At 43.8% G+C, this 72,089-nt stretch overlaps 1 pseudogene; it reads left to right on the plus strand.

The window, feature by feature from the left end:
* Positions 1–2,857: 2,857 nt before the first annotated feature.
* On the plus strand, positions 2,858–34,436 carry LOC123405734 (annotated as a pseudogene).
* Positions 34,437–72,089: the final 37,653 nt, after the last annotated feature.

Consider the following 72,089-nt stretch of genomic DNA (forward strand, 5'->3'; position numbering starts at 1 on the left):
CTTCCATGTGCCATCTCAACAACTTCGCATGATCTTTATTTCTGAACATACGTTTCAACCGTGGTATTATAGGAGCATACCACATCACCTTGGCAGGAACCCTCTTCCTGGGTGGCTCGCCCTCAATATCACCAGGGTCATCTTTTCTGATCTTATACTGCAATGCAGTGCATACCGAGCATTTATCCATATTCTCGTACTTCTCACCGCGGTAGAGGATGCAGTCATTAGGGCATGCATGTATCTTCTGCACGTCTAATCCTAGAGGACAGACAAGCTTCTTTGCTTCGTACGTGCTGGCGGGCAATTCGTTCTTTCTTGGAAGCATCTTCTTCATCAGTACCAGCAACTTTTCGAATGACGAGTCAGTCACACCGGTCTCTGTCTTCCACTTCAACAATTCCAGTGTGCTACCCAGCTTCTTCTGGCCATCTTCACAAGTTGGGTACAACAATTTGTTGTGGTCCTGTAACATCTGCTCGAACTGCAACCTCTCCTTTTCTGTGTCGCAACCTCGCCGTGCATCAGAAATGACCTGGCCAAGATCATCAGCGGGCTCATCTGGTTCCCATTCTTCATCCTGATCTTCTTCTTCATTGTCTTCCATTGCGGTATCAGCATACTCAGGGAACATAGATCGGTAGTTGTCATCATGGTTCTCTTCTTCTTCATCGTCGGCTTCCATCATAACCCCTCTTTCTTCGTGCTTGGTCCAAACATTATAGCCCGACATAAAACCGGACCGAAGCAGGTGGCTCTGAATGACTCTTGATGAAGTGTAATCCTTCTCATTCCGACATTCAACACATGGACAAAACATAAAGCCACCACCATGCTTGTTCGCATCGGCTGCATCTCGAAGAGAATGCACGCCTTTTCTGTAAGCGGCTGTGCGTCGATCACCCTACATCCATGGATGGCTCATATGCGTTATACGACAGTATATCAAATACAATCACGATCCTAAAAATTAGTACCGCACGGTCTAAACGAGGAAATATAGTTGCTAACCTTTTAGAATAAGTAGAAATAAAGAGGAAGAGGTTTAAGCGTGGCTCAGGCATCTCATATCGTAGTTGTGTTCGGTGAACTGAAGCGACATCCCTCTAACACACATTTCAACAAACACCTCTAGTGCATAAAAAATATGGAGAGCTAGCACACACCCACAATCCTCCATCCAAGAAAAATGCAAGGAAGAGGGGAGAGGGGGGATGTGCTATATATAGGCAAAGGACTTTAGTCCCGGTTTGAGACACAAACCGGGACTAAAGGTGGCGCACATGTGGGCTGCCCACCGCGTAGCCCTTTAGTCCCGGTTTAGGACACGAACCGGGACTAAAGGCTCCTTACGGGCCGGGACTAAAGCCTCGAGGGAGGCATTGAGAATTGGGGCGACGTGGCCGGGCCTTTAGTCCCGGCCCAGAGGCAGGCCGGGACTAAAGGGTCCCGGCCAAAGGCCCGTTTTCCACTAGTGTGTCCACTGCTCTCCTCGCCGGCACCGGTGACGACTTGACCCAAAGGCATGCCGTCGCCGACGTCTTGCTGCGGCGCCGCTATCGCACCTAGGTCAGAGAGCGGGGGAGAGGAGGGGGGAGTGAGAGGGAGGGCGGCCCGACCAACTACTTTTGTTCCGACCGGACCGGTCGGGTTAACAACCGTTAACTGTTGCGCCGTCCGCGCGTTGGGCCACGTGGACTGACCGGTGGGCTCATTATGTCTGGAAAGCGGTTAAATCGCTAGTCACTGCGGTTTTGGGTTTTGGAAACAGCCGGCCACGTGTTTGGTAGCTATGTGAGAACAAATAAAAACCGATAGTTTTTAGCCTGTAACTAGTAGTTTTATGCAATTTACTCATACAGAGCTTGCGCTATCAACCACGCTGCCGGTGCTATGGTAGCACCCACTCGCCGACGGTATTCCCTCTTCAACTGTCTCTTCGGTGGCCATCGGCGCCCTGCTCTCCCGCTCCCCGTCGACAGTTCCGTCGAGCTTTCTGCCTGGTGAGTAAAACCCTTCTCGAATTGCTTTATTGGAGCAGTGACGTGCTTGTGCTTTCGTCGACTCTGGCCGAACCAACTAAAATTTTGCGGATTCTTGTTACGACGCATAACGGGGTGATGTGTGAAAAAAATGTATTAATATGTTTGGGAATTATTAATCACTAATTCGCTACATGCAAACACATCACTTTCCTTGAGCTATCCCATTGATTTGGGTCTATGGTGATGAAAAAATGAGATTGTTTTTTACTATATGATACTTGCAGGAATAGTTATAAGAAGACCATTGGCTGTGTCATCTTGGAAGAAGTTATGCAACACACGCTGTACTATTTGCGTAGTATTGAGGAAGATTTGCAGTATTGGAGGTCCAAGGCTTTATTTTCTATCAATAATACACTTCTTCTTCGGTACAACCCCAAACACAAGGACGGCTGAGATTAAACGATATCCCTTCGTAACAAAGGGCATAATTGTCTTTTCCCCGCCCCGACGGACGCCAACTGACGAAACGGCGACGTACAGGAGCCCCGTATACGCGTCGTACCCGCGTCCCACCCCGCTGCGACGTGGCGTCGCCACGTCGGTCTGACCGCGGTCAATCCGTCGGTTCCCGAGACGACGACATTAATTCCGCGTTGTGTCGTCAGTTCACGTCGGTTCCCGACGCCGCCGCCATTAATCCCGCACTGCGTCGCCAGTCCGCGTCGGTTCCCGAAGCCGCCGCCATTAAACCACCGCGTCACCAGCTCGCCGCGTCGGTTCCCGAAGCCGCCGCCATTAACCACCGCGTCAGCATCGTCAGATGCCGCCGTTAGCCCATTGGTTCGACGGCTCCCGAGGCAACGCCATTAATGGCGGCCCCGTCGTCAGAACCCAGTCGCGTCCGTTCCCGAGGCCGTTGCCGCTGGCCCGTTGGTTCAACGGCTCCCGAGGCGACACGCATTCACTCCGGGGGAGTTACGTCGTCCAGCTACCCCGTCGCCTCCCCTCCCGTCGCGACGCTATATATAGCCGTCATCCCGCGGCTCGTCGGCACACCCGTCATTCCCCTGCTCTCCTTCTCTCCCCCGCTCTTCGTCGTTCCGCCGCAGATCCCCGTCGCCCCGAAGCTCTCTCCCTTCCTCCCCCGTTCTCCGAAGACCCAGCGATGGACCATGCCGGCGGCGGCGCGCCGGAGAGCAACTGGCCCAAAGCCTCGACAAGCCGCTGACGCAGGAGCTTTTCAACTTCGGCCTCCTCGTCCGCCGGGCTGCCGCCTTGCAAAACCTTGGCGGATTTGCAAGGACGGCTACCCGACGCTGACCGACCCCGCGACGCCGGAGCAGCTCCGGGTCCACCCCGGCGGCCGCTACAACACCCACGGCCGGCACGCCCCAAGAACTACAACGACGTCATCAGGCGTTGCCGGCAGGCGGCGGCAGTGGCGAGGGCGTCCCGCGTCGACGACGACGACGGGACGGCGACGGCGCGGTGGACGGGCCCGCCATCGTCTACCTCGACTCCGATTAGATTAGGCTTTTTTGAATTTAGTAATGTTTAATTAAATTTTATTTTTAGTGTTTTAATTATGTTCGAATCTAATCGGAAACTATGAAATTTTATCTAAGTTTATTATGAATCTAAATTCATTGTTTACATTGTTACTATTATTATTATTTATTTGAAATATTCAAATTGTTTACATTAGTTAACTAAATATTTAAATTTACAAAAATGAGAAAAAAAAATAACATATAATATTTCTTAAACGATATAAACATTCATGAAATTATATTAAGACGTAAAAACAATTTAAACGATATAAACAATCATGAAATTATTTTAAATGAGTTTTCTTAAATAATATATAAATAACTTATAATCTTTCTTAAACATGAAGTACACGCATGCATTCATGAAATTCACCCAACTTTTGCCGGCACCTCAGAATGGACATGCAATGATGCCATGCAAAATTTCAACGAAATCGGAGACCAAACGCACGTTGCGTCACGTCCGGCATATGTTTGTGCCGGTTTTTAAAGGGGAAATTCATAAAAATAACACGGATTGTCCGAAAATTCTAAAATTTGACGTGTCGCCTTGTAAAGTTGATCGTGAAGCGTGGAAAAAAATGAAAAAATTTCATGAAGGTAGTTGCAAAATGGCGTTGTAGCACCCCTTCCGTCCATACCGACACCCATGGGTTGCACATGAAGTACACGCATGCATTCATGAAATTCACCCAACTTTTGCCGGCAGGTGAGAATGGACATGCAATGATGCCCCGCAAAATTTCAACGAAATTGGAGACCAAACGCATGTTGCGTCACGTCCAGCATCTGTTTGTGCCGATTTTTGAATGAAAATTCATAAAAAGAGCACGGATTGTCAGAAAATTCTAAAATTTGACGTGCCACCTTGTCAAGTTCATACGGAAGCATGAAAAAAATGAAAAAAATTCATGGCGTTGTAGCACCCCTTCCGTCCACACCAACACCCATGGGTTGCACATGAAGTACAAGCATGCATTCATAAAATTCACCCAACTTTTTCCGGCACTTGAGAATGGACATGCAATGATGCCACGCAAAATTTCAACGAAATCGGAGACCAAACGCACGTTGCGTCACGTCTGCCATCTGTTTGTGCCGGTTTTTAAATGGAAATTCATAAAAAAAGCACGGATTATCAGAAAATTCTAAAATTTGACGTGCCGCCTTGTCAAGTTCATACGGAAGCGTGTAAAAAAATGAAAAAATTTCATGAAGGGTAGTTGCAAGATGGCGTTGTAGCAACCCTTCTGTCCAAACCAACACCCATGGGTTGCACATGAAGTACATGCATGGATTCATGAAATTCACCCAACTTTTGCCCGCACCTGAGAATGGAGAGGCAATGATGCCACGCAAAATTTCAACGAAATCGGAGACCAAACACATTTTGCGTCACGTCCGACATCTGTTTGTGCTGGTTTTTGAATAGAAATTCATAAAAAAGTACGGATTGTCAGAAAATTCTAAAATTTGACGTGCCGTCTTGTCAAGTTCATACGGAAGCGTGAAAAAAAAAAAAATTTCATGAAGGGTAGTTGCAAGATGGCGTTGTAGCACCCTTCTGTCCATACCGACACCCATGGGTTGCACATGAAGTACATGCATGGATTCATGAAATTCACCCAACTTTTGCCGGCACCTGAGATTGGACATGCAATGATGCCACGCAAAATTTCAACGAAATCGGAGACCAAACACACGTTGCATCACGTCCGGCATTTGTTTGTGCGAGTTTTTGAATGGAAATTAATAAAAAAAAGTATGGATTGTCAGAAAATTCTAAAATTTGTTGTGCCGCCTTGTCAAGTTCATACGGAAGCGTGGAAAAAAAATGAAATTTTTTCATGAAGGCTAGTTGCAAAATGGCGTTGTAGCACCCCTTCCATCCATACCGACACCCATGCGTTGCACATGAAGTACATGCATGCATTCATGAAATTCACCCAACTTTTGCCCGCAGCTGAGAATGGACATGCAATGATGTCACGCAAAATTTTAATGAAATCGGAGACCAAACGCACGTTGCGTCACGTCCGGCATCTGTTTGTGTCGGTTTTCGAATGGAAATTCATAAAAAAGCACGGATTGTCAGAAAATTCTAAAATTTGACGTGCCGTCTTGTCAAGTTCATACTGAAGCATGGAAAAAATGAAAAAATTTCATGAAGGGTTGTTGCAAGATGGCGTTGTAGCACCCCTTCCGTCCATACCGACACCCATGGGTTGCACATGAAGTACCTGCATGGATTCTTGAAATTCACCCAACTTTTGCGGGCAGCTGAGAATGGACATGCAATGATGCCACGCAAAATTTCAACGAAATCGGAGACCAAACGCACGTTGCGTCACGTCCGGCATTTGTTTGTGCCGTTTTTTGAATGGAAATTAATAAAAAAGCACGGATTGTCAGAAAATTCTAAAATTTGACATGCCGCCTTGTCAAGTTCATACGGAAGCGTGAAAAAAATGAAAAAATTTCATGAAGGGTAGTTGCAAGATGGCGTTGTAACACCCCTTCCGTCCATACCGACACCCATGGGTTGCACATGAAGTACAAGCATTCATTCATGAAATTCACCCAACTTTTGCCGGCACCTGAGAATGGACATGCAATGATGCCACGCAAAATTTCAACGAAATCGGAGACCAAACACACGTTGCGTCACGTCCGGCATCTGTTTGTGTCAGTTTTTGAATGGAAATTCATAAAAAAAGCACGGATTGTCAGAAAATTCTAAAATTTGACGTGCCGCCTTGTCAAGTTCATACGGAAGCGTGGAAAAAAATGAAAAAATTTCATGAAGGGTAGTTGCAAGATGGCGTTGTAGCACCCATATTCCGTCCATATCGACACACATGGGTTGCACATGAAGTACATGCATGCATTCATGAAATTTACCCAACTTTTTCCGGCACCTGAGAATGGACATGCAATGATGCCACGCAAAATTTCAACGAAATCGGAGACCAAACGCACGTTGCGTCACGTCCGGCATCTATTTGTGCCGGTTTTTGAATGGAAATTCATAAAAAAAGCACGGATTGTCAGAAAATTCTAAAATTTGATGTGCCTCCTTGTCGAGTTCATACGGAAGCGTGAAAAAAAATGAAATTTTTTCATGAAGGGTAGTTGCAAGATGGCGTTGTAGCACCCCTTCCGTCCATACGGACACCCATGGGTTGCACATGAAGTACATGCATGCATTTATGAAATTCACCGAACTTTTGCCGGCACGTGAGAATGGACATGTAATGATGCCACGCAAAATTTCAACGAAATCGGAAACCAAACGCACGTTGCGTCACGTCCGGCATCTGTTTGTGCCGTTTTTTGAATGGAAATTTATAAAAAAAAGCACGGATTGTCAGAAAATTCTAAAATTTGACGTGCCGCCTTGTCAAGTTCATACGGAAGCGTGAAAAAAATGAAAAAAATTCATGGCGTTGTAGCACCCCTTCCGTCCACACCAACACCCATGGGTTGCACATGAAGTACAAGCATGCATTCATAAACTTCACCCAACTTTTTCCGGCACTTGAGAATGGACATGCAATGATGCCACGCAAAATTTCAACGAAATCGGAGACCAAACGCACGTTGCGTCACGTCTGCCATCTGTTTGTGCCGGTTTTTAAATGGAAATTCATAAAAAAAGCACGGATTGTTAGAAAATTCTAAAATTTGACGTGCCGCCTTGCCAAGTTCATACGGAAGCGTGGAAAAAAATGAAAAAATTTTATGAACGGTAGTTGCAAGATGGCGTTGTAGCACCCCTTTTGTCCAAACCAACACCCATGGGTTGCACATGAAGTACATGCATGGATTCATGAAATTCACCCAACTTTTGCCAGCACCTGAGAATGGAGATGCAATGATGCCACGCAAAATTTCAACGAAATCGGAGACCAAACACATTTTGCGTCACGTCCGGCATCTGTTTGTGCCAGTTTTTGAATGGAAATTCATAAAAAAAGCACGGATTGTCAGAAAATTCTAAAATTTGACGTGCCGCCTTGTCAAGTTCATACGGAAGCGTGGAAAAAAATGAGAAAAATTCTTGAAGGGTAGTTTCAAGATGGCGTTGTAGCACCCCTTCCGTCCATACCAACACCCATGGGTTGCACATGAAGTACATGCATGATTTAATGAAATTCACCCAACTTTTGCCCGCACCTGAGAATGGACATGCAATGATGCCACGCAAAATTTCAATGAAATTGGAGACCAAATGCACGTTGTGTCACGTCCGGCATCTGTTTGTGCTGGTTTTTGAATGGAAATTCATAAAAAAGCAAGGATTGTTAGAAAATTCTAAAATTTGACGTGCCGCCTTGTCAAGTCCGTCGCGAAGCGTGAAAAAAATATGAAAAAATTTCATGAAGGGTAGTTGCAAGATGGCGTTGTAGCACCCCTTCCGTCCATACCGACACCCATGGGTTGCACATGAAGTACATGCATGGATTCATGAAATTCACCCAACTTTTGCCCGCAGCTGAGAATGGAAATGCAATGATGCCACGCAAAATTTCAACGAAATCGGAGACCAAACACACGTTGCGTCACGTTCGGTATCTGTTTGTGCTGGTTTTTGAATAGAAATTCATAAAAAAGTACGAATTGTCAGAAAATTCTAAAATTTGACGTGCCGTCTTGTCAAGTTCATACGGAAGCGTGAAAAAAAATAATTTTTTTTCATGAAGGGTAGTTGCAAGATGGCGTTGTAGCACCCTTCCGTCCATACCGACACCCATGGGTTGCACATGAAGTACATGCATGGATTCATGAAATTCACCCAACTTTTGCCGGCACCTGAGAATGGACATGCAATGATGCCACGCAAAATTTTAACGAAATCGGAGACCAAACACACGTTGCGTCACGTCCGGCATTTGTTTGTGCGAGTTTTTGAATGGAAATTAATAAAAAAAAGTACGGATTGTCAGAAAATTCTAAAATTTGATGTGCCGCCTTGTCAAGTTCATACGGAAGCGTGGAAAAAAAAATGAAATTTTTTCATGAAGGCTAGTTGCAAAATGGCGTTGTAGCACCCCTTCCATCGATACCGACACCCATGGGTTGCACATGAAGTACATGCATGCATTCATGAAATTCACCCAACTTTTGTCGGCACCTGAGAATGGACATGCAATGATGTCACGCAAAATTTTAATGAAATCGGAGACCAAACGCACGTTGCGTAACGTCCGGCATCTGTTTGTGTCGGTTTTTGAATGGAAATTCATAAAAAAGCACGGATTTTCAAAAAATTCTAAAATTTGACGTGTCGTCTTGTCAAGTTCATACGAAAGCATGGAAAAAAATGAAAAAATTTCATGAAGGGTTGTTGCAAGATGGCGTTGTAGCACCCCTTCCGTCCATACCGACACCCATGGGTTGCACATGAAGTACATGCATGGATTCTTGAAATTCACCCAACTTTTGCGGGCAGCTGAGAATGGACATGCAATGATGCCACGCAATATTTCAACGAAATCGGAGACCAAACGCACGTTGCGTCACGTCCGACATCTGTTTGTGCCAGTTTTTGAATGGAAATTCATAAAAAAAGCACGGATTGTCAGAAAATTCTAAAATTTGACGTGCCGCCTTGGCAAGTTCATACGGAAGCGTGGAAAAAAATGAAATTTTTCATGAAGGGTAGTTGCAAGATGGCGTTGTAGCACCCATATTCCGTCCATATCGACACACGTGGGTTGCACATGAAGTACATGCATGCATTCATGAAATTCACCCAACTTTTGCCGGCACCTGAGAATGGACATGCAATGATGCCACGCAAAATTTCAACGAAATCGGAGACCAAACGCACGTTGCGTCACGTCCGGCATCTATTTGTGCCGGTTTTTGAATGGAAATTCATAAAAAAAGCACGGATTGTCAGAAAATTCTAAAATTTGACGTGCCTCCTTGTCAAGTTCATACGGAAGTGTGGAAAAATGAAATTTTTTCATGAAGGGTAGTTGCAAGATGGCGTTGTAGCACCACTTCCGTCCATACCGACACCCATGGGTTGCACATGAAGTACAAGCATGCATTTATGAAATTCACCCAACTTTTGCCGGCACCTCAGAATGGACATGCAATGATGCCACGCAAAATTTCAACGAAATCGGAGACCAAACGCACATTGCGTCACGTCCGGCATCTGTTTGTGCCGGTTTTTGAATGGAAATTCATAAAAAAAGCATGGATTATCAGAAAATTCTAAAATTTGATGTGCCGCCTTGTCAAGTTCATACGGAAACGTGGAAAAAATGAAATTTTTTCATGAAGGGTAGTTTCAAGATGGCGTTGTAGCACCCCTTCCGTCCATACCAACACCCATGGGTTGCACATGAAGTACATGCATGATTTAATGAAATTCACCCAACTTTTGCCGGCACCTGAGAATGGACATGCAATGATGCCACGCAAAATTTCAACGAAATCGGAGACCAAACGCACGTTGCGTCACGTCCGGCATCTGTTTGTGCCGTTTTCTAAATGGAAATTCATAAAAAAAGCACGGATTGTCGGAAAATTCTAAAATTTGGCGTGCCGCCTTGTCAAGTTCAAACGGAAGCGTGAAAAATATGAAAAAATTTCAAGAAGCGTAGTAGCAAGATGGCGTTGTAGCACCCCTTCCGTCCATACCGACACCCATGGGTTGCACATGAAGTACAGACATTCATTCATGAAATTCACCTAACTTTTGCCGGCACCTGAGAATGGACATGCAATGATGCCACGTAAAATTTCAACGAAATCGAAGACCAAACGCACGTTGCGTCACGTCCGACATCTGTTTGTGCCGGTTTTTGAATGGAAATTCATAAAAAAGCATGGATTGTCAGAAAATTCTAAAATTTGACGTGCCGCCTTGTCAAGTTCATACGGAAGCGTGAAAAAAAATGAAATTTTTTCATGAAGGGTAGTTGCAAGATGGCGTTGTAGCACCCCTTCCGTCCATACCGACAGCCATGGGTTGCACATGAAGTACATGCATGCATTCATGAAATTCACCCAACTTTTGCCGGCACCTGAGAATGGACATGCAATGATGCCACGCAAAATTTCAACGCAATCGGAGACCAAACACACGTTGCGTCACGTCCGGCGTCTGTTTGTGCCAGTTTTTGAATGGAAATTCATAAAAAAGCACGGATTGTCAGAAAATTCTAAAATTTGACGTGCCGCCTTGTCAAGTTCATACGGAAGCGTGGAAAAAAATGAAATTTTTTTATGAAGGGTAGTTGCAAGATGGCGTTGTATCATCCATTCCGTCCATACCGACACCCATCACTAGTGGAGAAAGGGGTATTAGAACCGGTTGGTAAGGGCCTTTGGACCCGGATACACATCCGGTGCTACGTATCCGGGACTAAAGGCCCCCCCTTTAGCACCGGTCTCTTACAAACCGGTGCTAAACGCCTCCACGTGGGCGCCGAAGAGTGTGCGCAGGCGGAGGACTTTTAGAACCGGATGGTAACACCAACCGGTCCTAATGCTTTTTTTTCTTTTTTTTCCTTTTCTTTTCAGGGTTTCCGATTCCGTATTTCGGTGTTTCCGTGTTCCGTATTTTCAGGGTTTTCGTTTACGTGTTTCCGGTTCCGTATTTCCGTTTACGTCTTTCCGATTCCGTGTGTCCGTGTTCCGTTTTTTACGAACACGGAATCGGAAACACGTAATCGGAAACACGTATCCGGAAACACCGATTCCGTGTTTGCGGTTAAGTGTTTCCGATTCCGTGTTTGCGGTTAAATGTTGATGCACCAAATAAAAGTACATATATACATGTAACACGAAGTACTGGACCGATTATCATTACATAATTTGAAGTTCGTTTCCTATAGCTGTATACTTGCATAGAGAAGGGAGCTGGCTATTGGTTCATAGGATGGAAAAATTCCCCGCCTTCATCTATGACTTGCGTGAGGAGAAATCCTGCCAATTCCTCTGCAACTGCCTTGCAACGTTGGATTGGTCTGAGCATCGCCCGCTTTCGTTGCAGCTTTAAAAGAAGTAGATGAAAACAATTAAGTTATGAACAAAACTAAACATAATTGATGGCAACATAAATAAAGTTGTGAAGATCCGGTTACGTACCTCTAGATTTCTGGAAGTACGGGATTTCTCATTGATAATCCTGTGAATGTACTCGCAAAAGTAGTATCCACAATAATCAGTGCCCTGTGGTTGTTGCGGGACGCCCTATATACGAGAACATAATTCAGTCAAATTAATAATAATCAAGAGAATGGTAATGATATTGAAACCAGGGTACGTACATAGTACTACTTACTTTGTTAATCTGAAAGTGGAGCTTGTATGCCCATGTACCGGGTTCTTCCTTGATGAACATTTGCCAAACCCTGGCCGACAAAGAAAAATGAATACAAGAGTTAATTATTACTTACTTGATATCAGAAAATGAACGAAAAAGAGGCCGATGAACGAAAGAGGCCGATATATATATACCTTTGAAGCATCTGACGCGCGCTCTTCCATTTGTCAGCGTCCCAGGTTAACGGGTCCCAGACTTCAACTTGTCCTTGATCGATTCTAATGATGAACAATATGAAGTGGGACCTGCGCACGTGTACACACGCAGTCATGCATACTCATCAATTACACTTAACATCAGGTAAGCAAAATGGAATGTGTACAAGACAGTAACACTCACTTGAATCCATAGGGCCAAAGTATTTCTTTTTTGGTACTTTGTCGCTTCAAAAACCTTAGCAAATCATCCGGTGTATCCTTGTTGAACTTTTCTATTGTCTCTTGATGAAACGAATACGGGTCAATGAACCCAAAGTCCCAGATTCCTGCCAGCCTGCATTCACGAATCTTCATTCTACATAGTAGCGTACAAAAAGAATGTCTCGTGAGTGATAATTATACGGGCAATGAACGCGAGCTTAACTAAATAATTAAATTACACAAATAAATCACTTACAAACAGTAGCAGCTGACGATAGCTTTGTCGAGGGCACGTTGATTGTACATCTGGAAAAAATCATCGAACCCAACCTCCACACCGTACTCTCCGAAGTAGTGTTGATCCTGAACTGCCGCCATGATGCAGTCTCTCTTTTGCCTTGCGGCCTCCAAGTACCAACCATGTAAATTCCATAGTTGGGTTGTTAGAGCACTAGGATTTTCGACCAGAGGGTGCTCGGGCTTATATTTATATACCACATCAGCAATAGCGTAACCTACGTCGCCCATGCGTGGACCGGACACTGAAGCCTGGTCAGATAACACCTTAAGCGGGGCAATTGACTGTGCTTCTTGTTGTCCGAGCTGGGGAACTTGTTTCCCGCATTTCGTCTGCTCCGCCTGCTTCATCTGCTTCGCCTGCTTCATCTGTGCGGTGTGCATCTTTTCAATGAACCGTTCATAGTCTGAAAGGGGCGGCGGTGGCGGCGGTTCAGGATAATATAAGTTGTCGATGGTGCGCTCAATTTTCCACTTTGGTACGTTCTTCAGAGTTTCCTTCCAGATGTCTGGAGGGGGCTTCAGGGGAAACCGTGCGAACCATGCTTTGTTTTTGGCTTTCACGGCCTCGTCTAGTTCCTCCGGAGTCATCAGGCCTGGTAACTTCGGGGGAGTCTTGACTTTATTGGGTTTCCTTTCTCTCTTCTTGGGAGGAGTACCGTTTCTTCTGAACTGCAGCTTCCGCTTTGCCGTACCCGTAGTGGGTGCATCCGTCGGCTCACTGGAGTGCACGGGCGATGGACTCTCGGCCTCGGGCTCCCTATCTTCGTTGTGGGGTGGACTTGGAGGTGCGTTGGGGGGTGGACTTGGAGGTGCGTTGGGGGGTGGACTTGGAGGTCGTGCATTCTCTGTACGAAAGTGAAAAAACTATTAAAATAGGCTTACATGTGGTGCAACATTCAGTAATTGTTGGAGGTGGTGCATTTGTACCTGGAGGAGTCGGTGGCCTTGGCGCCGCGTTAGGAAACACGATGTGTTTCTTCTTCCACAAGATGATACCAAGCTCCATTTCTCCCAGTGTCTTCTCGCCTTCACCTCCAGGAATATCAAGCTCAATTGACTGGCATCCCGGCGTAATTGTTGACAACCCGACACGAGCATGGGATGCTGGAATCTGACCATCATGGTAGGTTGCTCCAGGTTGATTCGGTAAAGCATAGCCTGACGCCACCATGAAGGATATGTTCCCCATTGGCATATGTATCTCACAGTTTGTCTTCTCCGTGACATCATCCACGGGGTAGTGAGGCGCCGACGGTTCGACTGCAGGACCGTCTTCTAGCTGCAGCTGCGTGGAACCCACGCTGCTTCTATGCTGAGATGGGACGGCATCTGCTACAGGATCGTCTTCTAATTGCTGCTGATCAGCGCCAGGTGCAGGATCTTCTTCCTCCTCTTCAGTGTCAGGTACAGGGTGTCCCCCTTTCTTCAAGAGAAACGCCACCTTTTCTTCTAATGTCACTATCCGTTCCAGCGCCTTCCTCTTGCTTCTACCACGGCTTCTGTAAGTGCCAAGGTCCGCCGGAAACCCTTGGTTCCACGGGGTAGTGGCTCCAAAGCCTCGTGTTCGTCCCCACTTTTCGGGGTTCCCGAGTGCCTTCGTCAACTCGTCGTTCTCTCTATCAGGAACAAAAGTTCCTTTTCGAACAGCTTCTATTGCCTTCTCTAGATCTGATACGACTTGTGTTATTTTTTCCGACCATGGTCCCTCCGCAACAATCATCCCAGTCTCAGCGTCCAACGTTGCCCCATGCGCGAACAACCAGAACTTGGACCTATTGGGCCAGTCATGTGTCTGTGGAATGATATTTCTTTTCAGAAGCGCATCTTCATAGCGTCGCCACCTAGGCAGGGCAGTCATGTAGCCACGTGACCCCAAAATATGGTGATATTTCTTCTTCTTCGCATTCTCCGTATTTGTGGCTGATCGGGATGTAAAGACACCCGATTTCTTGTACGCCTTAAAATCAGGCCAAGCGACTCTTATCTTCACTAGGTGCCCAGTGAAAACTGGATCTTCGTCCTTATATTTCTTCCACAAGTCTTTCTTCCACCTCTGGAATTGTGTGGCCATCTTCTTCAAAGCCCACTCCTCGACTTTCTTCTTCTTATCTTCCGCTACGCTGAAATTTAGTCAGACCGTGTCGCAAAGCACTCTTTTCAATCTGTCATCGACATAAGTAGCTCCAACGTTGGTGCCGGTCTTCGTCTTATTCCATTCTATTAAGTTGATCGGGACCAGGTCTCTTACAACAACTCCGCACTGATTTACAAATTTGCGATAAGTTTCTGGGGTTCCAGTGGTTTGCCATCAGCAGCAACTTTATCGGTCGAGTACCTTGCAGTATCTTTCAACCTTGCGGCCGGGCCTCGTTTCGACTTTGTCTCAGTACTTGCGCTAGGTGTTCCGGAGGGCACCTAAACGGGAAAATAATGATTCGTTAGTAAGTGCAATACGAATTAATTGTTGCGTCAACAGTGACTTGAGATATACATTGGCAGAGTTTGTTCCGGAGGGCACTTCTGCATCTACTACATCTTCTATATTCTCAGCTCCGTCACCGGAGTCGTTCAAAAATTGATTGCTAAACGCATGTCCACCGTCGTCATCATGATATATGGCCGTTGCATCTTCAAAAATCATCTGGCACATGTATCTTTCCTTCTCCGCCTCACCCATTCCCGCGAGCTGATCGGCGTGCTGATCATGTGCTTCTTGGGGATCCATAGCTCAACACCTGCTAGTAACAAGAATTTAACTAAGCAAAATTATTTACGAAAAAGTTTTACGGAACCGGAAATTTTACGGAAAAGTTTTACGGAATCGTCGGTTTAGGGTTTTACGGAATCGTCGGAATCGTCGGAGTCACCTCACGTTGCACGAATGTTGACCGACTTGGAGTAGGGGAGCGTCATAGGGGCCGAAAGTGAAAGCTCAAGGAATCGGTGTTGCAACCGTGCAAGTAAAGCAAGAAGAAACAGGTGGCCGGTGATGATGGTAGCCATCACCCATCCCTTTCACCGTCCAATCCATGCCAACTAATATCTCTCTCGATTTTTATGCTAAAATATCAGAGCTCTAGGCGATGTGAATCCTATTTTCTGATTATGTATGCCGCGACATTACAATTTGTAGCTTTGATGCCAAAGAAAGTTCAGGGGACCTTGATAGCGAGAAACACACGAAGTTCAGGGGACCTTGATAGCCAGAGCAACATGTATGGCGATTTTGACTGAAAAAGTGGGTCTACTAGAATCGTCTTCCTTGCTTTAGCGACATAAATGATGAAGGCGGCTTCAAATCGAGCCGTGAGAGCATCTCTAGCAGGTACGATTTGTACGTCGATAGAACAAATCCCATATAAACCAATTGAATTTACGACAAGATCCAACAAAATAGCAGCCTCTCCCGTAGAAATGGCCGAGAATATGCATGATCACGTAACTTTTTTTATAGGATGTCCTATTCGGGCCGGAAAAAAACTAATATCGACGGTTATTATACTGAAAAAAGCTTTCGTCCCGTTTTATATAAAAAGCAAACCACCAGTCCCGTTTTATATATAAACCAAACCACCAGACCGAAAGTACAAGCATAAGTACAAGCATACAACAATATGGATATACGAAAATATGGATGTACCGTACGTGAAGAAGATGAAGTGGGGCGGCGAGGAGGCGGCGTGGGGCGGCGCGTGAGGAGGCGGCGAGGAGGCGTCGCGAGGAGGCGGCGAGGAGGCGACGGCGCGGCAAGGAGGTGGCGAGGATCGGCGAGGAGGCGGCGCGAGGAGGCCGCGCGCGAGGAGGCGGCGAGGATCGGCGAGGAGGCGGCGGCGCGACGGCGCGGCGAGGAGGCGGCGAGGATCTCGGTCGCCGAGGCGGCGCGAGGAGGCGGCGAGGAGGCGGCGAGGAGGCGGCGAGGATCGGCGAGGAGGCGGCGAGGAGGCGACGGCGGCGAGGAGGCGGCGAGGAGGTCGAGTCGGCGAGGAGAGAGGCGGCAAGGAGAGAAGACGAGGAGAGACGCGCGGGAAGGCGAGAAGTTGGCGACCCCGGAGAGGTCTAGACCCTTTAGCACCGGTCTGTGTTAACAACCGGTGCTAAAGACCCTTTAGCACCGGTTGTTAACACAGACCGGTGCTAAAGGGTCCAAAAATTGGGCGCGAACCGAACCCACCTTTAGGACCGGTTGTTGTTACAGACCGGTCCTAAAGGTTTTTTTCCTTTTTCTTTTTTCTTTTTTCTTTTTTCCTTTTTTCTGTTTCCTGTTTTCTTTTTCTTTTTGTTTCCTTTTTCTTTTTCCTGTTTCTTCTTTTATTTTTATTTTTTCCTTTTTTCTGTTTCCTGTTTTCTTTTTCTTTTTGTTTCCTTTTTCTTTTTCCTGTTTCTTCTTTTATTTTTCTTTTTTCCTTTTTTCTGTTTCCTGTTTTCTTTTTCTTTTTGTTTCCTATTTCTTTTTCCTGTTTCTTCTTTTATTTTTGTTTTTTGTTTTCCTTTTATGTTTTCTTTTACATTTATTTACAAATTGTCAAAATGTCATTTTAACACTTAAAAAATAAAAATGATATTTATCAAAATGGTCAAATTTAGTGGAAACTGGTCAAATTTTTAATATTTATCAAAATGGTCAACACAATTACATAAAAGGTTTAATACATTATTACACATCACCAACAACACCCCCTATCTATTTTTCTTCTTGCCTTTCTTCTGATTGCGCCGTAACCATGGACTATCTTCATCATTTAACGGGATGCTTGGATCATCTTTGACTTTGAAGGAGGAATTTCATCAAATTTATTGTAATCTTCTGACATGTCTGTCTTCTCCTCGACTCCCACGATGTTTCTTTTCCCTGAAAGAACTATGTGGCGCCTTGGCTCATCGTCTGATGTATTCGCTTCCTTATCTTTTCTTTTTCTCGGTCTGCTAGACATGTCCTTCACATAGAAAACCTGAGCCACATCATTGGCTAGGACGAATTGATCATTGCCGTACCCAAGATTCTTCTGATCCACTGTTGTCATTCCGTACTTCGGGTCTACCTTCACGCCTGACAGGTTGAACCATTTGCACCAGAACAAAGGGACCTTAAAGGAAGGTCCGTAGTCAAGTTCCCATATCTGCTCTATGTAACCATAGTATGTGACCCTTTGCCCGTTGACGTCTTTTGCATCAAACCGGACGCCACTGTTTTGGTTGGTGCTCTTTTTATCTTGGTCTGCCGTGTAAAATGTGTTACCATTTATCTCGTACCCTTTAAAGGTCAATACAGTCGAAGATGGTTGCTTGGCCAACAAGTATAGCTCATCTTCAACAATGTTGTCATTAATGAGACGTCTTTGCAACCAACCGCCGAAAGTCTTCGCGTGTTCTTTAGCAATGAAATCTTCAGGTTGCTCCGGGTATTCCGAGCGTAAAATATCCTTGTGTTCCTGGATATATGGAGCCGCCAAGCTAGAATTAACTAGAACTGTGTAGTGTGCTTGAGTGAAAGATTGCTCGTCCATACATGTTGTTGATTTCTTTCCTAGCGTCCCTTTTCCACGCAGTCTCCCCTCATGGCGCGACTGAGGAACACCAATCGGGTTCAGGTCAGGAATAAAGTCAACACAAAACTCAATGACCTCCTCTGTTCCATAGCCCTTGACCATGCTTCCTTCTGGCCTAGCACGGTTTTTAACATAATTCTTCAAGACTCCCGTGAACCTCTCAAAGGGGAACATATTGTGTAAGAATACAGGACCGAGAACGGAAATCTCTTGGACTAGGTGAACTATGAGGTGCGTCATAATATTGAAGAAGGTTGGTGGGAACACCAACTCGAAGCTGACAAGACATTGGGCCACGTCCTTCTGTAAACTTGGTAGAGTTGCTGGATCGATTGCCTTCTGAGAAATTGCGTTGAGGAATGCACATAGCTTCACAATGGGTACTCCCACGTTTTCTGGCAGAAGCCCCCTCAATTCAATCGGAAGTAACTGGGTCATGATCACGTGGCAGTCATGAGACTTTAGGTTTTGGAACTTTTTCTCTTCCAGGTTTAGTATTCCTTTTATGTTCGACGAGTAGCCAGACGGGACCTTGATACTGCTCAGGACTTGGAAAAAGATCTCCTTCTCTTACTTGGTAAGAGCGTAGCTGGAAGGACCTTTGAAATTCTCTCGATTCATCAGGTCGTCTCGTTCGTGCATACGTTGGTGGTGCAGCCGTGCTTTTGGTGTATCTCTCGACTTCTTCCCATGCACGCCCAATAAGTTTAGCAGGTTCACGCAAATATTTTTCGTCACGTGCATCAAGTCGATCGCAAAGCGAACCTCTAGGAATTTCCAATAGGGTAGTTCCCAGAATATAGATTTCTTCTTCCACATGGCTACGTGGTTGTCGGCGTCATTCGGAACAGATTCTGCGCCAGGACCCTTACCAAAGATTACTTTTATATCTTTGACCATGTCATATATATCAGTACCTTTAGGGAGGGTTGGCTTCCTCCGTGTATCTGCCTCGCCTTTGAAATGATTTCCTTTCTTTCTTACGGGATGCCTGTCTGGAAGAAATCGACGATGCCCCGGGTACACATTCTTGCCTATATGTATACTTTCAGTCTCGCCTAAACAGTGTGTGCATGCGCTGTATCCCTTGTTTGACTGTCCTGAGATGTTACTAAGAGCGGGCCAATCATTGATGGTTACAAACAGCAACCCTCGTAGGTCAAATTCCTCCTGTTTGTACTCGTCCCACACACGTACACCTTCGTCAGCCCACAACTCTAAAAGTTCATCAACCAGTGGCCTCAGGTACACATCAATGTTGTTGTCGGGTTGCGACGGGCCTGGGATAAGCACTGGCATCATAATGAACTTACGCTTCATGCATAACCAAGGAGGAAGGTTATAGATACATAGAGTCACGGGCCAGGTTCTATGACTGCTACTCTGCTCCCTAAACAGATTCAGGCCATCTGTAGTTAGACCAAACCTTAAGTTTCTTGGGTCACGTGCAAAGTCCTCGTACTTATCGTCGATGTTTCTCCACTGCGACCCATCAGCGGGTTGTCTCAGCATATCGTCTTCCTTACGGTCTTCTTTGTGCCATCGCAGCAACTTGGCATGCTCTTTGTTTCGGAACAAACGTTTCAACCGTGGTATTATAGGAGCATGCCACATCACCTTGGCAGGAACCCTCTTCCTGGGCGATCGTCGCCCTCAACATCACCAGGGTCATCTCGCCTGATCTTATACCAAAATGCACCGCATACCGGGCAGGCATTTAAATTCTCGTGCTGACCGCGGTAGAGGATGCAGTGATTGATGCATGCATGTATCTTATGCACTTCCAATCCTAGAGGGCAGACAACCTTCTTTGCTTCGTACGTACTGCAGGGCAGCACGTTATCTCTTGGAAGCATCTTCTTCATTATTTTCAGCAGCTTTTCAAATCCCTTGTCAGATATTCCATTCTCTGCCTTCCATTGCAGCAATTCCAGGGTGGTGCCCAGCTTTTTCTGGCCATCTTCGCAATTTGGGTACAACAATTTTTTGTGATCTTCTAACATGCGCTCCAACTTCAACCTCTCGTTTTCACTTTCGCAGTTTATCTGTTCTTCACGAGTGACCTGACGAAGATCATCATCAGACTCATCAACAATGTCCTCAAGTTCAGGCTCGTCTTCCCCCATTTCAGTATCACCATGTTCACCGAACATAGGATAGTTATCATTATCCTCTTCTTCTTCATTGTCTTCCATTACAACCCCTCTTTCTCCGTGCTTGGTCCAACAAAAATAACTGGGCATGAAGCCTTCTTGCAACAGGTGGGTGTGTATGGTTCTTGAGTTAGGGAAATTCCTCTTATTCTGGCATTTTTTACATGGACAAAAAATAAATCCATTCTGCCTGTTTTTCTCAGCCACATTGAGAAAACTATGCATGCCATTAAGGAATTCGGGACGACGTCGATCACTGTACATCCATTGCCGGTTCATCTGCATTATATAAATTTATCAAAAACCATTATGCTAAATCATCATGACTAAATTAATTAATTAATACAAAAAGTTCATCACACGTTAAAACCAAAGTAGCGTAGTGACCATACATATATAGTTCTCATAAAAACACACACTGAAACCAACCATAAAAACTCTCTCTAATTAATGCATTTAAAAACAACAACAAATGCGATCAAAATCGCAACAAAGGTAACAATTGACCCGACGGCATAATGATACCAAGCCTCTTTACTAATTGCATATTTTCTAATCTTTCTAATCTTCAGACGCATTGCGTCCATCTCGCTCTCGTGACCATCGACGACACCGGCAAGAACCTTTTCCAAGGTCATCTTCTCTCTTTCAGTTTTTTCCAACCTTTCTTCAGTTTTTTTCAATCTTTCTTTCAGGCCAACATTTTCTTGTTCAACTAAGTGTAACTTCTCAACAATAGGGTCGATTGGCATTTCCGGTTCCACTACCTCCTAGATAAAAATATCTATGTCAAGTTGGTCGGCGTAATTAATTGTCATATAATCAAGAAATGAAAATAGGTAGTTATAAAAGATAATATACCACATCCGAATCATAGACTGGACGAGGGCCAACGGGGACGGGTATCAAAACCATGGCGCTATACATATAAAAAAAATCTTACACAATAAGAAAATTATATACAAGTAAATATGTAAATCATACAAATCAAAATTTGTTTTGGTAAATAAAAACAATAGGCTCACCAAGGTTGTGTCGGTGACGGGGCGATCGACGGCGGTGAGGAAGGGGACAAGGTGCGCGACACTAAAAAAACCACAAATCATAATTAAATTTGAGCTCAAATTGCATATGTATACATAACAAATGATGAACTCTCTCTAGCTTAGGCATTTCATCAAACACCTAGCTAGCACAACAAAAATGAAATGAGCAAGAAAACGAGCAAAACTTGCAATGCCGGAAGAGGGAATGTTGATGCTAACCGTAGGACCGATGGGTGCCAACAATCTTGATAAATGGTGGAGAAAAATGGGGATGGATTAGAGCTCCCAAGAGGAAGGAGAGAGCAAAAATGGAGTTGAGCTCGAGCTAGAAAAAATGGAGCTGAGCTCGGGGTGGAATATAGGGGTGCTTGGGGAGGAAGGAGAGGAGGGCTTTAGGACCGGTTTGTGTTAAAAACCGGTGCTAAAGGGTCTGACAGCGGGGCCCCGCAGTTGCTGCAAAAATTAGAAAACCTTTAGCACCGGTTTGTGATACAAACCGGTTCTAAAGGGTCTGTGCACTGGGCCCCCCTCCCTGCAGCAAACGGTCCAAAAACCTTTAGGACCGGTTTGTGTTACAAACCGGTCCTAAAGGCCTTGCGGCCATTTCCTGCAGGGAGGGGGCCCAGCGGACAGACCCTTTAGAACCGGTTTATATCCAATCCGGGTCCAATGTGGTTGGCTCAATGCCCTGTTTTCTACTAGTGCATGGGTTGCACATGAAATACATGCATGCATTCATAAAATTCACCCAACTTTTGCCGGCACCTGAGAATGGACATGCAATGATGCCATGCAAAATTTCAACGAAATCGGAGACCAAACGCACGTTCCGTCACGTCCGACATCTATTTGTGCCGGTTTTTGAATGGAAATTCATAAAAAAAAGCACGAATTGTCAGAAATTCTAAAATTTGACGTGCCGCCTTGTCAAGTTCATCGTGAAGCGTGGAAAAAAAATGAAATTTTTTCATGAAGGGTAGTTGCAAGATGGCGTTGTAGCACCCCTTCCGTCCATACCGACACCCATGGGTTACACATGAAGTACATGCATGGATTCATGAAATTCACCCAACTTTTGCCGGCACCTGAGAATGGACATGCAATGATGCCACGCAAAATTTCAACAAAACCGAAGACCAAACGCACGTTGCGTCACGTCCGACATCTGTTTGTGCCGGTTTTGAATGGAAATTCATTAAAAAAGCATGGATTGTCAGAAAATTCTGAAATGTGACGTGCCGCCTTGTCAAGTTCACCGTAAAGCGTGGAAAGAAATGAAATTTTTTCATGAAGGGTAGTTGCAAGATGGCGTTGTAGCACCCCTTCCGTCCATACCGACACCCATGGTTTGCACATGAAGTACATGCATGCATTCATGAAATTCACCCAACTTTTGCCGGCACGTGAGAATGGACATGCAATGATGCCACGCAAAATTTCAATGAAATCGGAGACCAAACGCACGTTGCGTCACGTCCGGCATCTGTTTGTGCCGGTTTTTAAATGGAAATTCATAAAAACCACGGATTGTCAGAAAATTCTAAAATTTCACGTGCCGCCTTGTCAAGTTCATTGTGAAGCGTGGAAAAAAATGAATTTTTTTCATGAAGGGTAGTTGCAAGATGGCGTTGTTGCACCCCTTCCGTCCAAACCGACACCCATGGGTTGCACATGAAGTACATGCATGGATTCATGAAATTCACTCAACTTTTGCAGGCACCTGACAACGGACATGCAAAGATGCCACGCAAAATTTGAACGAAATCGGAAACCAAACACACGTTGCGTCACGTCCGGCATCTGTTTGTGCTGGTTTTTTAATGAAAATTCATAAACAAGCATAGATTGTCAGAAAATTCTAAAATTTGACGTGCCGCCTTGTCAAGTTCATACGGAAGTGGAAAAAAATGAAATTTTTTCATGAAGGGTAGTTGCAAGATGGCGTTGTAGCACCCCTTCCGTCCATAGCGACACCCATGGATTGCACATGAAGTACATGCATGGATTCATGAAATTCACCCAACTTTTGCCGGCACCTGAGAATGGACATGCAATGATGCCACGCAAAATTTCAACGAAATCGGAGACCAAATGGACGTTGCGTCACGTCCGGCATCTGTTTGTGCCAGTTTTTGAATGGAAATTAATAAAAAAAAGCACGGATTGTCAGGAATTCTAAAATTTGACGTGCCGCCTTGTCAAGTTCATACGGAAGCGTGGAAAAAAATGAAATTTTTTCACGAAGGGTAGTTGCAACATGGCGTTGTAGCACCCCTTCCGTCCATACCGACAGCCATGGGTTGCACATGAAGTAAATGCATGCATTCATGAAATTCACCCAACTTTTGCATCACCTGAGAATGGACATCCAATGATGTCACGCAAAATTTCAATGAAATCGGAGACCAAACGCACCTTGCCTCACGTCCGGCATGTGTTTGTGCCGGTTTTTGAATGGAAATTCATAAAAAAGCACGGATTGTCAGAAAATTCTAAAATTTGACGCGCCGTCTTGTCAAGTTCATACGGAAGCTTGGAAAAAAAATGAAAAAATTTCATGCAGGGTTGTTGCAAGATGGCGTTGTAGCACCCCTTCCGTCCATACCGACACCCATGAGTTGCACATGAAGTACATGCATGGATTCATTAAATTCAGCCAACTTTTGCCGGCAGCTGAGAATGGATATGCAATGATGTCACGCAAAATTTCAACGAAATCGGAGACCAAACGCACTTTGCGTCACGTCCGGCATCTGTTTGTGCCGGTTTTTGAATGAAAATTCATAAAAAAGCACGGATTGTCAGAAAATTCTAAAATTTGACGTGCCGCCTTGTCAAGTTCATATGGAAGCGTGTAAAAAATGAATTTTTTTCATGAACGGTAGTTGCAAGATGGCGTTGTAGCACCACTTCCGTCCAGACCGACACCCATGGGTACCACATGAAGTACAAGCATGCATTTATGAAATTCACCCAACTTTTGCCGGCACCTCAGAATGGACATGCAATGATGCCACGCAAAATTTCAACGAAATCGGAGACCAAACGCACGTTGTGTCACGTCCGGCATCTGTTTGTGCCGGTTTTTGAATGGAAATTCATAAAAAAAGCACGGATTATCAGAAAATTCTAAAATTTGACGTGCCGCCTTGTCAAGTTCATACGGAAGCATGGAAAAAATGAAATTTTTTCATGAAGGGTAGTTTTAAGATGGCGTTGTAGCACCCCTTCCGTCCATACCGACACCCATGGGTTGCACATGAAGTACATGCATGGATTCATGAAATTCACCCAACTTTTGCCGGCAGCTGAGAATGGACATGCAATGATGTTACGCAAAATTTCAACGAAATCGGAGACCAAACGCACGTTGCGTCACGTCCGGCATCTGTTTGTGCCAGTTTTTGAATGAAAATTCATAAAAAAAAGCACGGATTGTCAGCAAATTCTAAAATTTGACGTGCCGCCTTGTCAAGTTCATATGGAAGCATGGAAAAAAATGAATTTTTTTGATGAACGGTAGTTGCAAGATGGCGTTGTAGCACCACTTCCGTCCAGACCGACACCCATGGGTAGCACATGAAGTACAAGTATGCATTTATGAAATTCACCCAACTTTTGCCGGCACCTCAGAATGGACATACAATGATACCACACAAAGTTTGAACGAAATCGGAGACCAAACGCACGTTGCGTCACGTCCGACATCTGTTTGTGCCGGTTTTTGAATGGAAATAACTAAAAAAAGCAAGGATTGTCAGAAAATTCTAAAATTTGATGTGCCTCTTTGTCAAGTTCATACGGAAGCGTGAAAAAAAATGAAATTTTTTCATGAAGGGTAGTTTCAAGATGGCGTTGTAGCACCCCTTCCGTCCATACCGACACCCATGGGTTGCACATGAAGTACATGCATCCATTAATGAAATTCACACAACTTTTTCCGACACCTGAGAATGGACATGCAGTGATGCCACGCAAAATTTCAACGAAATCGGAGACCAAACGCACTTTGCGTCACGTCCGACATCTCTTTGTGCCGGTTTTTGAATGGAAATTCATAAAAAAGCATGGATTGTCAGAAAATTCTAAAATTTGACGTGCCTCTTTGTCAAGTTCATCGTGAAGCGTGGAAAAAAATAAAAAAAATTCATGAAGGGTAGTTGCAAGATGGCGTTGTAGCACCCCTTCCGTCCATACCGACATCCATCGGTTGCACATGAATTACTCGCATGCATTCGTGAAATTCACCCAACTTTTGCCGGCACGTGAGAAAGGACATGCAATGATTGCACACAAAATTTCAACGAAATCGGAGACCAAACGCACGTTGCGTCACGTCCGGCATCTATTTGTGCCGGTTTTTGAATGGAAATTCATAAAAAAAGCATGGATTGTCAGAAAATTGTAAAATTTAACGTGTCGCCTTGTCAAGTTCATCGTGAAGCGTGGAAAAAAATGAAATTTTTTCATGAAGGGTAGTTGCAAGATGGCGTTGTAGCACCCCTTCCATCCAAACCGACACCCATGGGTTGCACATGAAGTACATGCATGCATTCATGAAATTCACCCAACTTTTGCGGGCACCTGAGAATGGACATGCAATGATGTCACGCAAAATTTCAATGAAATCGGAGACCAAACGCACGTTGCGTCATGTCCGGCATTTGTTTGTGCCGGTTTTTGAATGGAAATTCATTAAAAAGCACGGATTGTCAGAAAATTCTAAAATTTGAGGTGTCGTCTTGTCAAGTTCATACGGAAGCGTGGAAAAAAAAGAAAAACTTTCATGAAGGGTTGTTGCAAGATGGCGTTGTAGCACCGCTTCCGTCCATACCGACACCCATGGGTTGCACATGAAGTACATGCATGGATTCATGAAATTCACCCAACTTTTGTCGGTAGCTCAGAATGGACATGCAATGATGCCACGCAAAATTTCAACGAAATCGGAGACCAAACGCACGTTGCGTCCCGTCCGTCATCTGTTTTGCCGGTTTTTGAATGAAACTTTATAAAAAAGCACGGATTGTCAGAAAATTGTAAAATTTGACGTGCCACCTTGTCAAGTTCATACAAAAGCGTGGAAAAAATGAAATTTTTTCATGAAGGGTAGTTGCAAGGTGGCGTTGTAGCACCCCTTCCGTCCATACCGACACCCATGGGTTGCACATGAAGTACAAGCATTCATTTATGAAATTCATCCAACTTTTGCCGGCACCTGAGAATGGACATGCAAAGATGCCACGCAAAATTTCAACGAAATCGGAGACCAAACGCACGTTGCGTCACGTCCGGCATCTGTTTGTGCTGGTTTTTTAATGGAAATTCATAAAAAAAGCACATATTGTCAAAAAATTCTAAAATTTGACGCGCCGTCTTGTCAAGTTCATATGGAAGAAAAAAATGAAAATATTTCATGAAGGATAGTTGCAAGATGGCATTATAGCACCTCTTCCGTCCATACCGACACCCGTGGGTTGCACATGAAGTACATGCATGGATTCATGAAATTCACCCAACTTTTGCCGGCACCTCAGAATGGACATGCAATGATGCCACGCAAAATTTCAACGAAATCCGAAACCAAACGCACGTTGCGTCACGTCCGGCGTCTGTTTGTGCCAGTTTTTGAATGGAAATTAATAAAAAAAAGCACGGATTGTCAGAAAATTCTAAAATTTGACGTGCCGCCTTGTCAAGTTCATACGGAAGCGTGGAAAAAAATGATTTTTTTTCATGAAGGGTAGTTGCAAGATGGCCTTGTAGCACCCCTTCCGTCCATACCGACACCCATGGGTTGCACATGAAGTACATGCATGCATTCATTAAATTCTCCCAAGTTTTGCTGGAACCTGAGAATGGACATGCAATGATGTCACGCAAAATTTTAATGAAATCGGAGACCAAACGCACGTTGCGTCACGTCCGGCATGTGTTTGTGTCGGTTTTAGAATGGAAATTGATAAAAAAGCACGGATTGTCAGAAAATTCTTAAATTTGACGTGACGTCTTGTCAAGTTCATACAGGAGCGTGGAAAAAAATGAAAAAAATTTCATGAAGGGTTGTTGCAAGATGGCATTGTAGCACCCCTTCCGTCCATACCGACACCTATGGGTTGCACATGAAGTACATGCATGGATTCATGAAATTCACCCAACTTTTGCCGGCAGCTGAGAATGGACATCGAATGATGTCACGCAAAATTTCAACGAAATCGAAGACGAAACGCACGTTATGTCACGTCCGGCATCTGTTTGTGCCGGTTTTTGAATGAAAATTCATAACAAAAGCACGGATTGTCAGAAAATTCTAAAATTTGACGGGCCACCTTGTCAAGTTCATACGGAAGCGTGGAAAAGAATGAAATTTTTTCATGAAGGGTAGTTGCAAAATGGCGTTGTAGCACCCCTTCCGTCCATACCGACACCCATGGGTTGCACATGAAGTACAAGCATGCATTTATGAAATTCACCCAACTTTTGCCGGCACCTGAGAATGGACATGCAATGATGCCACGCAAAATTTCAACGAAATCAGAGACAAAACGCGCGTTGCGTCACGTCCGACATCTGTTTGTGCTGGTTTTTGAATGGAAATTCATAAAAAAAGCACGGATTGTCAGAAAACTCTAAAATTTCATGTGCCGCCTTGTCAAGTTCATACGGAAGCGTGGAAAAAATGAATTTTTTTCATGTAGGGTAGTTGCAAGATGGTGTTGTAGCACCCCTTCCGTACATACCGACACCCATGGGTTGCACATGAAGTACATGCATGCATTCATGAAATTCACCCAACTTTTGCCGGCACATGAGAATGGACATGCAGTGATGCCACGCAAAATTTCAACGAAATCGGAGACCAAACACACGTTGCGTCACGTCCGGCATTTGTTTGTGCTAGTTTTTGAATGGAAATTCATAAAAAAATGCACGGATTGTGAGAAATTTCTAAAATTTGACGTGCCGCCTTGTCAAGTCCGTCGTGAAGCGTGGAAAAAAAATGAAATTTTTTCATTAAGGGTAGTTGCAAGATGGCGTTGTAGCACCCCTTCCGTCCATACCGACACCCATGGGTTGCACATGAAGTACATGCATGCATTCATGAAATTCACCCAACTTTTGCCGGCACATGAGAATGGACATGCAGTGATGCCACGCAAAATTTCAACGAAATCGGAGACCAAACGCACGTTCCGTCACGTCCGGCATCTGTTTGTGCCGGTTTTTGAATGGAAATTCATAAAAAAGCACGGATTGTCAGAAAATTCTAAAATTTGACGTGCCGCCTTGTCAAGTTCATCGTGAAGCGTGGAAAAAAATGAAAAAATTTCATGAAGGGTAGTTGCAACATGGCGTTGTAGCACCCCTTGCGTCCATACCGACACCCATGGGTTGCACATGAAGTACATGCATGGATTCATGAAATTCACCCAACTTTTGCGGGCACCTGAGAATGGACATGCAATGATGCGACGCAAAAATTCAACGAAATCGAAGACCAAACGCACGTTGCGTCACGTCCGGCATCTGTTTGTGCCGGTTTCTGAATGGAAATTAATAAAAAAGCACGGATTGTCAGAAATTTCTAAAATTTGACGAGCCGCCTTGTCATGTTCATCGTGAAGCATGGAAAAAATGAAAAAATTTCATTAAGGGTAGTTGCAAGATGGCGTTGTAGCACCCCTTCCGTCCATACCGACACCCATGGGTTGCACATGAAGTACATGCATGCATTAATGAAATTCACCCAACTTTTGCCGGCACCTCAGAATGGACATGCAATGATGCCACGCAAAATTTCAACGAAATCGGAGGCCAAACGCACGTTGCGTCACGTCCGGCATCTGTTTGTGCCACTTTTTGAATGGAAATTCATAAAAAAAGCACGTATTGTCAGAAAATTCTAAAATATGACGTGCCTCCTTGTCAAGTTCATCTTGAAGCGTGGAAAAAAATGAAAAAGTTTCATGAAGGGTAGTTCCAAGATGGCGTTGTAGCACCCCTTTCGTCCAAACCGACACCCATGGGTTGCACATGAAGTACATGCAGGATTCATAAAATTCACCCAACTTTTGTCGGCACGTGATAATGGACATGCAATGATGGCACGCAAAATTTCAACGAAATCAGAGACCAAACGCACGTTGCATCACGTCCGGCATCTGTTTGTGCCGGTTTTTGAATGGAAATTCATTAAAAAAGCACGGATTGTCAGAAAATTCTAAAATTTGACGTGCCGCCTTGGCAAGTTCATCGTGAATCGTGAAAAAAAAATGAAAAAATTTCATGAAAGGTAGTTGCAAGAAAGCGTTGTAGCACCCCTTCCGTCAAACTGACACCCATGGGTTGCACATGAAGTACATGCATGGATTCATGAAATTCACCCAACTTTTACCGGCACCTGAGAATGGATATGCAACGATGCCACGCAAAATTTGAAGGAAATCGGAGACCAAACACACGTTGCGTCACGACCGGCATCTGTTTGTGCCGGTTTTTGAATGGAAATTCATAAAAAAGCACGTATTGTCAGAAAATTCTAAAATTTGCGTGCCGCCTTGTCAAGTTCATCGTGAAGCGTGAACAAAAAATGAAATTTTTTCATGAAGGGTAGTTGCAAGATGGCGTTGTAGCACCTCTTCCGTCCATACTGACACCCATGGGTTGAAGTACATGCATGCATTCATGAAATTCACCCAACTTTTGCCGTGACTTGAGAATGGACATGCAATGATGCCACACAAAATTTCAACGAAATCGGAGACCAAACGCACGTTGCGTCACGTCCGGCATCTGTTTGTGCCGGTTTTTGTATGTAAATTCATAAAAAACCAAGGATTGCCAGAATATTCTAAAATTTGACGTGCCGCCTTGTCAAGTTCATCGTGAAGCGTGGAAAAAAATGAAATTTTTTCATGAAGGGTAGTTGCAAGATGGCGTTGTAGCACCCCTTACGTCCATACGGACACCCATGGGTTGCACATGAAGTACACGCATGCATTCATGAAATTCACCCAACTTTTGCCGGCACCTGAGAATGGACATGCAATGATGCCACGCAAAATTTCAACAAAATCGGAGACCAAACGCATGTTGCGTCACGTCCGGCATCTGTTTGTGCCGGTTTTTGAATGGAAATTGATAAAAAACCATGGATTGTCAGAAAATTCTAAAATGTGACGTGCCGCCTTGTCAAGTTCATCGTGAAGCATGGAAAAAATGAATTCATGAAGGGTAGTTGCAAGATGGCGTTGTAGCACCCCTTCCGTCCATACCGACACCCATGTGTTGCACATGAAGTACATGCATGCAATCATGAAATTCACCCAACTTTTGCCGGCACGTGAGAATGGACATGCAATGATGCCACGCAAAATTTCAACGAAATCGCAGACCAAACACACGTTGCGTCACGTCCGGCATCTGTTTGTGCCGGTTTTTGAATGGAAATTCATAAAAAAACATGGATTGTCCGAAAATTCTAAAATTTGACGTGCCGCCTTGTCAAGTTCATTGTGAAGGTGGAATTTTTTTTTTCATGAAAGGGACTTGCAAATTCATATGGAAAGATTTCATGTAGGAGACTTGCAAATATTCATATAGAAAAAATAAATAAATAAAGGCACCCGACGTCGTGATATTGTTTTCGCACGACGGCGGGGATTAGCGACGTTGCATACCCTAGCCACAACGACGTGATCTCGCCGCCGCCGCGCCCCCGACGCCTCACTCTGCACCCAACGTGGTCTCGCCACCCCACCCCCCGACGCCTTGCTCTGCACCGGACGTGATCTCGTCGCCCTCCATCCCTCCCGATGCCGCGCCATCACAACTCCGTCACCGTGACCGTCGCCCGTCCGTTCGCGCGCCGCTTTTCATCACCGTCACCATCCGTCCGCCGTCGGTCGTCCGTCCGTCCGCTGTCGTTCTTCACCTTCCGTCACCGTCGGCATTGACCGTACGTCAGTGCGTCGCCGTGGCCTTCACCGTTCGTACGTCCGTTCTTTGTTCATCGACATTATAATTGGGTAATTATGTTTATAATGTTCATGTTATTATTGAAATATCAAGTAAATTGCATTGTACGTGATAAATTGTTTAAATTATGAAGGATGGAAATCGACGGTGTGATTCCATGTTCTGTTGAGAAGTGGGTTAGTCTTGTTGATAAACTTCAGCAAGTGCCGTCCGTTAAGATGCGTGAATTTTTACTTCACTTTTTGATCCAAGGCTACAATCGGCATAACAAAAAATTTATGGTTCAAGAGTCAGCTGGTAGTAAAGGCCTTATTTCAATAGGGCATGATGATGTGTTATCTATTTTTGGATTGAAAAATGAAGGAGTTGATGTAGTTGGTTTTATTAGAATAGAAGGACAAAAAAAGTATGAAAAGAATACCAACAAGTTTTGTGGACACAAAAAAGGGTAAGATCATGATTGATGATCTTATCAATAAAATTGTGAAGAATGATAACACGGATGATGACTTTGTCCGGATGACATTTCTAGTTTTGTTGGGAACAGTAATCGCACCAGTCTCCCATGAATATATTCCCAAGGAATATTATGCCTTAGTTAAGGACAAAAGGATGATAAGTAAGTTCAACTGGAACGATTTTACTTTGAAATTCTTTCTTTTGGAGATTGGAAAGGTTCTAGAGGATGGCCGTGTGAGGGAATGGCCACATAGAAACCTTGCCCTTTTGCAGGTATGTATTGTTCGATTTATTACTCACGTATAGTACAACCGCAGTATGATATATATTATTTAAATTATTTGGTGTATTGCAGTATGCCTATTGGGAGAAAGTACAACCAATTATAGGTCCAAAATATGATCCGTTGTCACTTATGAGCCCCTTGATGAGGAACTGGACGGAACCTGTCGCGGAGAAAAGAGACAAATACGACTATGATTATGGTCGTGGTGTTGGAATGGTAATCCATGTTATCTAAATTTATTTTTTAATGTTACATTTCCATGGTTTGACTTATTTTCTAAATTAGATGTATAATTATCGATCTCTAATTATTGTTTTTGTAGATTGATGACAATATTACATATGAGTATAGGGTGAAAAAATTGCTCAAGAACAAGCTGAAAAAAATAAAAAATCCAGTACTAAAAAATCTAGTGTTAGTGGAAAGAAGAAAGAGAGCAACACATTAGAGGCTTCCGCGAGTAATGTTATGGACCGCATTTGGCATGAGCTGAAGGAAATACACAAGGAAATGCGTCGCTTGCCAGAGTTATGCGCACGGGTAACGACGCAATACTATTTTACTATCGTGCATAATGTATTTCATTCACTTAAATAACTCTTGTTAATAAATATTTTTTTAGAGGATGATTGAGAAAATGAACAAAACCGGTGTGTTCTATAGAACCGGTAACATGGAGGAAGAAGAAGAGAATCTATATGATGACATTAATGAATCTACAAATGATGGTGCATTTGGTCATAAGGAGTTTGTTTATCAGTCTGATAAGGACAACTATCGCACACCTTCTCAAGGTAAAATTAATAAGCAAAAGGACGATGACGAAGGTAATGTACCTTATTATTGCACTCCAGAATATCTGAATAGTTTTAAGGGTGATTGGAGTGATCCTATCGAAGTACCTGAGGTATCACATGAGAAGGCGGTCACGTCTTTAGATGCAAATGAAATTCCATCACATGAATCGGGTCATTACAATGGAGTAGATGAGCAAGTGGAAAAGGGGATTGGCAAACGTAAACGCAGTGTATCAAGAGCCATAAAGTCTCCTTTTGTTGTTGTTAAACCCATCAAGCGTGCAAAACTTTCTGCCAAAGCGAGTAAGATTGTTATGAATCAATATTATTTTCGTAGAACAAAGTTTATTGTAGAGTTAGGCGTACTAATTTTAATTTGATTTGGAGAATTGTTAAATAAACTAGATGGTAAGAAAAGTAGTGCTGACGTCGATGTAATAAAATCGAGTGTTATGTTTGTACGCGCATGTGAGCGCTCAAAGAAACATAAAGCTATACAAATTTTCAATGATGGTGTGACCGACGCTTTGACTGCAAAGGGAGCTTGTCAGATTCTGAACCGCCAATGGATAAGCGGCGATGTAAGTTATTCATATTTTTAACATTATATTTGACAACAAAGTATAATTATTACATTTTTTATATTATTTTCAGGTTATGAATGCATACTCATCTTTTTTGTTGGAGGAAGCTAAAGACGAACGTTACATAATACCTACTTGGAGGGTGACGTGGCTGCTTGAATATAGAAAGGATAAGAATGTAAACGGTAATGAGTATTAAAAAGTGTCAAATTCTAATGAACCCGTAAATAGGTGTATGAACGAGTATTGTAAAGCACCTAAGGTATGTTCTTGTGGTTGTAATGTATACAAATAATGCACTACTATTAAAAATGTTGCATTGATCTAGTTAATATTTTCTTTTTTTCTTTATGCAGACTTATATGGCTCTCAAGAAGGATAACACCCATTGGGTTACAGTCGTCATGCATAAGGAAAAGGAAGAGTTCCAGGTTCTAGACTCGTTGATGGGAAAAGAACTTGACAGTACAACTAAAAAACTCGTTGAGGACTTGGTAGGTTTTAATACATATTTGCATTGCGGAACCATCGTGTGTTTACATTATTTATTGAAAGTTTCTTGTGTTTTATTACTATTTTTAGAGAAGAGAAATTGGAGCAGATATTGCAGAAGCAAATGCAACCGGATCTGTGCAGTATCCAGATGTATCCACATGGCCTATTAAAACCTACGACATGCCTCAACAAGAAAACGGGTGAGTATGTAGTTGAATATAACGTTGATGTATTATATGTGTGTGATGCATAATTATTTATTGTTAATTACATGTATCAGGAACTCATGTGGATTATTTGTTCTTCATTGCTTTAAAAATTGGAATGGCGATACATGTGATCGATCTTTTTCACAGGTACAAAACTAATATTAGTACTCTTTACTATGAACATTTATAGTGGACTAAAATAATTTGTGTGTTGCTTTGCAGAGATCAATTGATGGTTCGAGGGAGCTAATGATAGGACAATTGATTTTTGCTATGAAGAACACACTTGGGGAATTAAAGACAAAGTTATTAGGATTGCAAGGAGAAAGAAATAGATGACATCACAGAAGATTCATGCGTGTTTGAGTTTACTACGGGAGTAGATGATTTTATCATATTTCGTGTTTAAATATTACGCTTTGTTGTTGAAATTCTATCGACTCTGCTATGTTCTGGTGCATACAGTCGGCGCGACGTTTTCTGCGTTCGCGTGGCGTCGGGACATGCAGTCGACGCGACGGGTTCAACCCGAAAAACGACGGGGTCAACGGCCCCCGCGCGACGTCGGCGCATGCAGTCCCAGCGACGTCTTTTTTTGCATGAAAAACCAACGTCATTCTGCGCTCTCGTGGCGTCGGGGGATGCAGTCGGCGCGACGTTCGTTTGCCCAGAAACGACGGGGCCGGCGACCCGGTGCAGTCGGCGCGACGGGGTTAACTGCTCCCGCGTGACGTCGGCGCATGCGGTCGATGCGACGGGTTTTCACCCAGAACACATAGCGCCGTCATGACGTCGGTACATGCATTTTTTGCATTTTTAAAATAGCAAAATCGATGTCGGCTTATATAAAATACGTATTATCTTAAATAACAAGAAAAACATATACATATTGTCTTATGTAACACAATATTATTGTAGATATAAAAATCTAAAGATTACAATAACACCGCTTCTGTCTTCGACCCCAATTACTGCATGAAAAAAATTATAGGTTATAAGAAAATAATTACCGAAACGAAACAACATAAGTAAAATAACAAACATATACGTACTCTGGATTTTGGTTGCAAGTGGCTTTGTTATGACCTGGAAGTCTGCATAGTCTACATAGACGTCCGCTTTTCTCATTAAATGCTTTTGGTCTTCCATTTTTGGTCACCTGAGGAGCATTCTTACCCTGACCTCTAATATTTTATTTAGGTGCCCCTTTGGTGAACACCTTCACTGGATCACGAATAAGAATATCACTAGTAGAAAACAGGGCATTGAGCCAACCACATTGGACCCGGATTGGATATAAACCGGTTCTAAAGGGTCTGTCCGCTGGGCCCCCTCCCTGCAGCAAATGGCCGCAAGGCCTTTAGGACCGGTTTGTAACACAAACCGGTCCTAAAGGTTTTTGGACCGTTTGCTGCAGGGAGGGGGGCCCAGTGGACAAACCCTTTAGAACCGGTTTGTATCACAAACCGGTGCTAAAGGTTTTCTCATTTTTGCAGCAACTGCGGGGCCCCGCTGTCAGACCCTTTAGCACCGGTTTTTAACACAAACCGGTCCTAAAGCCCTCCTCTCCTTCCTCCCCGAGCACCCCTATATTCCACCCCATTTTTTCTAGCTCCATTTTTTCTAGCTCGAGCTCAACTCCATTTTTGCTCTCTCCTTCCTCTTGGGAGCTCTAATCCATCCACATTTTTCTCCACCATTTGTCAAGATTGTTGGCACCCATCGGTCCTACGGTTAGCATCAACATTCCCTCTTCCGGTATTGCAAGTTTTGCTCGTTTTCTTGCTCATTTCATTTTTGTTGTGCTAGCTAGGTGTTTGATGAAATGCCTAAGCTAGAGAGAGTTCATCATTTGTTATGTATACATATGCAATTTGAGCTCAAATTTAATTATGATTTGTGGTTTTTTTTAGTGTCGCGCGCCTTGTCCCCTTCCTCACCGCCGTCGATCGCCCCATCACCAACACAACCTTGGTGAGCCTATTGTTTTTATTTACCAAAACAAATTTTGATTTGTATGATTTACATATTTACTTGTATATAATTTTCTTATTGTGTAAGATTTTTTTTATATGTATAGCGCCATGGTTTTGATATCCGTCCCCGTTGGCCCTCGTCCAGTCTATGATTCGGATGTGGTATATTATCTTTTATAACTACATATTTTCATTTCCTGATTATATGACAATTAATTACGCCGACCAACTTGACATAGATATTTTTATCTAGGAGGTAGTGGAACCGGAAATGCCAATCGACCCTATTGTTGAGAAGTTACACTTAGTTGAACAAGAAAATGTTGGCCTGAAAGAAAGATTGAAAAAAACTGAAGAAAGGTTGGAAAAAACTGAAAGAGAGAAGATGACCTTGGAAAAGGTTCTTGCCGGTGTCGTCGATGGTCACAAGAGCGAGATGGACGCAATGCGTCTGAAGATTAGAAAGATTAGAAAATATGCAATTAGTAAAGAGGCTTGGTATCATTATGCCGTCGGGTCAATTGTTACCTTTGTTGCGATTTTGATCGCATTTGTTGTTGTTTTTAAATGCATTAATTAGAGAGAGTTTTTATGGTTGGTTTCAGTGTGTGTTTTTATGAGAACTATATATGTATGGTCACTACGCTACTTTGGTTTTAACGTGTGATGAACTTTTGGTATTAATTAATTAATTTAGTCATGATGATTTAGCATAATGGTTTTTGATAAATTTATATAATGCAGATGAACAGACAATGGATGTACAGTGATCGACGTCGTCCCGAATTCCTTAATGGCATGCATAGTTTTCTCAATGTGGCTGAGAAAAACAGGCAGAATGGATTTATTTTTTGTCCATGTAAAAAATGCCAGAATAAGAGGAATTTCCCTAACTCAAGAACCATACACACCCACCTGTTGCAAGAAGGCTTCATGCCCAGTTATTTTTGTTGGACCAAGCACGGAGAAAGAGGGGTTGCAATGGAAGACAATGAAGAAGAAGAGGATAATGATAACTATCCTATGTTCGGTGAACACGGTGATACTGAAACGGGGGAAGACGAGCCTGAACTTGAGGACATTGTTGATGAGTCTGATGATGATCTTCGTCAGGTCATTCGTGAAGAACAGATAAACCGCGGAAGTGAAAACGAGAGGTTGAAGTTGGAGCGCATGTTAGAAGATCACAAAAAATTGTTGTACCCAAATTGCGAAGATGGCCAGAAAAAGCTGGGCACCACCCTGGAATTGCTGCAATGGAAGGCAGAGAATGGAATATCTGACAAGGGATTTGAAAAGCTGCTGAAAATAATGAAGAAGATGCTTCCAAGAGATAACGTGCTGCCCTGCAGTACGTACGAAGCAAAGAAGGTTGTCTGCCCTCCAGGATTGGAAGTGCATAAGATACATGCATGCATCAATGACTGCATCCTCTACCGCGGTCAGCACGAGAATTTAAATGTCTGCCCGGTATGCGGTGCATTTTGGTATAAGATCAGGCGAGATGACCCTGGTGATGTTGAGGGCGACGGTCGCCCCAGGAAGAGGATTCCTGCCAAGGTGATGTGGCATGCTCCTATAATACCACGGTTGAAACGTTTGTTCCGAAACAAAGAGCATGCCAAGTTGCTGCGATGGCACAAAGAAGACCGTAAGGAAGACGATATGCTGAGACAACCCGCTGATGGGTCGCAGTGGAGAAACATCGACGATAAGTACGAGGACTTTGCACGTGACCCAAGAAACTTAAGGTTTGGTCTAAGTACAGATGGCCTAAATCCGTTTGGGGAGCAGAGTAGCAGTCATAGCACCTGGCCCGTGACTCTATGTATCTATAACCTTCCTCCTTGGTTATGCATGAAGCGTAAGTTCATTATGATGCCAGTGTTTATCCCAGGCCCGTCGCAACCCGGCAACAACATTGATGTGTACCTGAGGCCACTGGTTGATGAACTTTTAGAGTTATGGGCTGACAAAGGTGTACGTGTGTGGGACGAGTACAAACAGGAGGAATTTGACCTACGAGGGTTGCTGTTTGTAACCATCAATGATTGGCCCGCTCTTAGTAACATCTCAGGACAGTCAAACAAGGGATACAGCGCATGCACACACTGTTTAGGCGAGACTGAAAGTATACATATAGGCAAGAATGTGTACCCGGGGCATCGTCGATTTCTTCCAGACAGGTATCCCGTAAGAAAGAAAGGAAAGCATTTCAAAGGCGAGGCAGATACACGGAGGAATCCAACCCTCCTTAAAGGTACTGATATATATGACATGGTCAAAGATATAAAAGTAATCTTTGGTAAGGGTCCTGGCGCAGAATCTGTTCCGAATGACGCCGACAACCACGTAGCCATGTGGAAGAAGAAATCTATATTCTGGGAACTACCCTATTGGAAATTCCTAGAGGTTCGCTTTGCGATCGACTTGATGCACGTGACGAAAAATATTTGCGTGAACCTGCTAAACTTATTGGGCGTGCATGGGAAGAAGTCGAGAGATACACCAAAAGCACGGCTGCACCACCAACGTATGCACGAACGAGACGACCTGATGAATCGAGAGAATTTCAAAGGTCCTTCCAGCTACGCTCTTACCAAGTAAGAGAAGGAGATCTTTTTCCAAGTCCTGAGCAGTATCAAGGTCCCGTCTGGCTACTCGTCGAACATAAAAGGAATACTAAACCTGGAAGAGAAAAAGTTCCAAAACCTAAAGTCTCATGACTGCCACGTGATCATGACGCAGTTACTTCCGATTGCATTGAGGGGGCTTCTGCCAGAAAACGTGGGAGTACCCATTGTGAAGCTATGTGCATTCCTCAACGCAATTTCTCAGAAGGCAATCGATCCAGCAACTCTACCAAGTTTACAAAAGGACGTGGTCCAATGTCTTGTCAGCTTCGAGTTGGTGTTCCCACCAACCTTCTTCAATATTATGACGCACCTCATAGTTCACCTAGTCCAAGAGATTTCCGTTCTCGGTCCTGTATTCTTACACAATATGTTCCCCTTTGAGAGGTTCACGGGAGTCTTGAAGAATTATGTTAAAAACCGTGCTAGGCCAGAAGGAAGCATGGTCAAGGGCTATGGAACAGAGGAGGTCATTGAGTTTTGTGTTGACTTTATTCCTGACCTGAACCCGATCGGTGTTCCTCAGTCGCGCCATGAGGGGAGACTGCGTGGAAAAGGCACGCTAGGAAAGAAATCAACAACATGTATGGACGAGCAATCTTTCACTCAAGCACACTACACAGTTCTAGTTAATTCCAGCTTGGCGGCTCCATATATCCAGGAACACAAGGATATTTTACGCTCGGAATACCCGGAGCAACCTGAAGATTTCATTGCTAAAGAACACGCGAAGACTTTCGGCGGTTGGTTGCAAAGACGTCTCATTACTGACAACATTGTTGAAGATGAGCTATACTTGTTGGCCAAGCAACCATCTTCGACTGTATTGACCTTTAAAGGGTACGAGATAAATGGTAACACATTTTACACGGCAGACCAAGATAAAAAGAGCACCAACCAAAACAGTGGCGTCCGGTTTGATGCAAAAGATGACAACGGGCAAAGGGTCACATACTATGGTTACATAGAGCAGATATGGGAACTTGACTACAGACCTTCCTTTAAGGTCCCTTTGTTCTGGTGCAAATGGTTCAACCTGTCAGGCGTGAAGGTAGACCCGAAGTACGGAATGACAACAGTGGATCAGAAGAATCTTGGGTACGGCAATGATCAATTCGTCCTAGCCAATGATGTGGCTCAGGTTTTCTATGTGAAGGACATGTCTAGCAGAAGGAGAAAAAGAAAAGATAAGGAAGCGAATACATCAGACGATGAGCCAAGGCGCCACATAGTTCTTTCAGGGAAAAGAAACATCGTGGGAGTCGAGGACAAGACAGACATGTCAGAAGATTACAATAAATTTGATGAAATTCCTCCCTTCAAAGTCAAAGATGATCCAAGCATCCCGTTAAATGATGAAGATAGTCCATGGTTACGGTGCAATCAGAAGAAAGGCAAGAACAAAAATAGATAGGGGGTGTTGTTGATGATGTGTAATAATGTATTAAACCTTTTATGTAATTGTGTTGACCATTTTGATAAATATTAAAAATTTGACCAGTTTCCACTAAATTTGACCATTTTGATAAATATCATTTTTATTTTTTAAGTGTTAAAATGACATTTTGACAATTTGTAAATAAATGTAAAAGAAAACAGAAAAGGGAAACAAAAAAGAAAAATAAAAGAAGAAACATGAAAAAGAAAAAGGAAACAAAAAGAAAAAGAAAACAGGAAACAGAAAAAAGGAAAAAAGAAAAATAAAAGAAGAAACAGGAAAAAGAAAAAGGAAACAAAAAGAAAAAGAAAACAGGAAACAGAAAAAAAAGGAAAAAAGGAAAAAAGAAAAATAAAAGAAGAAACAGGAAAAAGAAAAAGGAAACAAAAAGAAAAAGAACACAGGAAACAGAAAAAAGGAAAAAAGAAAAAGGAAAAAAACCTTTAGGACCGGTGTGTAACAACAACCGGTCCTAAAGGTGGGTTCGGTTCGCGCCCAATTTTTGGACCCTTTAGCACCGGTCTGTGTTAACAACCGGTGCTAAAGGGTCTTTAGCACCGGTTGTTAACACAGACCGGTGCTAAAGGGTCTATACCTCTCCGGGGTCGCCAACTTCTCGCCTTCCCGCGCGTCTCTCCTCGCCTTCTCTCCACGCCGCCTCTCTCCTCGCCGAGTCGACCTCCTCGCCGCCTCCTCGCCGCCGTCGCCTCCTCGCCGCCTCCTCGCCGCCTCCTCGCACGCCGCCTCCTCGCGCGGGTCCTCCTCGCGCGCGGCCTCCTCGCGCCGCCTCGCCGGCCGATCCTCGCCGCCTCCTCGCCGCGCCGTCGCCTCCTCGCCGCGCCGCCACCTCCTCGCCGATCCTCGCCGCCTCCTCGCGCGCGGCCTCCTCACGCCGCCTCCTCGTCGATCCTCGCGCCGCCTCCTCGCCGCGCCGTCGCCTCCTCGCCGCCTCCTCGCCGCGCCGTCGCCTCTTCGACGCCTCCTCGCCGCCTCCTCGCGCGCCGCCCCACGCCGCCTCCTCGCCGCCCCACTTCGTCTTCTTCACGTACGGTATATCCATATTTTCGTATATCCATATTGTTGTATGCTTGTAATTATAACCGTCGATATTAGTTTTTTTCCGGCCCGAATAGGACATCCTATAAAAAAAAAGTTACGTGATCATGCATATTCTCGGCCATTTCTACGGGAGAGGCTGCTATTTTGTTGGACCTTGTCGTAAATTCAATTGGTTTATATGGGATTTGTTCTATCGACGTACAAATCGTACCTGCTAGAGATGCTCTCACGGCTCGATTTGAAGCCGCCTTCATCATTTATGTCGCTAAAGCGAGGAAGACGATTCTAGTAGACTCACTTTTTCAGTCAACATTCAAAACTTTCCGACGTACAAATCCTATAGACGAAGTCGGTCAACATTCGTGCAACGTGAGGTGACTCCGACGATTCCGACGATTCCGTAAAACCCTAAACCGACGATTCCGACGATTCCGTAAAACCCTAAACCGACGATTCCGACGATTTCGTAAAACTTTCCGACGATTACAATTCCGTAAAACTTTCCTACGATTCCGACGATTCCATAACTACGGGGAAAGTTTCCGACGATTCCGACGATTCCGTAAAACTTTCCGACGATTACGACTCCGACGATTCCGTAAAACTTTTCCGTAAAATTTCCGGTTCCGTAAAACTTTTCCGTAAATAATTTTGCTATGTTAAATTCTTGTTACTAGCAGGTGTTGAGCTATGGATCCCCAAGAACCACATGATCAGCACGCCGATCAGCTCGCGGGAATGGGTGAGGCGGAGAAGGAAAGATACATGTGCCAGATGATTTTTGAAGATGCAACGGCCATATATCATGATGACGACGGTGGGCATGCGTTTAGCAATCAATTTTTGAACGACTCCGGTGACGGAGCTGAGAATATAGAAGATGTAGTAGATGCAGAAGTGCCCTCCGGAACAAACTCTGCCAATGTATATCTCAAGTCACTGTTGACGCAACAATTAATTTGTATTGCACTTACTAACGAATCATTATTTTCCCGTTTAGGTGCCCTCCGGAACACCTAGCGCAAGTACTGAGACAAAGTCGAAACGAGGCCCGGCCGCAAGGTTGAAAGATACTGCAAGGTACTCGATCGATAAAGTTGTTGCTGATGGCAAACCACTGGAACCCCCAGAAACTGATCGCAAATTTGTAAATCAGTGCGGAGTTGTTGTAAGAGACCTGGTCCCGATCACCTTAATAGAATGGAATAAGCCGAAGACCGGCGCCAACGTTGGAGCTACTTATGTCGATGACAGATTGAAAAGAGTGATTTGCGACACGGTCTGGCTAAATTTCAGCGTAGCGGAAGATAAGAAGAAGAAAGTCGAGGAGTGGGCTTTGAAGAAGATGGCCACACAATTCCAGAGGTGGAAGAAAGACTTGTGGAAGAAATATAAGGACGAAGATCCAGTTTTCACTGGGCACCTAGTGAAGATAAGAGACGCTTGGCCTGATTTTAAGGCGTACAAGAAATCGGGTGTCTTTACATCCCGATCAGCCACAAATACGGAGAATGCGAAGAAGAAGAAATATCACCATATTTTGGGGTCAGGTGGCTACATGACTGCCCTGCCTAGGTGGCGACGCTATGAAGATGCGCTTCTGAAAAGAAATATCATTCCACAGACACATGACTGGCCCAATAGGTCCAAGTTCTGGTTGTTCGCGCATGGGGCAACGTTGGACGCTGAGACTGGGATGATTGTTGCGGAGGGACCATGGTCGGAAAAAATAACACAAGTCGTATCAGATCTAGAGAAGGCAATAGAAGCTGTTCGAAAAGGAACTTTTGTTCCCGATAGAGAGAACGACGAGTTGACGAAGGCACTCGGGAACCCCGAAAAGTGGGGACGAACACGAGGCTTTGGGGCCACTACCCCGTGGAACCAAGGGTTTCCGGCGGACCTTGGCACTTACAGAAGCCGTGGTAGAAGCAAGAGGAAGGCGCTGGAACGGATAGTGACATTAGAAGAAAAGGTGGCGTTTCTCTTGAAGAAAGGGGGACACCCTGTACCTGACACTGAAGAGGAGGAAGAAGATCCTGCACCTGACGCTGATCAGCAGCAATTAGAAGACGATCCTGTAGCAGATGCCGTCCCATCTCAGCATAGAAGCAGCATGGGTTCCACGCAGCTGCAGCTAGAAGACGGTCCTGCAGTCGAACCGTCGGCGCCTCACTACCCCGTGGATGATGTCACGGAGAAGACAAACTGTGAGATACATATGCCAATGGAACATATCCTTCATGGTGGCGTCAGGCTATGCTTTACCGAATCAACCTGGAGCAACCTACCATGGTGGTCAGATTCCAACATCCCATGCTCGTGTCGGGTTGTCAACAATTACGCCGGGATGCCAGTCAATTGAGCTTGATATTCCTGGAGGTGAAGGCGAGAAGACACTGGGAGAAATGGAGCTTGGTATCATCTTGTGGAAGAAGAAACACATCGTGTTTCCTAACGCGGTGCCAAGGCCACCGACTCCTCCAGGTACAAATGCACCACCTCCAACAATTACTGAATGTTGCACCACATGTAAGCCTATTTTTAATAGTTTTTTCACTTTCGTACAGAGAATGCACGACCTCCAAGTCCACCCCCCAACACACCTCCAAGTCCACCCCCCAACGCACCTCCAAGTCCACCCCACAACGAAGATAGGGAGCCCGAGGCCGAGAGTCCATCGCCCGTGCACTCCAGTGAGCCGACGGATGCGCCCACTACGGGTACGGCAAAGCGGAAGCTGCAGTTCAGAAGAAACGGGATTCCTCCCAAGAAGAGAGAAAGGAAACCCAATAAAGTCAAGACTCCCCCGAAGTTACCAGGCCTGATGACTCCGGAGGAACTAGACGAGACTGTGAAAGCCAAAAACAAAGCATGGTTCGCACGGTTTCCCCTGAAGCCGCCTCCAGACATCTGGAAGGAAACTCTGAAGAACGTACCAAAGTGGAAAATTGAGCGCACCATCGACAACTTATATTATCCTGAACCGCCACCACCGCCGCCCCTTTCAGACTATGAACGGTTCATTGAAAAGATGCACACCGCACAGATGAAGCAGGCGGAGCAGACGAAATGCGGGAAACAAGTTCCCCAGCTCGGACAACAAGAAGCACAGTCAATTGCCCCGCTCAAGGTGTTATCTGACCAGGCTTCAGTGTCCGGTCCACGCATGGGTGACGTAGGTTACGCTATTGCTGATGTGGTATATAAATATAAGCCCGAGCACCCTCTGATCGAAAATCCTAGTGCTCTAACAACCCAACTATGGAATTTACATGGTTGGTACTTGGAGGCCGCAAGGCAAAAGAGAGAGTGTATCATGGCGGCAGTTCAGGATCAACACTACTTCGGAGAGTACGGTGTGGAGGTTGGGTTCGATGATTTTTTCCAGATGTACAATCAACGTGCCCTCGACAAAGCTATCGTCAGCTGCTACTGTTGTAAGTGATTTATTTGTGTACTTTAATTATTTAGTTAAGCTCGCGTTCATTGCCCGTATAATTATCACTCACGAGACATTCTTTTTGTACGCTACTATGCAGAATGAAGATTCATGAATGCAGGCTGGCAGGAATCTGGGACTTTGGGTTCATTGACCCGTATTCGTTTCATCAAGAGACAATAGAAAAGTTCAACAAGGATACACCAGATGATTTGCTAAGGTTTTTGAAGCGACAAAGTACCAAAAAAGAAATACTTTGGCCCTACGGATTCAAGTGAGTGTTACTGTCTTGTACACATTCCATTTTGCTTACCTCATGTTAAGTGTAATTGATGAGTATGCATGACTGCGTGTGTACACGTGCGCAGGTCACACTTCATATTGTTCATCATTAGAATCGATCAAGGACAAGTTGAAGTCTGGGACCCGTTAACCTGGGACGCTGACAAATGGAAGAGCGCGCGTCAGATGCTTCAAAGGTATATATATATCGGCCTCTTTCGTTCATCGGCCTCTTTTTCGTTCATTTCCTGATATCAAGTAAGTAATAATTAACTCTTGTATTCATTTTTCTTTGTCGGCCAGGGTTTGGCAAATGTTCATCAAGGAAGAACCCGGTACATGGGCAGACAAGCTCCACTTTCAGATTAACCAAGTAAGTAGTACTACGTACCCTGGTTTCAATACCATTACCATTCTCTTGATTATTATTAATTTCACTGAATTATGTTCTCGTATATAGGGCGTCCCGCAACAACCATAGGGCACTGATTATTGTGGATACTACGTTTGCGAGTACATTCACAGGATTATCAATGAGAAATCCCGTACTTCCAGAAATCTAGAGGTACGTAACCGGATCTTCACAACTTTATTTATGTTGCCATCAATTATGTTAGTTTTGTTCATAACTTAATTGTTTTCATCTACTTCTTTTAAAGCTGCAACGAAAGCGGGCGATGCTAAGACCAATCCAACGTTGCAAGACAGTTGCAGAGGAATTGGCAGGATTTCTCCTCACGCAAGTCATAGATGAAGGCGGAGAATTTTTCCATCCTATGAACCAATAGCCAGCTCCCTTCTCTATGCAAGTATACAGCTATAGGAAACGAACTTCAAATTATGTAATGATAATCGGTCCAGTACTTCGTGTTACATGTATATATGTACTTTTATTTGGTGCATCAACATTTAACCGCAAACACGGAATCGGAAACACTTAACCGCAAACACAGAATCGGTGTTTCCGGATACGTGTTTCCGATTACGTGTTTCCGATTCCGTGTTCGTAAAAAACGGAACACGGACACACGGAATCGGAAACACGGAATCGGAAAGACGTAAACAGAAATACGGAACCGGAAACACGTAAACGAAAACCCTGAAAATACGGAACACGGAAACACCGAAATACGGAATCGGAAACCCTGAAAAGAAAAGGGAAAAAAAGAAAAAAAAGCATTAGGACCGGTTGGTGTTACCAACCGGTTCTAAAGGTCCTCCGCCTGCGCACACTCTTCGGCGCCCACGTGGAGGCCTTTAGCACCGGTTTGTAAGAGACCGGTGCTAAAGGGGGGGCCTTTAGTCCCGGATACGTAGCACCGGATGTGTATCCGGGTCCAAAGGCCCTTACCAACCGGTTCTAATACCCCTTTCTCCACTAGTGTATGATTCTGCTTAGGCTGAAATTCATCATTGCTCATAAAGCTTTGCTGACTGGGTTCTTCATTATTCAAGATGTCCTTATTCGCTATAACTTCTTTCATTGCTGCCGGCATCTTATCGAATAAGAATGGATTATGACATGCGATATGAGCAGCTTCTGCAGATACACTGCTCAACGTACTATATCTAGCTCTGGCCTCCTTACCCGTCCAACCCCATGAAAACAGATCGCTGGTGCGCTTCACGGGCAATCCAGATCTTGCTTTCTTCGTGAACCGTCGTAGGATACAACACTTAGGTATTGCAGGTAAGTTGAGTGCATTCAAAACATGAAGAATATGCTTGCAAGGACGGCCTTTGCGAGTCATACTTCGACAACTGCACTTTATAGTTTCTGCAGAGTTACCTGGTGCGTAGTCCACATTAAACATATGATCCCTGTTATTTTTCCAAGCAACCACGAATCTGTGACTGTCTGCTCCTCTTAATCTATCAATTACCTCAAGCTGATGTACCTTTTTTAAATCTTCCTGCAAGATGTAAAAGTTTGCCTTCGTGAATGCTTTGGCAGCAAACACCTCAATGGTCTTACACTGAGTCACTGCTACTGGTAGAGTCTGTGAGGCCACACAATCGTCATGCGATTCATTCTCGCGCAGGCGCATGATGCAATTCTCATAGTGTACAATCATATCAACAATTGTCATACCGTAGTCCAGATGTAGGTGCAGGCATGAGTTCAGGCTCTCGCTCCTCTGATTACTACGCATACCAAGAAATAACCCACCAGACAAACATGATGCAACCCAAAGCTTCTTCTTCCTGTACATCCTATGGAGCCATGTTTTTGTTTTCTCCGTCTAGCATTTCTGAACAAACGTTGCCCATCTCTCCTCGAAAACTGCATGTGTGGTGGCGTAATACAAGAGTGACCTGAATTCCTTCAATGACTTGTGATGGAGGTGTTTCTGCATGTTTTTTTTAATATGCCATGAACATAGACGATGCCACACGTCAGGAAGCACCTTCCTGATAGCCCTTATCATCGCTGCATCTCCATCAGTAATGACAGACTGGGGCTTCTTCTGGCAGTTAGCTTTCAAAAACTTCTCTAGCAACCAAACATACGTACCTTCAGTCTCATATGAAACAATGACACATGCAAAAACCGTAGTGCAACGGTGATTGTTGAGACCAACAAAAGGAATAAATGGCATTCCATACCTATTCATCTTGTACGTACTGACGAACACAGTGACATCACCATAGTCAAGATAATCCCGACGTGATTGTGAATCACACCAGAACAGGTTGTTCAGCCTACCTTCAGCGTCAACGGTATGCTCAAAGAAGAAATCCGGATCCTTGTCCTTTCTAGCCAACATGATTCCTATAGCAGTGTCAGCATCACCTTGGACAAGCAATTTCATCTTCTCCCTGTAGCACATATTATACAATTTCGTCCTTCGAAACCCTGTCTTAGCGTACGAACCGTACCTGCTAACAAAGTTATCAAAAATGATATGCTTTCTTATCCCAGCTCCTGCCATAGCTAAAATCTCTGCTTTCTGGAAATCTTTGATTACATTGTGAGACCGTAGGAAAGGGACTTCGTCCAGTTTTGCAAGAACATGGCTGTGATCATCGAAGAAACTGCTGACATACCAAAGTCCACTATTTCTATCAAGCTTCACTTTTAAATGGGCTTCACAGAAACATCGACTCTCCGGTCTCAGTCTGCGGGTCCAGCCTTCCATGGTTAAATTTTTTGCCTGTCGTTTTCCTGCCCTGGAACAGAGATACCTCCTCATGCGTAAAAAATTTTGTGAACCTTTTCCAAATCTTTTCAAGTCCCTCCTGATACTGAATCCACAATCTTTGGCGTACTGGTTATAGAACATGTACGGCTCTCCTTCTGACCTGAATGTCTTGGCCATGACTTCCCAATGCCTATCCAATGTCTCTTGCTGATATTCATCATAGCTGATGTCAAGGTCAAAATCAAGATCGCCAAAATGCTCATCATTCCCATTAGAACCATCAACACCCCCCCTGCAAAATAAGACATATCACCATGTTCGTTAGTCTTTTGATATGTTAGTTTTCATGAGTAATTTGAACATGTAATATAACTTACTTCGCTCATATTTCCTTCAGTAGATGCATTCTCATCATCCTCATCATTCTCATCATCTTCATCATTATCATCATCCTCATCATTATCACCATCCTCATCATTGTTATCATCCTCATTATTGTCATCATTCTCATCATTTTCATCATGTAAGGTTCTCGTCTCAGAGTCACCATCGGTATTTCTCTGTACAGATTCAAAAGTGTAAGTGGACATACAATTTGTATGTTAGTAATAATACAACAACATATTTAAAACATACCTGGGTTCCACTTTCAGCATAAGATTGATCATCGCTGTCATAATCGTCATTGTCATCATTAGCATGTACCTATTTAAATTCAATAGCAATTGTAAGTGTTAATGTAATAACTTATATTTTCATTATTTATAGTCAACGTACACAACACTTACATTACCACTATATGATTTATCCTGACTCATATAGTTGTGTCCGAGTGATTTATTTGCATTCAATGACGAAGATTCATCATCACTACTAGAGTCATCGCCAGCATACCCGGTGTTGTCTTGATCTATTAATAATGAAATCGGTATTGTATCAATGTACAATGAAATCGTGAAAAATTGTATGGATTCAATGAAAAAACTTACTGTCCGTCGTCAAAGGGTTGATCGACATCGTTCGACGTCGGTGCCATGTCGGTCACTGCAACCGCCGGCGTCGAAGCGGAGGGAGAGGGTCCCGTCGCCGGTGGAGATGTATGCAGCGGTGTACCGGCGGCGGCGGAGACGAGACGTCGGCGGCGGAGGCGACGTGTACTGGACTCGCGGCGTCATCGGAGACGTGTGTGTGTGGGGGGGGGCACGTCGGCGAGGTCGCGACGGCGGAGTCGCGGCGGCGGAGTCGCGACAGCGGAGTCGGCGTGACGAAGTTAGGTTTTTTTCCTCAGCCAAACCGCCGACGCGTGGGTGATGTGCCGTATGTACGACGGGCGGGCGGGCGTACGACGGGCGGGCGGACGACGCGACGTATAAGGTACGAAATGTGCAATAACCATACTGCCCTTATACGTTTAGGGGGATTGTACCGAAGAAGACCTCCCAATAATATAGTATACAGATAATTAAGTTGGTCATGTTTGTTTTGTTCTAATTAGTTAGATTTTTCTGTTTGTTGTTTTCTTCTTCAGGGTTCATATTCACAGACAAGTATTTCATGATATTTCAAAGAGGCCCAGGTGCTTTTGTTGACGCAGCATGCCCACGTCTGACTAAACTTGGGAACAATGGAGGTCCGTCGCAGGTCCTTTTAGAGTCTGCAGATTATATTATCTCAACAAACATTGATGTCCTGACGAGTATCTAGCGCTGCGTGGCTGCTTTTCTTGCTGAGGTTTGTATGTCTAGTGTATTCCTCTGTGTCGCAATATTAATATAATTTATTTATTGAAAACATGACAATATTATCATTATCATATACAAGAATTAAAATTATGCAACTCCTCTTCGACAGTTTATCAGAAAGAAGATACATAAAAAGAAGGATTAACCGGAAATCACTCGATTCGCTATATACACTAATCATCATTTTGAACAATGTCTTTCCAAAGTTTGAGGAATTACATAGAAAGGCAGGTGGGGTACACATTAATTTTTATAAGTATATTTGGATACTTAAAGTATGTTATATTTTTTATGCAATAATTATTTAGTTAACTATATATTCTCAGGAGCAAACTCTTCTATTCACACATGATGAAAATTCAAAGATTGCCAGAAGTTGACATTAATAGTTCACAATGGACAGATGCATTCTCAAAAAATGCTATAGGTTTGATCTATCAAAACCTCGAGACTCTAGATATTTTTTTCCGCTTTGGTAAGTATTTCTTTCTTCATCAGTTATGCATACATAATCGAATCAAGATAATATCCTATCGTTGACCGGGCGCTATCCTCGCAGGAGCGGTAGAGTGCAATGCAAACCGCCATTGCCTCCTCCAATCCATAGGGAACAACCCCAGTCAATGAATTGGACTGGTCGGAGTCGGATCCGTTGCCCTTCATGTCGGAAAAGGCCGGAGATGCTGTAGGTGAGCTAGGGTGGCGGATGGAAGTGGAGTGAAGTGACTAGAGTTTGCTTCGGCGAACGGATGAAGACGAATATATGTGGGTTAGATGCGGGCCAGTAAGGGCAAGACGGGCGTGGCCGGGTTCCGCATATCCGCCTCATATTTAGGCTGGATATGAGAGGTGTTGGTCAGTCCGGACGTTTGAAGTCCGTTTGAGAAGTCCTCCTAGATCGATTTTTTGTAAACGTCAATGACTGGGCAGCCTGTCCGGACATTTAAGACTGGTATAAAGGATCCGTCTATATATGCTCTTAATTAGTGGTCGAACAGTTCCGGTGATACTAACTAAGCCCAAGTTTGAAGGCTAAGAGCATCACTAGTAGTGCCCTCAAATCCTAAAACCAGTTTAAGGGTTGAAAATTGGCATTTTTTGGCACTTTTAAGGGTTGACTAACATGGGCAAAGACTAGAACCCTCGGAACCAACCCTTGTAACGGAATACTCCTGCGGGTCGACGAGGAGAGCTTCGGGCGACCTCTTGCTGCGGGAGGCGGGAGGGGGGGGGGGGAGGGGGCGGCGGAGGCGGCCAGGGAGGTCGAGGCGGAGGCGGCAGCTGCGGCGGGGGGGAGCGGCTGGGGAGATCGAGGTGGGTGGCGGTCGGGGAGGCCGAGGCCGAGGCGGCCTGGGGGGCGAGACAACGGCGTCGGCTCGGGAGGTGGAGGGGAGGCGGCCAGGGGGCGGGACGACGGCGGCGGCAGCGGCTCTGGTGGGCGCGGGAGGGAGTTGGGATGGAAAATTTCCCTCCCGCGCAGGGCCGGCCCACATGCCGGGGCAACGGGGCGCCCGCCCTGGGCCCCTGGGAGGTAGGGGCCCCGGCCAGCACCGCAGCACGTAGCGAGCCTCGTCTGTTCCCTCTCGTCGCCTCGCCTCCTGTGGTTGCCTCGTCAATTAAGGTCCTGCCCTGCCCTCATTGACTCCTCCTCGAGGAACAACGCCGCAGCTCCCGCGCCTGATTCGAGGCGACGAGGCCGTCGCTCCCATGCCGCCATTAATGAAGACCAACAGTGATTTCCCTTCCCCAATCTTCTCCCTCCTTCCCCTAATCCGCAACCGATTTGATGTTAAATAGCTGAGAGACTCCCAGGTCCTGGAGACTCCTCCTCCAGATTCAGAATTTCGGAGCAGGGGAAGGACATCGCTGCAGGATTTGCATCTAGTTTTGAGGCCCCTTCTCTACTCGCCGGTGCAGCCGTGCAGGGCCTGCGCCGGTGCATCTCTGGAGGCTGGAGCGAGGGGTACGTCACACCTATACGTATACAACAGTAGAGTAGCAGTATTCTCATTTTCTTTGCTGCTTGGTCCTCTACTCCTCTATGAAAACTGATTTATTCTTGATACAGAGAGAGTATAGGGAGCACAGGGAAGATTTGACATCGAGATCGAGCCCATGTCCAGGTGCTTTTGTTCCCTGTATTGACTTTTTTTTTGCAATTGATTGGTGACATGTCCTTTAGGAAATGTTTATCTGATAGTGAGAAAAGGAAGAGAAAAAAACAAAGAGATGAACTAATAGAATCCGAGAAAAAAGGTTCAATTGACAAAAAAATTTCCACTTAGAAGAGTGATCTTTTGTACAACTATATTGTTTTCATACTACTATGTTGTACTTCTCTAGATTATTACAAATAAATAACATGTGGCGTGTGTTTATTGTCCCTGTTTAAAGACCATTGATCTATACTATGTACTGATTACTGAATTGTTGTTAAAATACGACAAATTCTAAATTTTTATCTGTCTATAAGGACCCCATTTTGTTGTCTCGCCCCGGGGCCTCTGAAATGTATGGACCGGCCCTGCTCCCGCGCTAGGATGGATCGAAGTGAAGGTTGGGGTAGATTTTGCTCCCCAATCCTCACTTCTACAGGTCGGAAGAGGGTTTTGATGTCGGATCCTTAATTTTTTTTGATGATTAAGGGATTCTAATATACGCGTTTTTTTGCTCACAAACTGTAAAAAAACAGTTATTTTTAAAAATTTAAGGGTTTGAGGATACTATTAGAGATGCTCTAACTATGTTGCAGTCATAGTCAGTACTTAATTACTGTACACTACTCGCCATGCTGTCCTTTTGACGAAGATTACTGGCCATTGATTTGACCACGGAATCCAGTCCCACTACCAGTAATACGCGTATGACGCAAATAGTTTACCATATTCCATCTAAGCATGTTGCACACGACGGAAGGGCATCAAGTTAACTGCTGAACGTAAAGGTCAGGAGTGTGAACACCTTCAAAATTCACACTTGAAGTACTCGTTCTGACACTGTCACAACGGGACATGACACTTGTAAGTCATATTTTACTCTTTCCAGTCACCGATCGCCCCAGTTAGACTGTCCCTTGCTAGGACCCGTTCTCAGTCCACTGAACCTTTTCCCGGTCATCGATGCAATCTTTTCTACTCCTTGCAAACCAAGCCAGCCAGCCAGCCAGATTCTCCATCATTATACGTGCGAACCAAGTAGCTGGTGGTAGTATAAATCGGGCATCAGAGAGGCTTGCTCAGGCACCGAGCATCCAACTCCCCTGCTTGCTCAGTGTTAGCACTTCCAGCTCCAAACATTTTTGACATTCCATCTTGATCGTTTCACCCGTGACTGAAGGTGAGCTCCGACACTCCGAGGATCGTCGATCAAAACTTCAGAAGGATGGGCGATCACAATGGCGTGAAGAAGAGTATACTGGAGCTCATCTGCGGCTGCTTCTCCTCATCCAGCACCACAGAATAGTCGGGACCCACTTCTTTATTTTCCTCTTCTTTTCAGGTAGATTGAAGTGTCGTTGGTTTGTCTATTGTAATGTAAATTGACCGTCAGGTGTATAGTTCGTCGACGCTTCTACGCTCTAGTTAATTGTAGTCTTGAATGAGTATTGTTCAGGATAATCTGTGGTGTGTATGGTTCTAGACACATCGTATGTTCGGTCTGTTATCTGCAGAACATATCGATGTATATCAGTGATAAAGCATTCGCGTTTTATATCTCGTACTTGTTCTTGCTTCTTGAATACTACAGTGCAGTATATCTGAAGTTATAGTGGGATACGTCGAGAATTCTGAATCGCAATTGAAACCTCCACTGTTCGTTAGCACATGTGGAACAACACCTCGTGCAGTACGTTGGCTGAATTTTTTCGAAGTTGACCCCTGCTTCAAGTTGTTTGCTGACGCGCATGAAAATGACATTTTTGTCCTTTTTGGTTCAATTACGACCTGCTTTGGATCTGCTCGATGAGGAGAGCAATGGTAGCTCTGCTCTTTCTAGATGCTCTTAGGTGTGAATCTCTATAAGGGTTCCCTCTAGAAAAAATAAAGAGCGTCCCTATAAGGATTCCCTACATATTTAGTTCAAGTCAATCTCTATAAGGGTTTCCTATAGAAAAATAAAGAGCCCCCCCAGTCGCCTGCGCGCACTCAATCCATATAGAGATTAGAGACCTTGCCGCGAGCATATAGACAAAACGAGTAAATAGCATAAAACTACTAGTTTACGCGTAAGGGTTTCAAAAAACTGTCGTTTTTATCTTTCTCAGATAATTACCAAACATGTGGTTGGTTCTTTCAAAAAATCCGAAACCGCGGTGACTAACAATTTAACCATTTTCCTGACAGAATGGGCCCAACGGTCAGGCCACGTGGCCCAGCGCGCGGGCGACGCAGCAGTTAACGGCCGTTACCCCGACCGGTCCGGTAGGAACTGGGTAATTAATACACCTCCGGTCGGGTTGCTCGGTCCCCTGCCCGCTCAGTCCCCTCCTCCCACCCCCTGCTCTAGTACGAGCTCGCCGTCTCCGAGGTCGGTCGCCGTCGACCTTCTAGCCACCACGCCTTCCTGGAACGACGAGGAAACGAGCTCCGGCGAGGACTGCGAGGCCGTCAACATGGACATGGGACTTATGGTAAGTTCATTCCTTGTCGCCTAGGGTTAGGGTTAGGGTTAAATGCTAGGCTAATGCCATGAATCTTGCATAGTTTAGCGTTATTGTTGTATCTCTGATATGGATCTTGATTAGGCAGGGAGGGTTGGTTGTAGGACTAAGCTAACTTAGGTTTCATCTTTGTACAATGTTTGGGTTGTTGCTGATTTTTGGGATTTATGTAGTGTTTATGGTTAATGCACAGTTCAAATATATTGTGCTTGTGAGTGGTGATTGAAATCAATGTTGTTGGTGATTTTTTGGTTGCAGGAGGAACCATACACCATTGTGGAGCCCCTTTTCCGTGGCCAACTTGAGCCCCCTAAACCCAAACGCATTCTACCACATGAGGCATGTTAAGTGTGTGGCTTTTGAAGGCACTTTAATAGGAAGGCATTTCTGTGGCTGCCTAGTCCAGGTATGATGCAACAGTTTGAGTGCAATTTCCAAAGTACTGATGATATGGTAGTGTAACTTGTTCTTTCACTTATGTAATTAAGTGTTAGAAAATTCCAAGCTAATCATGGCAGTGAAATAACTTAGCTTATTTACAAATGCAGGGAAATGGTGTGAATTGTGGTGTTGTAGAGTGGGTTGATGGGCCTTGGCCTCCTGTTCTTCGGAGATGTCTATCCAAGCTATGGGAAATGTTCCATGAGTAGAACTGTGGAACTGTACTTGACAAGGAGTAGTTTGAGAAGCAGTTGGCCAAGCTGAAGACTGAAAATGACAAGCTTTCCATGGAGTACAGTAAGCTTGTTGAAGATGTATCCAAGATTTTTGATTGGCAAGATGGTAGGGTGGACAAGAAGGTGTATCAAAAACAAGTGGAGGAAGAAGACTTTGAGAAAAATAAGGAGGTAGAGGAGAAAGCTAGGTTGGAGGTGCAGTTGGAAAAGCTTAAGCTTGCAAATGAACAGAGGTGCATTTTGCAAAGCCAAGCTGACATTATGGAGAACACCAGGAAGGCTATGAAGGATGTTGAAGTTGGTAGAGATCTTCTTAAGAAGGAGAAGGCAAAGCTTGAGCGAGTTGTTGCTGAGCTGCTAAAAGATGTGCATGGCAGCAAGGAGAAGTTAGAGAAAATCTAGGCCATCCTTGAGTCATGAAGTGGTGTGAAATGGTGATGAAGTACATCCAAGGCCTATATAAGGATGTGGCCTAACTGTCTCAAGTGATTATATGGGTGCACATTTTGGGGGAATGTGAAGTTAACCTATTGTTTGGCACTGCATTTGAACTTTAGTGTCTTATGTAAGAACCATATTTTCTATGTTCATAAGTATGTTGTAATGGATCTCCAATGCTATGGTATTAAGTGTTGTAATGGATCTTCTATGCTATGGTTTTTAGTAAGTTATGCCATTGGGTTAGCCTATATTAATCTTCTATTTTATCTATATATTTATGTATAGTGGTATTGGGCTTAGTGGGCCACTATTCTGTGAGCAAATGAAATTGCCTTAGGCCTACTAAAACCCAAGCCCTCCACCACTCTCAACATAAAACCAATCCCACCCCAGCCACCCTTTCCCAGTCACTCCAACAACTGCCACCCATATAAAACCCTAGATATGGATCCTGACATGGAAGATGTCATAGAGGAGGAGGAAGAGGTCCTGGAGGTGGGGCCTCCAGGAGCACAACAGAGGAGGAGGAGGAGGAGGAGGCGTAGGTAGAGGGCACAGGAGGCCGCCCAGGATGAGTATGAGCTTGAGTACAACCGCGGGCTCTCCGATAAAGTGATGGAGAAATGCAGGGATGAAGAGCTTGATCTTATTTTCCCTGGTGGCAGGGGAAGGAGCTTCATGCAGATCATTAGTTGGGCGAGGAGAAGAGCAGTCATGGCTCCTCATCCAGCTACTAGGGCTAAGAGGGCTCATTCGTTCGAGCGTAATGACTGCTCAATGTATATCTATCTATATATCTACCTATCTATCTATATGTAAGTGGTGTTCTTTGTAGGATTTGGATGAGAATCAATATCTATGCTACTCTGAATAAACTCAATATTAACTGACTGGATATCTCTGAATCCACACAATATAAATCACACAAGAAAGTTTAGTTATTACAAACCATAGCCGTTCAACCTAAAGACGCAAATCCATCCATATTTTCTCAGACATAAACACAACCATAGCAATTAAACTCAAGTTTACACACGTGCATGCTAGTTACCACTTGCATAAAAATAGTCTTTCATCCTCCCACTTGGCTTCCTGGTCCTCTTTGACCCAACCTGGACAACAGTTGAAGTTGATTGCCTTGGTGCAATGAATGTTCTTCTCACTGAGCCATCCCTCTAGGCACTTGAAGACCTCGTGTTATTTGCTGGAGAAGTTGTAGATGACCTGGTGTGCTTAGCGGGAGAATAAGTGTTGGTGCTTTTCTTTTGAGCTAGTGATGTTGTTGCTGCTGAAAAAATGTTTGTCCTGCTCCTCTTAGTTGTTCCTGATGGTGCTGCTGCTGGAGTAGTTGAAGCAATCCTTTTATTTCACCTAGAAGTAGCCACTAGACCTGGTGAAGGTGCAGAAGTTGTAGATCTTGCTGCAGTTTTTCTTGGTTCACGTGCAGTAGCAACACGTACTCTTGGATGCGTGTGAGCATTTGCAGCCATAGAAGAACTAGCTTCAGAATAATTTTCTCTATTTTCCTACACAATTAAGAAACAATGTGAGAAATGACATGAAATGGAACGATGAAATGAAATAAAACTGACTGAAATGACCTGGTGATTGTTCATTCTCATTTGAAACTTAGGCTTCAAAGAGTCACCACAATTGTTGAACATATGTCATTTGTGCAATTGCGTCAAATACCTCTTTCTTAGTGAAAGGAGTAGAGAACACCTCATTCTCGTCTGAAGTGAGCTGAGGTATATCCCTGATTGTGCTCTCATCTAGAGACACAAAAAATTCTTCGAGAGCTCCAAAAAGCTTCTTATAAAAATTGGAGATGTACAATTTTAGGTTCTCATGCCCTACTATTGTACCCTCATCTTGTTCAAGTTGAATTATTTTCTTCTTGCTATGTTTCCCATTTGCTATCATGTGGAGGAATTGGGTGTTATCGTCCCCTTGGACGACCTTAGTAACCTTGGCTCTAAGCGCCCATTTTATCTCCTCCTCTCTCAGAGCAGCTTTTAACTTCTTCTCAACCTCATTATTAATACTCCCTCCGTCACGGTTTAGAAGGCACGGTTAGACTTGCGTGCGTTTCCAAAATAGACAAAGATTAAGGCACGTTTGCATTTACTCCTACCAGCTAATTAGTACTCTGTTGTACTATTGTATGCATGCGTAGTGTGAATGCTATTTTTTAACTCATTTCACAACAAATCAATAACCACCTAGGTCCTAGAAAATTTGCATGCACGCCTTCTAAACCGTGACGGAGGGAGTAGTACGGTTTGACATATTAAAAACTATCGACCGAGCTCTCAAATCAATCTCATTAATAAGTTGTATTAGTCTCTCCTTTTCAACTTTATATATATCACTCTCATTCTTGGCCCATCCTCTCAAGAATTGGCGCAAGTGTCTAATTTGGTTTTGCCATCTATCAACATTAGAGGACCCACCAAGCTCCCTGACCCATTCTGTAGCAATGAGATTCAAGAAACCTTCCATCTCGAACCATCCTAATTTGAAAGAGAAAATATTTTTGTTTCCCACATGGATCGCTTCCCCTGGATCAACTAACAGTGGGTGTGATCCGAAATGGCCCTCTATAAAGCATGGATGTTACCAAGGGGAACTTCTGTTCCCACTCAACACTGGTAAGAACCCGGTCCAGTTTCTCATATGTGGGAGTCGGTAAAGAATTAGTCTACGTGAATTGTCTACCAGTGGGGGCAATCTCCTTCCAATTGAGACTTTCAATGATCATATTGAACATGAATGATCATCTTCCATCGAAATTGTCATTATTTTTCTCTTCTTTTCTTCTAATGATGTTGAAGTCTCCCCAACCATAAAGGGAAGCCTTTCATCCCCACAAAATCTCACCAAATCTGCGAGGAAATCAGATATAAACTAAGGCTGAGCCGCACCATATACGACTACCAAAGCCCATGTGAAGCCATCAACTTTCGACATTACACGAAATTTGGTAGCAAATTCAGTGTAAACCACATTTAACACTTCTAGTGATTCACATTTTAACCCAAGTAATATCCCACCGGGTCGCGCCCCTCGGGGTAGACAATGCCAATTAAACTCAACCCCACCTGAAATGGTTTTGGGAAATTGCAAGGTGATATTATATCTAACTATGGCACTTCTTCTTCATCACTAAGTCCTAAATCACCTGGAAAGCAATATTCATCAGGTTGAGGTACAAAATCTTCAAACTTGTTGTGTTCAGGTTCACTTTGTGACTTGTTAGTTGGGCTTGGTTTTCTGACAGGCTTAAGCTTCATTGCTCCTTCCTTTGGCACAACTGAAGGTTCCATAAATGATTTCATATTCCTCCCAAAACTCAGAAGGTTCTGAGTTACCTCCACAATAGTGCTCTACAGTATCTTCCTCTTCCGTGTGCTTATGGCTTGTCCCTGTGCCAGCCTCATCTGCACCCCTAGACCAAGCCTTGTATGATATTTTCTGCCCTCCCTAATCACCCCTGAAAATCTCAAAATATGAAGAAGATTTGTCCATATCATCATCATCTTCATATTCATCTTTTTCGTCTTCTTCCAGTGCATTTTCTCTTGTAAATTATGAATAGTGTTTACATATGTGACATTGTTGTTCATCTCTGTGCCACTCGGTTGATATGCGAATGTTCTCGCAAACATAGTATGCGCATAAATTAGTCCCCTGTTTCTAGCTCATGAACTTTGCAAAAATAGAATTCAATCAGATAATAATCAAGCTTGATAATGATATTGAAACTAGAATTAAAGAGATGCGCGGACCTAGCTAGTACTACTTAATTAATTAACTTGATCAGTTTCCAACGCAGCTCTGGTTTCCATTCACTCACAACCTCTTTGATGAACCATTTCCAAACCGTGTCCGACAAATAAAATGAATAAATGAGTTATTAATTACTTGATATCATGAAATGAATGAAAGAGACCGATATAGTGCGATAACGATTGAAATTACCCGTGGAGCATTTTAACCAGGCTGGAGTAATCTTTAGGTTTTTTACCTAGTGAGTCTAGGACTTCAACAGGTTCAGCATGAACTTTAATGATTAGCAACATCCAGTGGAAATTGCAAACTCATGAACGACACTTAACATCGAGTAAGCAAAATAAAATTTGTAGTACAAGACAGTAACACTCACTTGAAGTTCTAAGGAAATAGTATTTCTATTTTGGTAGTTTGTGCCTTTAAAAACCTTAGCAAGTAAAAATCTGAGTCTTTAGAATGTTCTTCTATCAATTTTTCATTAAGGATATATGGATCAATGAACCCAATGGCATATATTCCCTTTCTTTTGCATTGGAGAATCTTCATTCTGCATAATAGCATACAAAATAATATAGTGAGGATAATTACATGGAATGAATGAGCTGAGCTAGAGACTTCAATTACAGAAATGAAATCACTTACACACAATAGCAACTAACGATAGATTTGTCGAGTGCGTCTTGAATGCATAACTCAAACAATTCGTTGTACTCAATGCATAGCTCGTTTTCATAGAATTTTCACCATGAGGTACAATCGCCCCATGAGGTACAATCATGCAATCTTTGCATTTGTGTTGAAGGCTGCGGGACCTGCTCAGGTTTGACCAGAGGTTGCCTGTCGACATATCGACAAGCTAGTTCAGCCACATGGAACTTCCTTAGTGCCTAGAAGTTGATTAACACTTAGAGCGATGTATGTAGCAGTGTCACTCATCACCTTGAGCGGTGGATCGATTGCATTGCATGTGCTCTGAGCTAGGGAGTTGTTTTCCCATTTTCTTTTACTATCTCTAGCTTTCGACTGTTGCATTTGTTTTGTATATAACTACCTAATAGTACGATCATCGTCTAATGGCCTATTCTCCACATGTGACGGGGGTCATTGAAGAAATTCCACAAATTGGTATATGGTATTCTCACATATTTTCTCCTTTGGCGACGGGGGCGATTCGGTGCAAAATGGGACTTCACCTCGGAAGCCACAACCTCGTTTAATTCCTCTTCACTCATATCGTAAGCTAACTTCTTTTTGGCAGGAGGCTGGCCTTTGGCTTTCTTCTTTGTAAGTTTCTTCCGAATAGGATTAGTCGGGAACTGAGCGGTGGTCTTCCACCTTTTGCCCAGCTTGGGCATAGGCGGTGGAGTCGGCTGACGCGTCGGTGATCGGCGTGGACTCGTGCTGGGCTCCATGATCTCGACATGGGGTGGAGTCGATTGACGCAGCGGAGATCAACATGGACTCGCACTCGGCTCCCTGATCTCGACGTGGGGTGGACTTCGAGGTGTATTGCTACTCGTAGGAGTCGGTGGCTCATGTCTACTACACAACTTATTCTTCTAGACTCCTGTTGGGCCTCCAAGCGCAGAGTTTTGTAGGACACTTGCAAATTTCCCTCAAGTGCATTACCTAAGGTTTATCAATCCGTGGGAGGCATAGTGTGAAGATAGTCTCTCTCAAACAACCCTGCAACCAAATAATAAGAGTCTTTTGTATCCCCAACACACCAGATACAATGATAATTTGTAATGGTGCACTAGTTCAGCGAAAAGATGGTGATACAAGTGTAGTAATGGTAGTATATATTGATTTTTGTAATAGGAACAACAACAAAAACAGAAAGGTAGAAAGTAACAAAAGTGAGCATAAATGGTATTGCAATGCTTGAAAATGAGGCATGGGGTCTGTAGTTTCGCTAGTGCAATCTATCAACAATGCTAATATAATTGGATCACATAACAACCCCTCAACGTGTGATGAAGAATCACTCCAAAGTTCCTATCTAGCGGAGAACATAATAAGAAATTGTCTGTAGGGTATGAAACCACCTCAAAGTTATTCTTTCTGATCAATCTTTCCAAGAGTTCATACTAAAATAACAAGTTACCATTTTTGATCGATCTATTCAAGAGTTCGTACTAAAATAACACCATTGATACATATCAATCAACCCTAATGTCACCTAGATACACCAATGTCACCTCAAGTATCAGTGGGCTAATTATACGACATGCATCAAACAATTTCAGATTCTCCATATTCAATCCAACACAAAGAACTTCAAGGAGCACCCCATGATTTATATCGGAGAACATAGTATGAAAACATGCATCAACCCCTATGCATATATTACCCCAATGTCACCTCGGGAATCAACGCGTTGAGTGCCAAAACATATATCAAGAGAATCACTTGAATACACCAATGTCACTACGGGTATCCGCATGCAAAACATATATCATGCACTCTCAAACCTGCATATTCAATCCAACATAACAAGATCTTAAACTGAAAGATTCAATTCATCACAACAATGACATTCAACAAACACCATATGATCCAACTATATTAACAAGGCTTGTGATATATGAAGATCATGACATCTCAAGAACACAAGAGAGAGAGAGAGAGAGAGAGAGAGAGAGATTAAACACATAGCTACTAGTACAAACCCTGAGCCCTGAGGGTGGACTACTACCTCCTCGTCATGTGGACAAATAAAAATTTAGGCTCAACATAGGCTAACCGATATTTTTTTGATGAAGAGAGGTGGGATGTGTAGTATCCCCAACCTTAGATGCTTGAGACTTATTGAAATATTTACTTGCGGTGCCTTGGGCATCCCCAAGCTTGAGCTTTTGTATCTCGTTCAATCCTCTCATATCTCGTGAGATAGGTTAGTACACATAAAAGTAAATCAACACTTCATGTACTGCCAAGACAAGTTGCATAATGATTTTCAAACATTAGGTATTGTATACTATCATTTCCACAATTTATATCCACTAATATAAGCCATGACAACTCTAGGATAAGTAGATAAAGAAACTATGGCAGCAATCTATGCAAACAGAACAGTTTGTTGGCATCTATATAAAAAGTGTACTTTGGTATCTCCAAAAAATTCTGAAACTTTGGACGCTATAAACAATTTGTATGACACAACTGTGTAAAAATTTCATAAACTTTCCACGTTCGAGTAAAATATGATAATTCAAATACCACACTAAAAGTTTATGTTTTTGTACAACACACATCAGACATGCAATTCCAACATTCTAAAGGCAAGTATAGGAACTATTTATTGAAAAACAAGATTATAAATAACATCTAACAGAGAACAACAAAATAAAATGACGCTCCAAGCAAAGCACATATTATGTGATGAATAAAAATATAGTTCCAAGTAAGATATACCGATAATGTTGGAGAGGAAAGAGGAGATGCCTTCCGGGGAATCCCCAAGCATAGACACTTGAATATTACATGGATATTACCTTGGGTGTGCCTTGGCATCCCCAAGCTTAGGTTCTTGGTGCTCCTTATTCTCCGCATATTTGTATCTCACCCAAAACTTAAAAACTTCAATCACACAAAACTTAACGGAACTTCGATAGATGGGTTAGTATGATGAATATGGATCATTCACTTAGGTACTATCAATATAATATTCATAATTGTTCTCACAAGATACATACTGTATTCTATCATTCCCATAATTTATATCACTAAATATAAGCTATGGAAACACTAAAATAAGCAAACTATGCATGAAGAAAAGAATTTGTCATAAACAGAAATGTCTATGAAGAGCTGCATGCAATCTATACTTCCATGCCTTCAAAAATTCTGAAAATTTAAGAAAACACAAGATAATTCTCATACCAAGACTGTGTAAAAGTTTCAAAAAAATTCGATGCACTAGTAAAATCAGATAAATTATGCACTAGACATAAAAGTTTTTGTTTTTGCACAGAATCAAACAAGCAAGTATTCACACTATCCCAAAGGCTTTACTTAGCATTTTATTGAAAAAATAGCTATAAAACATGACTAATACAGTAGCTTAATCATGTGAACACTCAAAAACAGTAATTATAATTATTGTGTTGTCTCCCAACAAGTGCTTTTCTTTAATGCCTTTTAACTAGGCATGATGATTTCAATCATGCTCACATAAAAAGTATTAATTGAAACCTGCAAGAGAGCATCATGAAGCACATGACAAGCACATTTAAGTCTAACCCACTTACTATGCATATGTATTTTTCAAGAAAACAATTTATTGTAGCAATCATCAACTTGCATAGGAAGGCATAACAAACATGACTTTGAAACTTTTCACACATAGGGAGGAAACATGATATTATTGAAAATCCTAGAAGCAGATGTTCCTCCCTCATAATAATTTTCAGTAGCATCATGAAGGAATTCCTAAATATAACTATCACACAAAGCATTACTTTCATGATTCACAAGCATATAACTTTTATTACTACCCACACAAGAAAAATTATTCTCATTCGTAATAGTGGAAGCAAACTCAACAAAATAACTATCATGTGATACTTGAGTGGCATAATCCAAATGAAAATAAAAATTATGATGACAAGTTTCATGGTTATTATTACTCTTTATAGCAAACATGTCATCACAATAATCATCATAGATATCAACTTTGTTGTCATAGTCAATTGGAACCTCTTCCAAAATAGTGGACTCATCACTAAATAAAGTCATGACCTCTCCAAATCCACTTTTATCATTATGAAAAGATTCAACACCCTCCACAATAGTGGGATCATTAGTACATAGAATTGACACCCTTCCAACCCCACTTTCATCAATATAACCATCATAAATAGGTGGCATGCTTTCATCATACTAAAATTGCTCATCAAAACTTTGGGGGCTAAAAATATCATCTTCATCAAACATAGCATCCCCAAGCTTGTGGCTTTGCATATCATTAACATCATGGATATTCAGTGAATTCATACTAACAATATTGCTATCTTGCTCATCATTCAAGGATTTTATGTGCCAAACATTTTATTGAATTCTTCTTCTATCAACTGAGCACAATTTTTCTTTCCATCATTTTCACGAAAGACATTATAAAGATGAACAATATGAAACCACCTCAATTCCATTCTTCTATAATTTTCTTTTATAAAACAAAACTACTGAAAAACAAGAAACTAAAAGATTTAATTGCAAGATCTAAAGACATACCTTCAAGCACTCACCTCCCCGGCAACGGCGCCAGAACAAAACTTGATGTCTACTACACAACTTGTTCTTGTAGACTCGTGTTCGGCCTCCAAGCGTAGAGTTTTGTAGGACAGTAGCAAATTTCCCTCAAGTGGATGACCTGATGTTTATCAATCCGTGGGAGGCGCAGGATAAAGATGGTCTCTCTCAAACAACCCTGCAACCAAATAATAAAAAGGTCTCTTGTCTCCCCAACACACCAAATACAATGGTAATTTGTATAGGTGCACTAGTTCGGCGAAGAGATGGTGATACAAGTGTAGTAATGATAGTATATATTAATTTTTGTAATAGGAATAATAAAAAAACAGCAAGGTAGCAAGTAACAAAAGTGAGCATAAACGGTATTACAATGCTTGAAAATGAGGCCTAGGGTTTGTACTTTCGCTAGTGCAATCTCTCAACAATGCTAATATAATTGGATCACATAACAATAGCTCAACGTGCGATGAAGAATCACTCCAAAGTTACTATCTAGCGGAGAACATAAGAATACATTGTTTGTAGGGTACGAAACCAGCTCAAAGTTATTCTTTCCGATCAATCTTTCCAAGAGTTCGTACTAAAATAAAAAGTTATCCTTTCCGATCGATCTATTCAGGAGTTCGTACTTAAATAACACCATTGATACATATCAATCAACCCTAATGTCACCTAGATACTCCAATATCACCTCAAGTATTCGTGGGATTATTATACAACATGCATCAAACAATTTTAGAATCTTCATATTCAATCCAACACAAAGAACTTCAAGGAGCATCCCAAGATTTCTATAGGAGAAAATAGTATGAAAAAGTGCATCAACCCCTATGCATAGATTACCCCAATGTCACCTCGGGAATCTGCGACTTGAGTGCCAAAACATATATCAAGTGAATCACTTGAATACCCCAATGTCACTACGGGTATCCGCATGCAAGACAAATATCATGTGCTCTCAAACCTGAATAATCAACCCAACATAACGAGATCTTAAAGTAAAAGATTAAATTCACCACAACAATAGCATGTGACAAACTGTTGGAGAACGTCGCCTGAGAAATGAAATTTTTCCCACGCTCACCAAGATCAATCTACGGAGATCAACATCTACGAGAGGGGGGAGTGCATCCACATACCCATGTAGATCACTAAGTGTAAGCGTATATAACACGATTGATGTAGTTCAACGTCTTCGTGATCCAATCACGATCCGTTCCGCGATCTCATCATGATCCGTCCCGCGATCCCAGCACGATCCATCCCGACCTATTGCCGTACGGACGACATCTCCATCTTTAGCACACGTATAGCTCGATGACTTTCTCCACCTCCTTGATCCAACAAGCGAGGGTGGAGAGGTATCCGAGTTCTCCGACAACAGGATGACATGGCGGCGGTGGTGGTGGAGCTGTTCCGACGGGGCTTCGCCAAGCAATACCGAAACCGATCTAGTGGAGAACATTGATCTATAGGAGAGACAGGGCTGCACCATGGCATAGGTGTGTTGCATCCCTCTCTCCCCATCTATATATATACGGGGAAGGGAAAGGAGGGTTGCGCCCTAGGGTTTTCCCCTAGGGGCGGCGGCCAAGAGAGGGAGGGGCGGCGACCCATGGGGTGGCTTGCACCCAAGTTAGGGTGGCGCCACCTCCTAGGGTTGGCCCTCCAGCAGCCCAACCGCATGGGCCTTAGGTGGGGAGGTGTGACCAGCCCACCAGGGAATGGGTGCATCCCTCACAGCCCATGTGGCCCCTCCAGGGTTGGTGCCCCCTTCCGGTGGACCCCCGGAACCCTTCCCGCACCCCCGATACGCTATTTGTGACGTCCAAACTTTTTCCGATGACCACCACGGAACTTCCCATATATCAATCTTTACTTACAGACCATTCGGGAGCTCCTCGTGACATCTGGGAACTCATCCAGTACTCAGAACAACCTTCGGTCGAATCATTAATAACTCAACAATACCTAATCGTCACGGAACCTTAAGTGTGCAAACCTTGCGGATTCGAGAACTAAGCAGACATGAGCTGAGATGCTCTCAGGTCAATAACCAATAGCAGGACCTAGATGCCCATATTGGCTCCTACATATTCTACGAATGTATTTATCGGTCGAACCACAGTGTCAATTATTCAATCAATCTCGTATACTGTTCCCTTTGTCCATCGGTATGTTACTTGCCTGAGATTCTATCGTCGGTATCTCTGTACCAAATTTAATCTCGTTACCGGCAAGTCTCTTTACTCGTTCCATAATACAAGATCACGTCACTAACTCCTTAGTCACATTGCTTGCAAGCTCATTGTGATGTTGTATTACCGAGTGGGTGTCACATCCCTGGAATTCCCTACTTAGGGTTTAGCAACTTGTGCTCATGTATTCTTTCATTGCATTCAAGAAATGGAAATAAACTCAAAAGAAGTGGTGAAATACAAAGCAAAACCCTAGCCACTCCTTATTCAAAAGAAATCCAACTATTGCCAAAATCAATGAACCCAAAATGGCCATTATAAAAGTTTACCTTTTCTGATAAAAGTAGAAAACAAGATATCACGGGTGAAACTTATTTTCAAACTACTTTTGGCTTTTTATTTCAAATTTGGAAGTCACTCAAATCAAATATATATTTGGGTTCAAATATTTTAAAGTTTCCAAAAATGTTGAAAACTTTATGAGTGGTTGGAAATATTCGAACTAACACTTTGGTATTTTTCAAACTATTTTTAGGAATAGTTTGGAGCCAAAAATAAATGAAACAAATATCAGAAAGAATAAACAGAAACAGAAAAGAAGAAAAATGGGAAAAACACTTACGTGTAGCTCACCTAAGGCCCAGCCCATCTCCACGCGTGTCGTCTTCCTCCTTCGCCAGTCGGAGCACGAGGTGGCCGCCGCGTTCCCCGGCGCGGCCACGCAGCTTTGTGCTCCCCCACTTCCCCCTGATGCACTGGAGGGGAGGGATAAGATCCCCGCGTTCCATCCCCGAACTCTCCCCCTCTCCATTCGCCCCTCCTCTCTCCCCCACTCGGCCGCCATGACCGCGAGCTCGAGCTTGAGCTAGCAGTCGCTCTAGCCTCTCTTCCTCTCTCCTCATCCGCGCAACAGCTCCGCCGAAGCTCCGTGAAGCTTCTAAGCCAGTCGCTCGAAGCCGAGAAGCTCTGAAACATCGTGACGCCCTCATCTTCCTCCTCGGGTCACCGGAGCTCGCCACCATCGTTCTCCCTCCTCAGGCCATCCCCGAGCCCACTCTCGTTGCCTCTGCACTCCTCGTGAGCTCAGGAATCTTTTCCCCAAGTTTTCCCCCTAGATTCCTTCCTCTTTCACACGATCCCACCGGAGCCGACGAGATCCGTCGCGGGAGCTCGTCGTCGGTAGCTCTTCGGTGAACGGCTAGTCGTTCTGAGGCCACCAAAAGCTTCAGCATGTTGCGTAGGTTCTCTAGGAGCTAAGCCCCGCTCGATTTGCCTTCGGTTTCATCGATCCCGACATAGCCCGAGCTCCGGCAGCCGCCGAGCTCGTCGCCGGCGTCATCTCCGGCCATATTAGCCTCGGTTCTTTGCAGGAATGGAACTGCGGCTGAGTGCTGGTTCGTTTGGTGTTCTTTGCCGTGCAAATGGTCGCCGAAATCGAATTCCCGAAGCACCCCGCCATCTCTGGTGCTGTCGGAGGCTCACCGCCGGCGAGATCGACCTTGTCGCCGGCGGATCTGACTCCCCTGAGTCACTCGCAGGTGGGACCAGCCCCCAGGCTAATTAGGATTAGTCTAATAAAAATAAAGATTATTTTAAAACTTAAACAGACACTGACAGGTGGGTCCTACTATGTTAATTAGCTAATTAAGTTAAATTTAAACTAAAAACTGGCCAGAGTCACTGACCAGTGGGTCCCACTGGTCAGGCTTGACTTTCAACACCCAGTTTGACCTGCTGATGTCATGTCGATGCAATAAAGCCTTTTCTGTTTAAAAATAATTCCAGAATAAGTTCAAAACTTTGGGAATTCATAGAAAATTGAATATAACTCCAAATTTGACAAATAATATATGTAAAAGGATCAGAAAAATTCAAGGAATCGAATGGTGCTATTTTCATGCATGAAAAACAAAGTTATGAAACAATATCAGGTCAAATCAATTAAAAGAATTTGTTAAATTATAATTCAAATGATATTTGAATTATGATTTCAAATCAAGATCACCCAAAAGGTTCTGTTAGTCATCTCAAACCATGCTACGTTGCATTTCATGCGTCATTTTGTTGCATATGTTTGATATTGATTAATTGTTGTTATTCCGGTAGGCTCCGCCCCTCCGGATACATCTGATTATCTCACTAACGGATATCACCCCTGTGCTGAGCAGCAAGGCAAGCAACCATTTTGATCATCCCGATAAATCCCATGTTCTCGCTCCTGGTCTTACTTCTTGCATTACGTCAAAATGCTTTCAATGCTTTTACCACGTTAGTTGAACCCACTTCCTTTGCATGACCTGTCCTTGTCATAGTAAATAGCTGAACCTTGCAACCTAGCATAGCTGGTAGATGCTTAAGCCATGATGTGCCTTATCCTGCTATGCATGCTATGCATGCTATGCTTAGAGTTGTGTATGGTCTGTCATCTGGGTGATGAACAAGATCATGAGAATGTGTTCAGTTAGTAAAGGTCGTGTGTTGAACCTGATTTGGTAAAGGTACCGGTGAAAGGCTATGTTGGAGTACATCGCGGGTTTTTTCATTGGAACCGTCCTTAGGAACTGAGTTCCGTGTATGTAATCCAAGACAAGATACTACCACATGATGGGCCCTGAAATATACCCCGCTCGACTTATTAACCGCTTAGTACTCGGTCCAGGAGTTGCAAGTAGTTTCTCGTGTTTATAGTCATGCTGGAGGCCGTGCATGGTGCTGACCTTAGAGGTGAGCTATGATGCGGTAGGCAGTGGCACGGTGTACCAAGTGGCACCCGGATGGTGGGCTTGGGAACCCTGCACACATCATTTGGGGCCGTGGCGGAAACCTCGGCCGGACTTCCGTGCGGGTTACCCTTAGATAGACGCTAGACCTGGACTAAGTATTAGTGTGGTTAACGGTTGTGGCCGACTCCCTCGCTGGGCTTCCGCTTGAAGGTTGCCGACGTGCATGACGTGCACATGGCGATAAGTGGCGAGAGCGTGTGTGAAAAAGTACACCCCTGCAGGGTTATGATCTATTCGAATAGCCGCGTCTGCGGATATGGACTACTTGGAAACATATGTTGTTCATAGATAACTATAATGGCTACTCATAAAATTGTCAAGATAAATGTGAGTGTCGTGGACGGCATTTCCGTAGGGAGACGGAATGATTCCACGATAGAGTATTGTTGTGGTGTTAGTGGACTCGTGTGCGAGAAACATAATTGTCAAAACTATTTGAAATGCAAGTTGTCTAGCCAAGAGTCAAATGCTGGCTTTCTGCATGAAACCCCACAACTCCTTGATGATACATTGCATGAGTAGATAGATTATCCTAAAGTCTTGCTGAATACTTTTGTACTCACGTTTGCTTAATAAATTGTTGCAGAGGTTGTTAATGACCCTAATGGAGGGTCCTACCTAGACGTTGACGATGACGAATAGCTGGTGTCCCAGCTACGATCTGGCCCTAGGTTGGGTCTGTAGATAGTCAGGCCATGTGCCTTTATCTTTCCACCTGTCTGTACTCAGACAATTTTAATCTTCCGCTGGCTTGTAAGACTCGTGTGTATGAATTGTGATGATGGGTCGTGAGACCCCTATCTGTGTAATATTATGTGTGAGGCTCTTCCGAGCCTTCTATATAAAGTTTGTATGTTTATGGTTATGTTGTGATGCCATCGATGTATCTATGCATATCGGTATGCCATGCGTACGTGTGTTGTACTTGATATTTATGGGGTTCAAATACCTAGTCGTATGCCTTAGTAGCACTCGTTATGGGGAAAAGCCCCTTTGTGATTCCATAGAGCCATGGTAGTTCGCTACTGCTCCGGACACATTGGTTGACCGGCATGTGTCCTTCTTAGCTGCTGTGTTTGTCCCTTTGGGAAATGTCACGCGTTGTAATGGAGTCATTGTAGCTTGCTACGACTCGTCTACATTCGCTAATGACCGACACCTGCTTTGCTGGGTCATGTATGCTTGTCCCTGTACGGAACTACCGCTTGAGTTTATGAGTAGACATGTTGATCTGGGTTCTTTGACATTGGATTGCTAGCGACACAATTGCATACGCGAGTCAAAAGGCGCAAACGGTCCCGGCTAAGGTAAGGCTGCAGCCGTGGGGATAACCGTGCATTAGACCGCCAAGAGATGTGATGTGTTATAGGCTGGATTCCTATGGCTTAGGATTGGTGTCCCGACAACGTTGGTATTAGAACCTGACTGACTGTAGGATTACTAAGCCAAACTGGTCGAAGTTGAGTCTAGAATTGCTTTAGTTATATATAAGGGAATTGTTTGTGGAAGGAAACGTAAGATTCTTGCTTCTCTTCTTTAATTGTTCTATTCTGGTCATCCTCGTCTTTTCTGCGGGGATTAAGAATTAGGTTACTTATCTTTCTCTCAGGATCGTGTGTTATTGATCGGTAGATTATAGGACAACGAGTTGAGAGTTACTCCGAGTTTCTCTTATTTCAAGGAAAAGAAAGTAAGTTTTGATGACCATGGAATTGAACTTGATAGTTGAGTGGTTATGCTATTCTATCTTTGTGGGTTGTCTCAAAATTGTTTTTGAACATTTACAACCGTTATGCTGCCCAAATATTGTCTTCAGAGCTTTAATGCTTTTGCATTACTCTTTATTTTCAGATTCCTGGCCGTCCTTCTCGTCAGGTGGTCCGTCTGACTAGGTGCATTGATGTGCCAGGGCATACGGCCATGCTAGTCAGGATGATGTCAGTAGCCGGTTACCGCTGGTACCCAGAGTACACATTGGAGGAGCAGTACCGGGATTTTAATCAGAGTCGGTATCTCTGCACTGTTAGGGTATTCCCAGATTACCCTGGAGCTGAGGAGCTGATCCATTGGTCTTATGGCTTGGGGGTCACTGTTGACATGGCAGTACAAGATACTGCCTATTCAATGCTGACCATCATGAGGGCCAGACATGCACTGCTGCAGAATTCAGAGTTCTGCTATGTTCCAGCCTCTCAGCCAGGAGAAGAAGGATACCTCAGTGGGGTCTACTTTGATTCCTCTATGGAGGATCCGCTATTGCAATCCACTGCTGAGATGCTAGAGAATAGAGACAGGGATGCTCGTGCCCTTCGTATGGAGCTCTATGCTACACATGCCCGTCTGTGGACGACTTTGACACAGCTGGCACCTGTAGTCCAGACAGGGTATGGAGATATGGAGATGCTGAACCCTGTTAGGACCCATCTTCCGGCTCATGTTGACTGGTCTGCTATAGGAGGAGTCACCCCTC

The sequence above is a fragment of the Hordeum vulgare genome, chromosome 6H (genome assembly GCF_904849725.1).
Source record: "Hordeum vulgare subsp. vulgare chromosome 6H, MorexV3_pseudomolecules_assembly, whole genome shotgun sequence".
Lineage (NCBI taxonomy): Eukaryota > Viridiplantae > Streptophyta > Magnoliopsida > Poales > Poaceae > Hordeum > Hordeum vulgare.